This window comes from Castor canadensis, chromosome X, assembly GCF_047511655.1.
Source record: "Castor canadensis chromosome X, mCasCan1.hap1v2, whole genome shotgun sequence".
NCBI lineage: Eukaryota > Metazoa > Chordata > Mammalia > Rodentia > Castoridae > Castor > Castor canadensis.
The window spans coordinates 101,498,842-101,570,930 of record NC_133405.1 but is presented as its reverse complement, the minus strand read 5'-3'; the positions used below and the strand labels follow the sequence as shown (position 1 = coordinate 101,570,930).

At 38.1% G+C, this 72,089-nt stretch overlaps 1 pseudogene; it reads left to right on the top strand.

Moving 5' to 3' along the window:
* Positions 1–62,909: 62,909 nt before the first annotated feature.
* On the top strand, positions 62,910–64,951 carry LOC109681016 (spliceosome-associated protein CWC15 homolog pseudogene; annotated as a pseudogene).
* The last annotated feature ends 7,138 nt before the right edge of the window (positions 64,952–72,089 follow it).

Here is a 72,089-nt window from a genome sequence, read left to right as displayed (position 1 = left end):
TGTCCAATTCATTGGTTTCTGCCCTGATCTTTATTAATTCTCTTTGCCTATGAATTTTGGGTTTGGCTTTATCTTGTTCTTCTAAGAGGATGAGGAGCATCATTTGTTTATTTATTTGAGGTCTCTATGTTTTTTTTTAAATGTAAGCACACATAGCTATAAACTTTCCTCTTAGCACTGCCTTAACTGTATCCCAAAGGTTCTGGTAAGTTGTGTTTCATTTTCACTTGATTCTAGGAAATTTTTTATTCCCCCCTTATTTCTTTGGTAACATACTAATAGCTCAACAGAGTATTTTTTAGTTTTTATGTGCTTTAATATTTTCTGTAGTTTGTTTTGCTATTGATTTCTAGGTTTTTTTCCAATGTGGTTTGATAAAGTATAGGAGGTTATTTCGATTTTTTCTTATTCATTAAGCCAAGCTTTATTGCAACAAAATATGGTCTATTTTGGAGAAAGTTCCAATGTGCATTGTGGGGAATGAAAAAATGTCTTTCTTTTCCAATACTAACCTTTCATATAAGGGAAGTCACTGTCCCACCAGATCTTTGCACTGGATTTAAGCCTTGTGGGAGGTGTGTGCTTGTCCTGCAGCTGGGTCTGCCAGTCTGTTGCCAAAGCTGCCTAGCCTACCTTATAGTGGAGGCTTCAGTTTTCTCTCCTCCACAGAGAACCTGGCTGGAACTTCAGACTCTTTCATAATTTACCTTGTCACCTTTCTGTTTCTCTGTGCTTTTTTGCTTTCCTATCCCTCTTTCATGGTTCCTGGTGCTCTTCGTCTGTCTGTCTCTCTGAGCATTGCTTTTTTTTTTTGTTATCCTGACTCTTTTTATTCACTCAAACAGGGAAGACCACACTCCCCCATAGTATTAGTTTTTTCTCTAAAAACTGATTATGAAGTCTGGTGTGGTGATGCATGCCTGTATTCCCAACACTTAGGAGACTGAGGCAGAAGGATCATGAATTGGAGGCCAGCCTGGGCTACTTGTCCCAGAGTTCTTGAAAATTGTGTTTACACTTATTTATTTTTTCTTTATTGCTATCTGAATGCAGTTTCCTGAACATTGTCTTTGGCACTAGTATTCCTTTTTCTGAATGGTCTAGTCTATTGATGATACTGTCCAGTGCGTTTTTTATTTGCTTTATTGAGTTTTTCATTTTCAGCATTTCCATTCGTTTTTCCTCTCAGTATCTCAATATTTTTCTCATCCATGTTGGTGACTTTTTTATACAGGTCTTGAATTGGTTTCCTTACTTCATTAAGCTGTTTGTTTGAATTCTCTTTGAGGTCCTTGATAATTTTGAAAAGTATACATTTGGATTCTTTTTCTGGCATTTCAACCATTTCAGGATGTCACAATTCAATTATTGAAGAATTACAAACTTTTGGAAGTGTCATATTTTCTTGATCTTTCATATTTCTTGTGTATTTGTATTGCAATTTGTACATCAGTTGGTATGTCTCATTTTTAGTTAATCAAGTAATTAATTGTTGGAGTCTTCTTAGTGGAGAATCTTCTCTTGGGGCCACTATCCCTACTACCACTCAAAGGACAAAAAAAAGCAGGGAGCACTAACAAAACCAACAATTCAAAAACACATCAGATATTTAATTGTAGTATAAAACAATTAGATACATCAACAACACCCCTGATAAGATTAGAAAGAAAAGGAACTAGAATACTTATAAAATACAATAACAAGTTAAAAGTTATTAGACCTAGAGGTACTAAGGTCTAAGGAAAAAGAAGGAGAGAGGTAGAAAGGAAAAAGGAGAGAGGAAGCAAACTAGGAGAGAGAGGAAAAGAGTATGGGGTGGAGGTATAGGAAATACTAGAGTGATGGTGGGAGAGAACAGTGTAGAATAAGTATAGGAAAAGATAAAATAGCCAAGAGGAAAAACGGAAAAACAGGGAAAAGAACTTTTGTTGTTTTCAACAACTACAACAATCCAAGAAGTGAAACTACAAAAATAAAAAAAACCCAGTCAATATTTATTCCTTGCTGATGTAAAGAAGGTTCCACCCCTCCAAGCTTGCCTTTTCAGTTTCTTTTGTGAGGGAGCTGATTTTTGTTCTTTGTTTCTCCTCATTGAATTTGTAAAAAGTTACAACAGTGGAATCTTTACATAGGCTGAACACTGACCTGCCTTCTCTTCTAGGTTGAATTTAGGACAGTGCTTACCTATAAGCAGACTTGCTAATGCAGGGATTGCAAAGGCTTCCCTTAGGCTACTCCTGACAGGTGAGCATAGGACCCCCAGGATGGATGTCTCTGTATTGATTTATCATGGGAGATAAATTCCCAAGCAGTATCTGTGATCTACCAACCTCTCCAGCCATCTGGAAGCATGCAAAGTGGTCAAGGCAATGGAGTTTGTACTGACTAGCCAAGGCAAGACAAAAGACTATAGTTGATCCCAATTTCCTTAGCCCCACAATTATCTGTTTTAGCAGACAGCTTATGTCTCTCGTCTTACTAGAGATCAGAGTTTGTGTTGTAGCTTCACCTCTGCCATATCAGAAGTCCTTATTCACAGCTCTATCACCATAGTCCTTGGTTCTGAAGCTGGGTCCCAGTTGACATTTCCTACCCAAGTATTTTGTGTTGGTGAATCTGAGAGCAAGTTATTAGCTGAGGCAGTAGAGTGGGGGAATTTTTGAGGTTTGGGTATATGAAAGCTAGCATAGTCTACTGATCTCCCAGTCAAGAGGTCTGACTATTGCTCCCCCATGATAATTCCCCTCCACTTCACCAATAAGAAAACTAGGAAGTTCACTGGGCTCCTTCACGTGCATCTGCATGTTTCATAGTATGTCTCCCATCTTGAATTTTTTTTGTAGAGTGACAGCTGGTATATGGCTGTGGATCTTTCAGAGGCTTGCCTTTTCTCTTTTGCTTGTAGCTCTTCCTTCCCTACCATTTTGCTCACCATACTATGTTTTATAAATCTAAATTTCAATATTTCTGGATCTCATCTGGATTCTGGCTACTGTTTGCTGTTGCTTTTCCTTGCCACCCTCCTCTCACTGAGCCATGAACCTGATGATTTTGTTTTAGAATCATGGAGATGCAGAAGAGTTCTGGTGTCTTTAATCTGCCATCTTAAGTCTCCCCATCAATAGTATTTTTGGATTTACATATAAGTGTGATAAGAAGCACAAACTGCAAATTTTGTTTAAAAATTCACTGGAAGATAACACCAGCAAACCACACTGGAACTCCTAACTCTTGATTTCTCTGGTTTGTGGAAACCATTAATGAAGTCTGTTTGTCTGTTCCTTATCCCTTTCTCTTAATTCCTGTTATTATATCATATTGTGCGTTATCTTCTCTCACTACCCAGATATGAAATGAAGAGCAAAAAGTGGCTTTCTTCTTCTTTTTTATTTTTTTTTTCATTTTTCTTTTATTATTCATATGTGCATACAAGGCTTGGTTTATTTCTCCCCCCTGCCCCCACCCCCTCCCTTACCACCCACTCCACCCCCTCCCGCTCCCCCCCTCAATACCCAGCAGAAACTATTTTGCCCTTATCTCTAATTTTGTTGTAGAGAGAGTATAAGCAATAATAGGAAGGAACAAGGGGTTTTGCTGGTTGAGATAAGGATAGCTATACAGGGCATTGACTCACATTGATTTCCTGTGCGTGGGTGTTACCTTCTAGGTTAATTCTTTTTAATCTAACCTTTTCTCTAGTTCCTGGTCTCCTTTTCCTATTGGCCTCAGTTGCTTTTAAGGTATCTGCTTTAGTTTCTCTGCATTAAGGGCAACAAATGCTAGCTACTTTTTTAGGTGTCTTACCTATCCTCACCCCTCCCTTGTGTGCTCTCGCTTTTATCATGTGCTCATAGTCCAATCCCCTCGTTGTGTTTGCCCTTGATCTAATGTCCACATATGAGGGAGAACATACGATTTTTGGTCTTTTGAGCCAGGCTAACCTCACTCAGAATGATGTTCTCCAATTCCATCCATTTACCAGCGAATGATAACATTTCGTTCTTCTTCATGGCTGCATAAAATTCCATTGTGTATAGATACCACATTTTCTTAATCCATTCGTCAGTGCTGGGGCATCTTGGCTGTTTCCATAACTTGGCCATTGTGAATAGTGCCGCAATAAACATGGATGTGCAGGTGCCTCTGGAGTAACAGTCTTTTGGGTATATCCCCAAGAGTGGTATTGCTGGATCAAATGGTAGATCGATGTCCAGCTTTTTAAGTAGCCTCCAAATTTTTTTCCAGAGTGGTTGTACTAGTCTACATTCCCACCAACAGTGTAAGAGGGTTCCTTTTTCCCCGCATCCTCGCCAACACCTGCTGTTGGTAGTGTTGCTGATGATGGCTATTCTAACAGGGGTGAGGTGGAATCTTACCGTGGTTTTAATTTGCATTTCCTTTATTGCTAGAGATGGTGAGCATTTTTTCATGTGTTTTCTGGCCATTTGAATTTCTTCTTTTGAGAAAGTTCTGTTTAGTTCACCTGCCCATTTCTTTATTGGTTCATTAGTTTTGGGAGAATTTAGTTTTTTAAGTTCCCTGTATATTCTGGTTATCAGTCCTTTGTCTGATGTATAGTTGGCAAATATTTTCTCCCACTCTGTGGGTGTTCTCTTCAGTTTAGAGACCATTTCTTTTGATGAACAGAAGCTTTTTAGTTTTATGAGGTCCCATTTATCTATGCTATCTCTTAGTTGCTGTGCTGCTGGGGTTTCATTGAGAAAGTTCTTACCTATACCTACTAACTCCAGAGTATTTCCTACTCTTTCTTGTATCAACTTAAGAGTTTGGGGTCTGATATTCAGATCCTTGATCCATTTTGAGTTAATCTTGGTATAGGGTGATATACATGGATCTAGTTTCAGTTTTTTGCAGACTGCTAACCAGTTTTCCCAGCAGTTTTTGTTGAAGAGGCTGCTATTTCTCCATCGTATATTTTTAGCTCCTTTGTCAAAGATAAGTTGCTTATAGTTGTGTGGCTTCATATCTAGATCCTCTATTCTGTTCCACTGGTCTTCATGTCTGTTTTTGTGCCAGTACCATGCTGTTTTTATTATTATTGCTTTGTAATATAGTTTGAAGTCAGGTATTGTGATACCTCCTGCATTGTTCTTTTGACTGAGTATTGCCTTGGCTATTCGTGGCCTCTTGTGTTTCCATATAAATTTAACAGTAGATTTTTCAATCTCTTTGATGAATGTCATTGGAATTTTGATGGGAATTGCATTAAACATGTAGATTACTTTTGGGAGTATAGACATTTTTACTATGTTGATTCTACCAATCCATGAGCATGGGAGATCTCTCCACTTTCTATAGTCTTCCTCAATCTCTTTCTTCAGAAGTGTATAGTTTTCCTTGTAGAGGTCTTTCACATCTTTTGTTAGGTTTACACCTAGGTATTTGATTTTTTTTGAGGCTATTGTAAATGGAATTGTTTTCATACATTCTTTTTCCGTTTGCTCATTGTTAGTGTATAGAAATGCTAACGATTTTTCTATGTTGATTTTATATCCTGCTACCTTGCTATAGCTATTGATGATGTCTAGAAGCTTCTGAGTAGAGTTTTTTGGGTCTTTAAGGTATAGGATCATGTCGTCTGCAAATAGGGATATTTTGACAGTTTCTTTACCTATTTGTATTCCTTTTATTCCTTCTTCTTGCCTAATTGCTCTGGCTAGGAATTCCAGTACTATGTTGAATAGGAGTGGAGATAGTGGGCATCCTTGTCTGGTTCCTGATTTTAGAGGGAATGGTTTTAATTTTTCTCCGTTAAGTATAATGCTGGCTGTAGGTTTGTCATATATAGCTTTTATAATGTTGAGGAACTTTCCTTCTATTCCTAGTTTTCTTAGAGCTTTTATCATGAAATGATGTTGGATCTTATCAAAGGCTTTTTCTGCATCTATTGAGATGATCAAGTGGTTTTTGTCTTTGCTTCTGTTAATGTGGTTTATTACGTTTATTGATTTTCGTATGTTGAACCACCCCTGCATCCCTGGGATGAAGCCTACCTGGTCGTGGTGAATAATCTTTTTGATGTGTTGCTGAATTCGATTTGCCATTATTTTGTTGAGGATTTTTGCATCAATGTTCATTAAGGAGATTGGCCTATAGTTCTCCTTTTTGGAGGTGTCTTTGCCTGGTTTTGGGATAAGTGTAATACTGGCTTCATAAAATGTGTTTGGCAGTTTTCCTTCCCTTTCTATTTCATGGAACAGTTTAAGGAGGGTTGGTATCAGTTCTTCTTTAAAGGTCTGATAGAATTCAGCAGAGAATCCATCAGGTCCTGGACTTTTCTTTTTGGGGAGACTCTTGATTGCTGCTTCAATTTCATTTTGTGTTATAGGTCTATTCAGGTGATTAATTTCCTCTTGGTTCAGTTTTGGATGATCATATGTATCTAGAAATCTGTCCATTTCTTTTAGATTTTCAAATTTATTTGAATATAGGTTCTCAAAGTAGTCTCTGATGATTTCCTGGACTTCCATGGTGTTTGTTGTTATCTCCCCTTTTGCATTCCTGATTCTACTAATTTGGGTTTTTTCTCTCCTCATTTTAGTCAGGTTTGCCAGGGGTCTATCGATCTTGTTTATTTTTTCAAAGAACCAACTTTTTGTTTCATTAATTCTTTGTATGGTTTTTTTGGTTTCTATTTCGTTGATTTCAGCTCTTATTTTTATTATTTCTCTCCTTCTATTTGTTTTGGGATTTGCTTGTTCTTGTTTTTCTAGGAGTTTGAGATGTATCATTAGGTCATTGATTTGGGATCTTTCAATCTTTTTAATATATGCACTCATGGCTATAAACTTTCCTCTCAAGACTGCCTTAGCTGTGTCCCATAGGTTCCGGTAGGTTGTGTTTTCATTTTCATTGACTTCTAGGAACTTTTTAATTTCCTCTTTTATTGCATCGATGATCCATTCTTCATTAAGTAATGAGTTATTTAGTTTCCAGCTGTTTGCATGTTTTTTGTCTTTACTTTTGTTGTTGAGTTCTACTTTTACTGCATTGTGGTCAGATAGTATGCATGGTATTATTTCTATTTTCTTATATTTGCTGAGGCTTGCTTTGTGCCCTAGGATATGATCTATTTTGGAGAAGGTTCCATGGGCTGCTGAGAAGAATGTATATTGTGTAGAGGTTGGATGAAATGTTCTGTAGACATCTACTAGGTCCACTTGATCTATTGCATATTTTAGATCTTGGATTTCTTTATTGAGTTTTTGTTTGGATGACCTATCTATTGATGATAATGGAGTGTTAAAGTCTCCCACAACCACTGTGTTGGCGTTTATATATGCTTTTAGGTCTTTCAGGGTATGTTTGATGAAATTGGGTGCGTTGACATTGGGTGCGTACAGATTGATGATTATTATTTCCTTTTGGTCTATTTCCCCTTTTATTAGTATGGAATGTCCTTCTTTATCTCGTTTGATCAATGTAGGTTTGAAGTCTACTTTGTCAGAGATAAGTATTGCTACTCCTGCTTGTTTTCGGGGGCCATTGGCTTGGTAAATCTTCTTCCAGCCTTTCATCCTAAGCCTATGCTTATTTCTGTTGGTGAGATGAGTCTCCTGTAAGCAACAAATTGTTGGATCTTCTTTTTTAATCCATTTTGTGAAACGGTGTCTTTTGATGGATGAATTAAGTCCATTAACATTAAGTGTTAGTACTGATAGGTATGTGGTGATTCCTGCCATTTAGTTATCTTAGTTGTTTGAAGGTTTGATTGTGTGTACCTAACTTGATGTTACTCTCTACTGTCTTGCTTTTTCTTATCCTGTGGTTTGGTGCTGCCTGCCTTTTCATGGTTAAGTTGGGTGTCACTTTCTGTGTGCAGGATCCCTTGCAGAATCTTTTGTAATGGTGGCTTTGTGGTCACATATTGTTTTAGTTTCTGCTTATCATGGAAGACTTTTATTGCTCCATCTATTTTGAATGATAGCTTTGCTGGGTAGAGTATCCTGGGGTTGAAGTTATTTTCATTCAGTGCCCGGAAGATCTCACCCCACGCTCTTCTTGCTTTTCATGTTTCTGTTGAGAAGTCTGCTGTGATTTTGATGGGTTTACCTTTGTATGTTACTTGTTTTTTCTCTCTTGCAGCCTTCAATATTCTTTCCCTAGTTTCTGAACTTGTTGTTTTAATGATGATATGTCGTGGAGTAGTTCTATTTTGATCTGGTCTGTTTGGTGTCCTGGAGGCCTCTTGCATTTGTATGGGAATATCTTTCTCTAGATTTGGGAAATTTTCCGTTATTATTTTGTTGAATATATTACGCATTCCCTTCGCTTGCACCTCTTCTCCTTCTTCGATGCCCATGATTCTCAAGTTTGGTCTTTTGATGGAGTCGGTGAGTTCTTGCATTTTCTTTTCACAGGTCTTGAGTTGTTTAATTAGTAGTTCTTCAGTTTTTCCTTTAATTACCATTTCATCTTCAAGTTCTGAGATTCTGTCTTCTGTTTGTTCTATTCTGCTGGATTGGCCTTCCGTTTTGTTTTGCAGTTCTGTTTCGTTCTTTTTTCTGAGGTTTTCCATATCCTGGCTGTTTTCTTCTTTATTGTTGTCTATTTTTGTCCTGAGTTCATTTATCCATTTATTCATTGTGTTCTCTCTTTCATTTTGGTGTTTATACAGTGCTTCTATGGTTTCCTTTATTTCTTCTTTTGCTTTTTCAAATTCTCTATTTTTATTGTCTTGGAATTTCTTGAGTGTCTCCTGTACATTTTGGTTGACCCTATCCAGTATCATCTCTATAAAATTCTCATTGAGTACTTGTAGTATGTCTTCTTTTAAATTATTCTTGTAGGCTTCATTGGGTCCTTTGGCATAGTTTATCTTCGTTTTGTTGGAGTCTGGCTCTGAGTTTCTGTTCTCTTCATTCCCCTCTGGTTCCTGTACTAATTTTTTGCTGTGGGGAAACTGGTTTCCTTGTTTTTTCTGTCTTCCTGTCATTGTCCTTGGTGTTGTTACTGTCCCTGTACTGTGTGTAATTAAGTATTTTCTAGCTTGTAATAATAACAATGGTAATATTGAGAACGGAAGAGTGAGCTGAGATGGAAAGCAAGAAGTTAAAGAAAAGGGGAAAACAAATATACAGACAAGAGGGAGAAAGCAGAACAAGGTATCAGACAAGAGAGTTTCAAAGGTATAAACAGGGAGTGTTAGTGTACTAATCGACAGTAAGCTGAACAGACAATAGAGTGACAGAGAGAGGATTGAAAATCAAAGATAAAAAAGATAAAAAATAAGTATATGAAAGTAATATCTATTTATAAAAATGAATTAAAATAAAATGGAAAATAGAAAATTAAAAAAAACAAAAAAAACCAAAAAACCAAAAGACTTCCAAGTTTATATGCAATGCAATTTCAGTCTTAATAATTTGGATGTCCGTCTCAATCTCCAGTCCTGGAGTTGGTGCCTCAGATGTTGTTCTGTAGTTGTCTCATCAAAGGGGATGCATAAAGTAGAACAAAACTACACTCACACACACACAGAAGAAAAAAAAAAAAAGCCCCACCAAGTGTCCCCAGTTCAAATGCAATACAGTTTCAGTAAGTTTTTCAGCTTGCAGGTGTAATTCGGTTGTTCTCTCATCAAAGGTAGGGAGAAAAAGAAAAAAAAAGCGTCTGGAGGCAGTTCTGAGGGTGGTATCTGCAACTGTGGCTTGCCTGCCTGCTGCTCTCAGCCTGTAGCTGGCGGCGTTATTTATGCAGCTCTCTGGGGTGAGCTAGCACTCACCTGGTCCCACAGGCTTTGTTTGCTCAGAGTTCTCCTGTGCGGGGGAGGGGGGCCTCTGCTACAGGCTTTTCCCTTTCCAAGCACTGGGAAAGGCGACACTGCCCCGCGTTGTCAGGCCTGCGTGTTTATTTACAGTTCACGTGGGAAGTGGGTCTTCCCTCCTCTCACAAGCGTCCCCGCTCCTGGTTGCTGGCGCGCCCCGCTCCCGCCAGAGCCTCTCCGGCCCGCCCGGCTCGTTTATTTACAGTCCCGGGAAGGATTCCCTTCCCCCAATCTTCAGCGCTCAGGGCGCCCCACCCTCTTTCCAGCGTGTCTTAACTGTTCTTATTGCTTAGTACTCAGTTTCTCTTTTTTTCCCGGGTGGAGGTCAGTCTGTCCAGGGGGCTATGCTGCTCTGGCCCAGGCTTGTCTGTGGGGGAACCGCGGTACCGCGAAGCTCACCTGGTCCGCGTCTTCCCAAGCCGTATGGGCGCCGGCCACTGGCGGCCCGGGGGCCTCCTCGGTTCTCCGTTTAACGTGAAGTGGAGATTCTCTGCGCCGGCTCTAGCCGCCATCTTGGAATTCTCCTCTTCTTCTTTTTTAAAAAACAGTTTTAGCATGAGAATCAAAGCCACAAAGCTTTGATTGTTACCCTTTGAGTATTTAAGTTTTTTAAATAGGCAGGACTTCTCATCTCTAAATTGTCCTAGAGGATCTCAATTTGGCCTTGAAGACCCCCACACAATGGGATTTTGAAGCTTTTACTGTCAATGAACTTTAAAAATGTCTTTCAATTTTGTAACAAGGCCTCTGATTGCTTTTTCTTCTTCCAGAAAATTATGTTTATCCAGTGGCATTTGAGTCAGCTCTAAGGTACATTCAGAAGTCAGGTAAAGAGCAAGCCTTGGCACAAAAGGCAGACTACCCCCAGCCTCTGCTCTTTACAAAGCAGAAAGCCCAGTAGGAGGGAATTCTTCACCAGGGACTCTAAGTAACCAGTTCCTGTGGCTACTAGCTAGAGGATCTGGGTTTTTCCCAAGGGTTGGTGGCCATGTAGAACTGGAGATCAGAGGGAAGATACCATCTTCTGGTGCTTTTACTTTACTCCTTTGAGCACACCAGCTCTGTGGAGGAAGTTGTCTTGGTCTGCTTGCTCTGCCATAACAAAAATGATACCCTGGGTGGCTTAAACAATAGACATTTTATTTTTTCACAGTTCTGATGGCTGGAAGTCCATGATCAGGGTGTCAGCCTGGTTGGATTCTGGTCAAGGCTCTCTTCTTGGCTTGTATATGGCCACCTTTTCACTGTATCCTCATTTATAAGGGCACCATTCCAATCTTGAGGGCCCTACCATAATGATCTCATCTGAACCTAGTCACTGCCCAAAGGCCCATCTCCAAATACCATCTCACTGAGTGTTAAGCTTTAGCATATGAATTTGGGGAAGGGCATAAACATTCATCCCATAACAAAAATATTGATGGGGGAAAAAGGTAGGGAGGCATTGGAGATCCTAGAAACTAAGAATCCTCACTTCATAAGACAACAATTTAGTCCCAGTTCCACCTCCTATTAAGGTACCTCAGGACTGTGTGCCCCTCCTCCTGTCTAGAACTTTTATCCTTGAGTCTCTTTGTACTCTGGGAGGTCAGCCTCCCAGAAGCCTGTGGGATATTGGAAGTCATGCTAAGCATGAGAGGCTCTACAGATTCCTTTTCACTTCCTCCAGAGAAGTTTCTCACATGACTGTGGCAGACTACTAAAATGTGTTGGTTTCACATCCCCACATTGGGCAGGTTTACTATACAGTGATAGTGACTGGTGCGGAGCTCTTCCCTTGGGGTACAAAAACTGAAAAAAAGGCACAGTCCTCTGCTAGGGAAGGCAACATGACAAGTAGGGTGACCAACTATACTGATTTGCTGGGACTGAGAAGTTTCCTGGGACCTGTGGCTTTCAGTGCTAAAATCAGTAAAGTCTTTGGCAAACCAGAATGAATTGATCATTTTAAGTAAAGGTTAAGTCTACCCAGGAAAGTATGATCTGTGGAGCAGATGAGTCCTTCCAGAAATTGGAAGATTTTCAGATGCACAAAAGTATATTTCTTTGCTTAATAGGAAACAATTTTAAAAAACATATATTTATTTTTATCATATTTTGTTTTAATATTCATTAATAATACATGGAGGGATTCATTGTGGTAATTCCATGCATGTGTACAGTGTACTTTGAATGTACAAGTTCATTTCCTCTGCATTAAATTCCCATTCACCCCACACACCTTCCCCCATCTTATATAGTGTTTGATGGATTTCATTTGTGTGTTTCAGTCCTCTTCCTTCTCCCTCTCTTTCTACCCCTTCCCCTCCCATTCATTACCTCTTCAGATCACCCCCTTTTCACTTCATGTCCCACCATCATCATCATCATCATTTTAGGTCTAGGTTCTACAAATGAGTGAAAACATGCAGTATTTGGCTTTTTGAGCTTGGCTTATCTCACTCAACATGATGATCTCAGTTCCATCCATTTTCCAGCAAATGCCATAGTTCCATTTTTCTTTATGGCTGTCTAATATTCCATAATATATACACGTTTATATACATATTAGATATATGCACGAGTATATATATATGTCTATACACACATATATCATATTTTCTTTATCCATTTGTTGGTTGTTGGGCACCTTGCTGATTCTACAGTTTAATTATTTAAACAGAGTTGCAATAAAAATGGGTCTGTACCTTCTATACTGATTTACACTCCTTTGGGTATATGCCCAAGAGTGATGTGGTAGGGTCATCAGGTAAGCCTAGTTTTAGTTTTTTGAGGAAACTCCAGACTTATTTCCATAGTGGTTACACTAGTTCACATACCCACTAACAGTGTACAAGGGTTCCTTTTTCCTTGCATCCTTGCCAACATTTGCTGTTGTTTGTTTTCTTGGTGATTGCCAATCTAATTGGGGTGAGATGAAATCTTAGTATAGTTTTGATTTGCATTTCTTTTCTGACTAAGGATGTTGAACATTTCTTCACATATTTATTAGTCATTTGTATTTCTTCTTCTGAGAACTGTCCAATTCATTTGTGCATTTATTAATTGGATTATTTGCATTTTGCTGTTTAGCTTTTTGACCTATTTGTATATTCTGTAAATGAATCCCTTACCTATTGAATATCTGCTCAAGATTTTCTCCCATTCTGTGGGTTGTCTCTTGATTCTAGTAACTGTTTTTTTCATTTGCAGAAACCTTTTAATTTGATGCAGTCCATTTGTCCATCTCTGTTCTCATTTCCTGGTCAATTGGAGTCCTATTCAGAAAGTAGTTACCTATGTCTTTATCTTCCAGATTTTTCCTATTTTTCATGGAGTAGTGTCAATGTTTCAGGTCTTGCATTAAGATCTTTGATCCTCTTGGAGTTGATTTTTGTACAGGGTGAGAGATAGGAGTCTATTTCAATCTACACAGCCAATTTTCCCAGCACTATTTGTTGAAGAGGCTAACTTTTCTCCAGTATGTGTCTTTGGCTACTTTGTCAAAGATCAGATGGCTCTAGTAGTTTGATTTTATTTCTGGGTTTTCTATTCCATGGGCTGCTGAGAAGAATGTGTATTGTGCTGGATGAAATACTCTGTAGATATCTGTTAAGTCCATTTGGTTGTCTGCAGTGTCAATTAATTCCTAGGTTTCTTTGTTGTTTATTTTTTTGTCTGTATGATCTATCTATTGGTGAGAGCAGGGTATTAAAGTCTCCCATTAGCACTGTGTTGGAGTTTATTTGTGCTTTTAAATCCAGTAGTGTATGTTTCATGAAGTTGGGTGCACTGATATTGGGCCCATATATTATAATAATTATTTCATCTCAATTGATTGTACCCTTTATTAATATGAACTTATCTTCTTTGTCTCTTCTGACTAATAAGGATCAAAGTCTATTTTATCAGAAATGAATATAGCTATTCCTCCCTGTTTTCAGGGTCCATTGCTTAGGAGATCTTTTCCCACCCTTTCACCTTAAGCCAATGTTTGTTATTGTCAGTGAGATGCATTTCTTTTAGGCAACAAATGGTCGGGTTTTGCTTTTTGATCCAACCTGCCATTCTATATCGTTTAAATGGAGAATTGAAACCATTAGCATTCAGTGTTAATATTGAAAGGTATGTAGGAATTCTTGTCATATCGTTTTTGTAGTGTTTGATACTTTTTTATTCCTCATTTGCTTATGTACTTATCTGGTTTGATTTATTTTCCTACATATTTTCATGGTTACATTTGTCTTCCTCTTTTCTGTGTGTAAGATTCCATTGAGTATATTCTGCAGTGCTGATTTAGTCGTCATAAATTGCTTTAGTTTTTGTTTTATTTTATCAGTTATGAAAGATACTTTTGCTGGATAAAGTAGTTTAGGTTGGCAGTTATTTTCTTTAAGCACTTGAAATAATTTTCCCTGATCTCTTTAATTTTAAGGTTTCTGTTTGAAATCTGCTGTTATTCTGATGGGTTTGCCTTTATATGTGAATTGTTACTTCTCTATTTCAGTTTTCAATATTCTTTCTGTTCTTCAGACTTAATGTTTTAACTATGACATATCTTCGAGTAGTTCTTTTCTGGTCTTGCCTGTTGGGAGTCCTAAAAGTCTTCTGTATCTGAATGGTTGTCTCTTTCCTCAAGATTTGGGCAATTTTGTCTTATTTTCTTTTATATGTTTTCTATACCTTTAACTTGTGCCTCTTTTCTTCTTCTATGTCCATAATTCATAGATTTGGTCTTTTAATAATGTCCCAGAGGCCTTGCATGTTCCATTTGTACTCCTTAATTTTGTTCTTCATCTGAATGCTTGAATACATCCACCTTGTCCTCAAGCCCTTATATTCTGTCTTTAGTTTGATCCACTATATACTGGAGAGGCTCTCCACTGAGTTTTTTATTTGATTTATTTAGGTTTTCATTTCCAGAATTTAAGTTTGATTCTTTGTCAAGATTTTTGTACCTTCATTGAACTCCTTTTTCCAGGACTGTTTTTCTATTTTCACTTAGCTATTTATTTGTATTCTCTTTGAGTTCCTTCAGCTGTTCATTTGTATCCTCTTTGAATTCGTTCATGCTTTTATCATTCTTACAATCATCCTTTTGAGTTCTTTATCTGGATTTTCTTCCTTTTAAGTATTCTTAGTGTCTGTTACTGTGGGGTTGTTGAGATTTATAGATGTCATGTTGCCTTATCTTTCATATTTCCTGTGTTTCTGCTTTGAGGTTTATGTATCTAAGGCCAACTTTATTGGTTGGAAGTTATAATCACCAGTGGTCTGCAGTCAGAGTATTCTCAGTGTTCAGGCAGGACTGTGTAGTGGGAGTGTTTCCCACCCACTGGAATGGGGGATAGATCCATGTGTTCAAGGCACCAGGCCTGGTCCCAAGCACCACTCAGATCGAGGAGAACTAGCTGGATTGTCTTGTGTTTCCTTGTGTGTGATTTTGTGTTACATTTGAGTTAAGGGCAGGGCTGATCAAAGGTCAATTGTGTCTATGCTGCTTTCACTTTGAAAACTTCCCTTTTTTGTGTACTAACAACTATTGCTGGCCACTCAGTGCTTTTTAGTCTGTAGACTAGGCAAGTTCCCACTTGCTGCACAAATTCCCCATTTGTGCCCCCTGGAACCATGCGTGTGTAGCCCTCAGTGTCTTACAAATGTGCTGCATTATTGTGTGTGTGGGGGGGTACAAATAACACACTGAACCTTGCACTGGTGGTGGAGAACTGAGGGACTCAGGTCCCCAGCTTATAGGACTCAGTTCTTTCACACCTCACCCAGCAGTTTGACAACTTGTGAAAGGGATGACACTAGGGGATGTCACATGATCCCTGGATTCTGTACTCAGAGCACTCAGCCCATTCTGACAACAACCCACCAAAGCCACTAAATAGCTTCTGGATGCTGAGCACTGCGCACACCATGAGATTGGTGCTGTTTCTGCAGTTATCTTCTGGCATGGAGTTTCCTCTAGTCAAGGCAGACAGGGACACCAAACACTAGGCCCTTCACTGCCTAAGTTCCTGGTGCTGCTTTAATTTGTCAGCTTGCCCATATCAGAGTCCCTCCCTCTCCTCGACCACCACTTGTGGTGACGGGATGTCCCATAACTCTCTGAACTGCTATTGTCCCTTAATTTTTCAAATCCCCTGGTTGACTGAGTCTCAATGCTTACCTGGCCAAAGGCAGCTTAGGGATCTCCTGTTCCCTGAGCTATCTGTCAGTGGAGGCTAAGTGTTTTGCTTTTGAAATTGTCCTCAGGCAGGGGAACTGCACTCACTATGTAAGGAAAGGCACCATCAACCTTTGGGCCTTTTGCTGCTTCCTGAAATTCTGCCAGGAGCATCAGCTTGTCTTAGTTAAAACCTCTCTTCATGTCTGCCTCTGGTGGCAGTCTCCTACCTGTACACTGTGGCTAGGAGTCCCAGAACTTCCTGAACTGCAATTTTTCAAATCTCTCAGGTTGCTCAATTTTAAAGCTTGCTTGCCTTCAGGCTGTTTTCAGGAAACTTATACAACCTCTGTGCTCTGCTAGAAGAGGGGAGGTGCTTTGCTTTTGAAATTGTTCTCAGGCAATGGAACTGCTTTCATCAGGCAGGGTAGGCCATCAACCACTGCATTCTTCCCCTTCTGAGCTCCCTTTATCTTCTCAGCTCACCCCCATTCAAAGCATCTCCTCTCCTCTAGCCTCTCATGGCTCTCTCCACTCATACACTGTGGCCAGGTGTCTCAAGACACTCAGAGCTGCAATTTCTCCCTGTTTTCAAGACCCACTCCTGAGTACCTCAATCTCCAACAGGAGGCCCTCTCTCAAGATGGCATCTCACTACAGTTCTCTGAGATATGAGGAATGGAAAGTTTTGTCGGATTCTAGGGACGTCACTACCCCATCAAATTGGGGTGATGATTTGTGGGAGGTTTGTTTTTTTGTCCCATAGCTAGGTCTGCTAATCTTTTGAGGAGGCTGTTTTGTTTAACTTGAGGTGGAGGCTTTGGCTTCCCCTCCCCCCGGAGGAGCTGCAAATGGTTTCTTAATTTACTGTGTTGTCTTTCTGTTTCACTGTATTTTTCAGCTGTCCTGTCCCTCTTTCATGGTTCTCAGTGCTCTTCTTCTCTTTTGCTCTTCTGAATGTTGTCTTTTCTTTGTTATTCAAACTCTTCTCATTCATAGAGTCCAATGGAGAAATCATCTACTCCTCTTCCATCTTGCCCTCTCAGTTTTCATCTTTTTAAAAATGTTTAATACATCAGCACAGCCAACATAGACAAAGTGCAAACCTGAATCTACAGTGTTGCCACCAAGTGCTTTTTAGCATTCCCTGTGAAATCAGCAGGGTCAAATGGCAAATCAAGAGTAGCAAGTCCAGGCAACAAATTTAATGACTCACAGAGAGTTTGGGCAGGATAGAACTTTATTGAAAGGCTGAAAAGCCCAGGCTTGGGTAAGGACTACCAATAGAATTTGTTGCCTAACAGGTTTGTGGTAGATTTTTTTCTTTATTTAATTTTTTTGATAGTACTGGGGTTTGAACTCAGGGCTTCATGCTTGCAAGGCAGGTACTCTACCACTTGAATGATACCTTGTTCCAGCCCTTCACATTTTGAGGAATTATCTTTTCTTGTACATTTTAATGGGTTTCATTATGACATTGTCATATAGCTATATAATGTACTTTGATCACATTCACCCATTATCTTCTCTTGTCCTCTTTTCCCTCACACTGGTCCCCTTCCTTTTCCTTAATAGACCCTCTCCTACTTTCATGTCTTTTAGAAAAAAATCTAATTTCCACATATGAGAGAAAACATGTGATATTTGTCTTTTTTGAGTCTGGCTTATTTCACTTAATGTGATGATCTCTAGTTCCACACATTTTCCTGTAAATTGCATAATTTTGTTTTTCTTTATGGGTGATTCAACTCCATTGTGTATATATACCAAATTTTATTTATGCATTCATCCATTGATGATCACCTAGAATGATTTTATAACTTAGCTATTGTGAATTATGCTGTGATAAACATGGGTGTTCCGTTTCTCTATTGTGTGCTGACTTTAATTACTTTAGGTATATACCCAGGAGTGATATAGCAGGATTATATCTTAGTTCTATTTTTGTTTTTTGAGTAACCTCTATACTGATTTCCATAATGGCTGCACTAATTTATATTACCACCAATAGAGTATAAGTTGCCCCTATTCTTAACAGCATTTGTTGTTGTTTGTTTTCTTGATGATAGCCATTCTGACTCGGGTGAGATGGAATCTCAATGCAGTTTTGGGTTTTTCTCTGATGCCTTAGCTTTCTGTTTTATTTTGAGACAAGTCTCACTATGCTGTTCATGCTGGCCTCAAACTTGGAATTCTGCTCAGCTTCTCAAGTCACTAGGATTACAGGCATGAACCAAAGCACCTGACTAAGGCACATAATATTTTGATGCAATGCTAAAAAAAGAGAAAAAAAACCAACCAATTGACGAACTGTTGTCCACAGGTCAGCCTCTTGTTTTTGTGAATAACTAACTAGGAAGGGCCAAGTTAGGGTGAAGTGAGTGAGACAGGGGGAGATCTTATCTTTATTTAAAATATTGATATATTTTTCATCAGAGATTTTTGCACTAATTTTAATTAGATATATATTATTATATATCTTTTTTTGGAGACAGGGTCTCACTACGTAGTCCAGATTGGCCTCAAACTTGTGATCCTCCTGACCCAAACTTCTGAGTGCTGGAATTATGGGTATGCATTGCCACAGCTGGTATATATTATTTAGCTTTATTACTGAGATTATTGGTTCTCCTTTTTATGTTTTGCCTGAGGCAAATATCTCCCTTATCTTACCCTGGTTTTGGCCCTGCTACATGAGAAAGAACTTAAGGAAGCTAATTTCATTGAGAAGGCAGAGGCATAGAGGGCATGAATTGTTTTCCTGTTGCTTGGCAAGTAGTTTGTCTGTGTGTTCAAAACCTGAGTTCCTCAGTGTAATGGATGCTACTGGTTCTTCTCTTGAAGTTCCTCAGAATTCCTTTCCTGGAGTAGGATTTCTCTACCTAGCTTCTCTGGCTGTTCCTGAAAGTTTTCATCCTTGAGAAGACCCCTAGACAATGGTGGACAGGTGCCTCCATACATACCAAATTCTCAAAAGCAATATTTGCTTCTTAGCTCCCTGCAGGAGCTGAGTCTGGGACACCACCTAAATTGATACCCTTGTGTGTCTCTATCTGCCACTCTCTTACTACTTTCTCCTAGGAGAATTTCCTCTGTAAATCACTCATACTTAAATCCCCATTTCAGAAGCTGTTTCTGGAAGAAGCCCACCACTAAGTAAAGCTTAAGGGACTAAACTTACAAGCCCTGTAGAGCTAGTTTTTTTTTTTTAACTCTGCCTATGAAATCAGGTTTCCCTGGCAACTGGACTCATCACTATAGCAGCTATGAATTGTGGTTACCAAGGCAAATTAAAGTTTCTGAAAAGAGAGAACAGTGTTGATTGCTTATCTTGGTGTCCTTTTACTTTAGTTCTTTACTTTTTCTCTCTGTGGAAGTTATGTGTGGGCTATTGGGCTCTTCACTTCTCCTAAAATGATTGTTTTCAGTGAAAATTGTACAAAGCAAATAAGGCATGCTCTGGATTGCTCAAGAGTCTGAGCTCTGTGTGCCCAGGCTAGGTGCCAAGGGCACAATGCTCACAGATGCTATTGACCTCTGGAGGAAGGCCAAGATGTGAAATGGAACCCAGTGCCTCAAGAGCCAGTCACTTTGACCATCTCTTCTCAAACTGCTCAGGAAAGGGAGGAGATGGGCTGGTGCAATCATAACCTCTCGTTATATGAAACTTTACCCTAATGTTTCAGTGAGGGATATGGCTTTTGTCTAAGATATATATATATATATATATCTCAAGTCAAAAAGACATATAAAAAGCAACTAGCTCTTTGCATGAGTCTTTGTTCTCCTTGGTGACAGCTGTGTTTGTTTTCTCCTGAATGCTTGTCCCTCTTCAGGGCTGACATTGGGTGATCTCCTGCCAGCTTCAGGCCTCCTTGGCTGATGGGAAGTACTAGTGTGTGGGAGGTGCCCTCTTGCTACTCTGTCCTGCAGCCTACTGGCTTCTCTGGAGAGCAATGTGGGGGTCAGGGCTGAGAGAACGGAGGCACCTTGCTGGCTTTATTTAAAAAAAGCAACTTACACCACAAAACCTTCTATTATCCTAAAAAGCCTTTCTTTTCCCTGTTCTGCTCTCTGTTTCCATGGAAATGGAGATAGTCACTAGCCTGTAAGTCAATGGCTGCAATGGTTGGATATTGTTCTTTGTTCTCTTCTCCATGGAAGAAATATACCTTGATTTCTATTTGTCCTCTTTGTTAATGGACAAGGTACAGTCATTGTGAAGCCTCCCTGATCAGACATGGTGTTATGAATGGGGCCAAGCAGAGAAGAATGTATATGCTTTCAGAAGAAAGACCCTGTTCTTCTCATTATCACTGAGCCCATGTCACTCCATCTGGGGATCAGACAGGGCTGGGGTTCAGAGTGGATCTAGTTTTCCTAAACTCCAAATTCATCCTGGAGACTCAGGAATGAAAGTGTCCCCATGTTCACATCAAACTTTGGCTGTTTGGTTGGTTACTCCTTCAGGGAAGAAGTAAGTAATTCAGGATGGGTCTATATTTAAGCAGAGTAGATATGAGCTGGTGTCTTGTTCACTACTGGTATCCCACTTGGACTCCTTCCATCCCTTTATCCAATGTTGTGTTGACTTCTCCATCTTCTGTAGGCTTTGTTGCTAGTGGAAGGTATCTGTGATTTTCAGAGGATAGTGTTTGGGCACAAACACCTCCTCATCTGTATATCTATGACCCTGATCCAGAAGGGGTCCTGCCCAATCTCTGGAAGGAAAGAATGTTACACAGAAAGGCCAAGCAGAATCTGAACAGATAGGCCCTCGTGGGTTTCCACCATCAGTCTATTACTATCATATCATAATGTTTTTGTCTGATCTTATTTCTGTACGATTGTCCATGCTTCATTGAAACTGAGCATAAAAATGGATAGTGATAGTTTACTCTGGGTCTTTGGATCTGAAGGCTCCTGTGTCACATAAAATCATGATAAAATAAATTTTCTATGTTTTTCTCTTAACCTGTCTTTTGTTATAACTGTGTAAGCTATAACCCTTTATGATGTGCAGGAATTGGATCACCCCCTTTTCCACCCCTACAGTTGCAGTGTCATGCCAGTAAATGTTTGACAACTGGCTCCCAAAACCCTGGTATCCTGGTTTGTAATATTGGTGATTTTTTAGCCACCATGGCTGATTTCAAGCTACCAATGTGGTAATAATGACCTCAGGAGAGCAAGTTCAAACAGACTCTAGCCATAACTATTTAGAAGTGTCTGCAATTTACGTTCCCACTCTTGTCATGACAGGAGAGGTATCCAACGATACAGGTGTGAGAATACAGATCCAGCTCCCCTTCCCTCAGACAGAACAAATTTTGCCATGCCATTTACCCTCCAGACCTCCTTTTGGGATCAGGATGAGTCTGGGACTTCACATGAAATTATATCCTTGCCTGGTTTCCTCTCTTCTCTTGTCCTCCTTCTTTCACTCCCTTACTGGCTTTTTTCCAGGAACACTTCCTTAAGAAGTCACTCACACATAAATCCTCATCTCAGGGTCGGCTTCTAGGAAAAACTGACCTAAGATAACAGTTCAATCTTGTTCTTCCAGAGGCAGAGAGAGACCCTTCTTTTAAAAGTTTTGCTTAAAATGTGGATAGCTGTGGACAGGGATATTCTGGTTACTGTTGGGACTTAGGTTTATTGAATTTTAGAATTCTGTGAACTAGGAATTGGAGGATGTAAAATAAAAGAAAATAATTTTAGTTCTTCCTTGAAAATTCTGAGTCAATCCTGCCATCTTTTAAAAGAATTTTTTATAGCTTTATTGTGATATAGTTGATAGATACAATTTTCATATATTTAAGAGATATAATGTGATATTTTGATATACATTATGAAATGATTGCCATGATTAAGTTGATTAACATGTCCACCACCTCACATAGTTACCATTTGTCTGTGTGTGGTTAGAACATTTAAGATGTACTTTCTAAACAAGTTACAAGTACACAGTATTGAAAACTGTACTTTGGAATTTATTCATCTTGCATAACTGAAACTTTATGCCCTTTGACCAACATCTGCTACCCGTTAGCCCCTGGCAACACCATTCTACTCTCTATTTCTGTGAATTAGACTTTTTAGATTCTGGGTGTAAATGACATCATGCAACATTTGTCTTTTTGAACCTGGCTTATTTCATTTAACATAATGTCCTCCAGGTTCATCCATGTTGTCACAAATGATAGGATTTTCTACTTTTATAAGCTGAATAATTTTCCATTTTACAAACATGCATGCACACACAAGTCACATTTTCACATTTTTTTTATCCATATATCTGTTACTGGACAATACTTAGGTTGATTGTATATCTTGGCTATTGTCAATAGTGCAACAATGAACAGAGGAGTACAGAGGTTTCTTCAATATAATTCCTTTGCTTTAGATACATATCCAGTAGTATGATAACTAGATCATTTGGTACTTTTCATTTTAATTTTTTGAGGAGGCTCCATGCTGTTTTCCATAATGGCCACACCAATTAATATTCCACCTTCCCACCAACAATTTTCAAAGGGTTTCCTTTTTCTCTACATCCTTGGCAACACTTATCAATAATTTTTTGTCTTTTTTTACGGTATTGGGGTTTGAAGTCAGGGTTTCATACTTGCTAGGCAGAAGCTCTACCACTTGAGCCACTCTGCCAGTCCTTTTTACTCTGGTTATTTTAGAGAGAAGGTTTTACTTTTTGCCCAGACCAGCCTAAACTACAATCCTCCTATCCCACTATTGCTGGGATGACAGGTGCATGCTATAGTGCCCAGCTTTTTTCTATTGAGATGGGGTCTCATAAACATTTTTTGCCAGTGGTGTCCTGGAACTACAATCCTCCCAATCTCAGCCTCCCATGAAGCTGGGATAACAGGCATGTACTACCACCCCCAGTTATGAATTCAGATGGGATCTTGTGAACTTTCTGCCTGGGCTGGTCTCCAACTGCAATCCTCCTGATCTCAGCCTCTCAAGCAGCTAGGATTACAAGAGTGAGCCATGTTGCCAGACATTTATTTTTAGTCTTTTTTGATGATAGTCATTCTAACAGGTATTAGGTGATATGTCATTGTGGTTTTGATTTGAATATCCCTGATGATCACCGATGTTGAACATATTTGAGCATTGTAAATATACTTTTGGGCCACTTGTGTGCTTTCTGTTGAGAAATTTCTATTTATATCTTTTGCTCATTTTAAAGTCAGGTCCTTTTTTTTCTTGCTGTCAAGTTTAAGGTCCTCATATAATATGAATATTAACCCTTTATCCTTACCAAATATATGGCTTATAAATACTCTCTCCCATTTCCTAGGTTGTCTCTTCACTCTGTTGATTGTTCTGTTGTGCAGAAGTTTTTTAATTTCTGTAAATGCATTTGTCTATTTTTGCTTTAGCTGTTTGTGCTTTGAGGATCATGCACAAAAAAAAAATCATTGCCAAGATCAATGTTAAGATTTTCCCTATGCTTTCTTATAGTAACTTTAGAGCTTCAGGTCTTATATTTAAGTATTTAATCCATTTCAAGACAACTTTTGCATATGGTGTGACAAAAAGTTCTAATTTCATTTTGCTACATGTGGATAACCAGTTTCTTTAACACCATTTGTAAATGTGAGCATTGTGTTTATTTCTGTGCTCTCTATACAGTTCTGTTGGTTTATATGTCTGTTTTTATGCCAGTATCATACTATCTTGATGTTTGTAACCTGATAATATATTTTGAAATCAGGAGGTGTCATAACTTCAGCCTTTTAAAATTCATTTTATCATCATATATTAGTTGCACAGTGGGTTTCATTGTTACATTTCCATATATGCTTACAATGTACCTTGTTTATATATACATTCCCTGCATAATTATTCCTCATCCCCTCCTCCCTGCCTAAACAATTTTAACAGGTTTCGTTGTTTATTTTCATATGAGAATATAAAGTATAACAACCCCATTCAGCCTTCTTCACTCTTTCCATTCACTTTCTCCTCCTAATAGTATCCACCCACCTTCCCCTCCTAGTAGTATCCACCTCTAAATACTACCCGTTTTACATTCTTGTCCTTCATTTTTAAGTGTATATTTACTGTTAAAGGGGTTTTGCCATAGTATTCAACCCATGCATATATTGTGCTTTAATCAGATTAACCACCTCTATTGTTCTCCCTTACCTTTTCTCCACTGCTGTTATTATTGAACAACTTTCAACACATTTTGTTATGCCATCTTCCTACACAGATAAAATGTATTTCAATATTATTCACTCTCTGCCATTATCTTTACATCTCTGTTTTCTATTCTTTTCCATTGGTTTTCTTGTCTGTTTTTGTGCCAGTTCCATGCTGTTTTTATTGCTATGGCTTTGTAGTGTGACTTGAAGTTAGGCATTTTTCAGGATTGCTTTGTCTATTTGAGGTCTTTTGTGCTTCCATATGAACTTTAGGATTGACTTTTCAATCTCTGTGAAGAATGTCACTGGAATTATCATGGGGATTGCTTTGAACATATAGATTTCTTATGGTAGTACAGCCATTTCACAATATTGATTCTGCTGATATATAAGCATGGGAGATCTTTCCATCTTCTGATGTATTCTTCAATTTCTTTCTTCAGTGATTTACATTTTTCATTGTAGAGGTCTTTCACTTCCAGCATTAAATTTATTTCTAGGGATTTTGTTTTTTTCAGGCTATTGTGAATGGTAATTATTTTCCTGATTTCTCAGACTGTTCATTGTTTTATTTTTATTTTATCCTTTTTACATTTACTCACATGTGTATACATTGTTCTGGCCACCTCCCCTCCCCACCCCCGCAGCTTCCAGGTAGAACCTGTTCCTCCCTCTTGTTCTCTGATTTTGTTGAAGAGAAAACATAAGAGATAATTTTAAAAAAGACATGGTGTGTTTGCTAGTTTGAGATAAAGATAGCTATACAGAGAGATTCCTAGCATTGCTTCCATGCACCTGTGTATTACAACCCACATTGGTTTATCTCTACCAGACCTCTTCACTACTTCCTGGTCCCCTTCCCACAGTGGCCTCTGCCAGTTTAAGATTACTATATTCACTCCTATACAGTGAGCACATCAACCACATTAAAGTTTTAGGTTTCCCTTCCTTTCCCTATTTCTCCCGTGCGTGTTCTCCCCTAAGTGTGTGACCCATGTCCAATAATATTACTGTATTTGTTTTGGGTCTATAATCTGCATATGAAGGAGAACATGTGATTTATGGCCTTCTGAGCCTGGCTAACATGATGTTCTCCAGTTCCATCCATTTACTTGCAAATGACAAAATTTCATTTTTCTTTGTTGCTGAATAAAATTACATTGTGTATAATTACCACATTTTCTTAATCCATTTGTTGGTAGTGAGGCATCTTGGCCATTTCCATAGCTTGGCTATTGTGATTAGTGCTACAATAAAGATGGGTGTGCAAGGTGCCTTTGTAATAACCTGAGTCTCATTCCTTCGAGTATATCCTAAGATGTGGTAATGCTGTGTCATATGGCAGATCTATGTTTACTTTTTTAAGACGCCTCCATAATATTTTCCAAAGTGGTTGTACTAGCTTGCATTCCCACCAGCAGTGCATGAGAGTTCCTTTTTCCCCACATCCTTGCCAGCATTTGTTGTTGGTGGTGTTTTTTTTGGGGGGGTGGGGGGGTTTGTTTGTTTGTATTTTATTTATTTATTTTAATTTTAATTTTTTTATTATTCATATGTGCATACAATGCATGGGTCATTTCTCCCCCTTGCCCCCACCCCCTCCCTTACCACACACTCCACCCTCTCCCTCTCCCTCTGACCCCCTCAATACCCGGCAGAAACTATTTTGCCCTTATCTCTAATTTTGTTGAGGAGTGAGTATAAGCAATAATAGGAAGGAGCAAGGGTTTTTGCTAGTTGAGATAAGGATAGCTATACAGGGAGTTGACTCACATTAATTTCCTGTGCATGTGTGTTACCTTCTAGGTTAACTCTTTTTGATCTAACCTTTTCTCTAGTTCCTGGTCCCCTTCTCCTATTGGCCTCAGTTGCTTTTAAGATATCTGCTTTAGTTTCATCCCAAAATCAGACAAGGACACATCCAAAAAGAGAACTACAGGCCAATCTCCTTAATGAACATCAATGCAAAAATCCTCAATAAAATAATGGCAAACTGAATCCAACAACATATCTGAAAGATCATTCACTACGACCAAGTCAGGGATGCAGGGGTGGTTCAACATATGCAAATCTATAAATGTAATACAGCACATTAATAGAAGCAAAGACAAAAACCACTTGATCATCTCAATAGGTGCAGAAAAAGCCTTTGATAAGATCCAACACCACTTCATGATAAAAGCTCTAAGAAAATAAGAATAGAAGGAATGTACCTCAACATCAGTAAAGACTGTATATGGCAAACCTATAGCCAACATCATAATTAATGGGAAAAAACTGAAACCATTTCCCCTAAAGTCAGGAATGAGACAAAGATGCCCACTCTCCCCACTCCTATTCAACATACTCTAGAGCAATAAGGCAAGAAGAAGAAATAAAAGGAATACAAATAGGTAAAGAAATAGTCAAAGTACCCCTATTTGCAGATGACATGAATTCAGTAGTATTTTTTAAGTGTAGTTTTTTCACTGATGTTTGGTGCTTATGTATTAAGAATTGTTTCTTTTGATGGATTTTTCTTTTTATTAATAAGAATTGACCTTCATTGTCTCCTCTGAGCAATTTTGGTCTGAAGTCTCTTTTATCAGATTTGAGTTTTTTTGAGTTCATTTGCTTGAAAGATCTTTTTACACCCTTTCACTCTAAGACAATATTTATATTTATTCAATATATGCATTCTTTGCAAGCAATAAATGGTTGCATCTTGTTTTTTAATCTAATTTGGCATTCTGTGTCTTTTGATTGAGGAATTGGGGTCATTAAAATTCAGTGTTAATATTGAAAGGATTGTAGTATTTCCAATTATTTTGTTGTTTTTCTGATGTTTACTACCTTATTCCTTCTTTGCTAGTCTACTTGGTTAGTGGGGCCTAGTCTTGCTTGCATTTTCCCGGTTGGTTTGCGTTTATTTTCTTCTGCATGTAGAATTCCTTTAAGTATTTTCTGTAGTGTTAGTTTAGTGGTCATGAATTTCTTTAGTTTTTGCTTACTGTCAAAAGTTTTTATTTCTCCTTTAATTATAGTTTTGCTTGATAAATTTTTCTAGGTTGTTACTTGTTTTCAAGTATATCATTTCATGCCCTCCTTGCATTTAGAGTTTGTGCCAAGAAATCTGTTGTTACTCTGATGGTTTTGTCTTTATATGTGACTTGGCACTTCTCTTTTGCAGCTTTTAAAACTCTTTCTTTGTTCTGTAAATTTCGTGTTTTAATTGTAATATTTAGTGTTTCTTTTCTGATCCTGCCTATTTGGTGTTCTGAAAGCCTCTTGTACCTGTGTATCCCTTCCTTTCTCATCATTGGGGGAAGTTTTCTGTTATTATGCTATTTAGTAAGTTGTTTATGCCTTTAGTTTGTATTTCTTCTCTTCTTCTAGACCCACGATTCATAGGTTTGTTTATCTGATGGTATCCCAGAAGCCTTATATATTCCATTCATATTTTCTTTGCAGTTTTTCATTATCTTTGACTGATTGATTTAATTTCTCTACTGTGTGCCATCCCTGATACTCTATTTTCAGCCTTCTCAACTATGTTAGTCAGACCTTCTATTAAGGTTTTTTTTTTTTTGGTGGTACTGGGGCTTGAACTCAGGGCATTCACCTTGAGCTACACCACCATCCTGCCATTGAGGTTTTTATTTGTGATTTTAGGCTTTTCATTCCAAGATTTCAATTGGATGTTTTTAAAGATTTCCATGTCTTTATTGAATTCCTCTTTCATATCCTCCATCATCTTTATTTAATTCATCAGTGTGAATTCTCTTTAAGTTCAGTTAGTTTATTTGAATTCATTCAATTGATTATACATCTCTGTGAATTTATTGATCATTTTGTCATTACCTTTTTGAAATTGTTCATTGTTATTTTTTCCTCTTCACTATTGTTTAAGACTTGTATTGGGGAGTTGTTGGCTTTTGAGGGAGATCTACTGCCTTGTTGTTTCATGTTTCTGCATTGGAATTTACACATCTGGGATTTTCTTTTTTGGTTGGAGGCTCTACTCCCTTGTGGTCCTTTAGTTGGGGCTTTCTCAAAGATTATTTAAGACTAAGTAGAGGCTGGGCTTTGGTATATTTTCTTGTCTCTAGGTTGGGGGTGTGTGACTCAGTAGTCAAACATCTAGTTTCAGTTCTCTAGATGCTAGGTGCATCCCCTACTCCAAACAGGCATGGGAAGCTTAGCTACTAAAACTATCATAATTGATAAGTCACAGCCTTGAGATTATGACAATCCCTAAAGAAGATCAATCATTGTGGCTGCACTTGTGTCTTTAGAGGTATATTGGAACAAAGATAAATCTTTGTGATCTAGGAAGTTCCAAGATAATAAAGATAGTAATGGAGAAGAAGAAGTGTTGGGATAACTCTAATGAATAATATAATGTGTATGGTTTTATAAGGGTGACTTAATAGCAGGGTTTAATGAGAATTGTGTAACGGGAATGAGGAAGAGAAATGGAGAAAATTGGGTAGCCAGACAAACAAGAACAAAACAAAACAAAAGGATGATCTGAAAATCTATTTACCAGATGAAAGTATAGATAATAAAGGAGCAATATGGGTGGGTAAACAGAGATAAAAGAAAATACGAGCTAGAGAGCAGTTCTAGTTGTAGGTGGGGAGAGTATAAATGGGAAAGAGTAATAGGAAAGGGAAATGGAAGAAATGGATTAAGATTGAATATTTTGTGTCTCTCTTACAATGTCTGCAGGGAAAAGGAAGGGGAAGAAAAGCAGGACTAGAGTACAAAATTACCCAACTCAGATGTAAAGAAAAAAAATCCAATATAAATACATAAAAAAATCTAAACATCCAAAGCTTAACAGCAACAAATACAAATTAGCATATAAAAATTTTAGAATTTTCTACACTATTTTGGTGAGTATTCCCCCTCAGTGTCCAAGTCTTTCAGCTCATCAGGTGGCAGTCTAGTCAGATACTGGAATCTGGGATGATGACAATTTTCTGCATTCTGCTCCTTTTCCAATGCAGCGGGCTGGGGGTTGGGGGTAGTTGGATATCTGAATATTATCTTTAGTGAATGATTCTGGAGTTTAGGCTCTCAATTTGCCAGTCTCACACTGTTACCCCTTCACTTGTAGCTTTCCTTTTCCCAAGTCCCTTATTACTTACAGATTATTTTTATAATCTGAAGCTTCTAGGACCATGGTCCATGGGTCCTTGTTGCTGTGATTACCTTTAGCTTCTGGGGTGTTGATTGTTCTTTGTAATTCTTCAGGGTAATAGGTGTGAGAATTATTTAGTAAGGTATGCTCTTGAAGAAGAAATGCCTCAGATTTTGTTTTGCTTGCTTAAAATTGCTTTGGTTACTTGGGATTGTTTGTGGTTCCATGTGAACTTTAGGATTTTTAAATTTATGTTTCTATGAAAAATGCCATTGGAATTTGAGAGAAATTGCCCTGAATCTGTAGATTGCTTTGGCTGAATCTTGCCATGATGTGGAAGGCATTCTGGAGTCATTCAACGGATTGATGACTGGAAGGTTAGGAACATTTATCTGAGACAAAGAGGCTTAGGAAAAAATGATAAAAGCAATAATAATTCTCATGTACCTTATTGCTCTACTGTCATTATTCATTAATATGTTTCCTTAACAAGTATTTGTTATGCACTTAGTCTGTACCAGGCTCTGTTCTAAGAACTAGCACCAGCAGCAGTAAACAAAACAAAGACCCTGCCCTCCTGGAGTACACATTACAGTTTGGGAGAAATAGATAACAAACAAACATGTTTATAATATATTAAATGATATGAAGAAAAATAAAGAAAAGCAGTTAGTGGGGGTAGGGCATGTATTAATTTCTTAGGGCTGTCAAAGAAGATCACCACAGTTTTGCTTAAAAGAATAAGAATTTATTCTCTTATAGTTTTTGGAGCCAGATGTCTGAAATTAAAGTATCACCAGGTCCATGCTATCACTGAAGGCTCTAGAAGAAAATCTCCATATTCTTGTCTTAGTTTCTGGTATTACCAACAATTCTTAGCATTCCATGGTTTATAAAGGCATTATGCTAACCAATGCCTTTGTTGTCTTATGGCATTCTCCCTGGGTGTTTTTTCTCTTCTTGTAAAAACATCATATTGGATTATGACTCATTCTAATGGAATGTGACCTTATCATAACTTGATTACCTTAGCAAAACCTCATTTCCAAATAAGGTGACATCCATAGGTACTGAGGGGAACACAACTCAGCCCACAACTGGGAGTAATATTTATATAAAGTGACATTTGTGCAGAGACATGAATAGAAAAAACAAGTAAGCTACAGTGAGCTATGTGGCTATCAAGAATAATAATAAGTGCAAAGGCCCTGAGGCAGGAGTAGATTGGGTAGAGTCCAGGAACATTAAGGAAACTGCTGTCTAAAGTAGAACAAGCAGTAGAATGGTAGCAAAGGGCCAGAGTGTGTAGGGTCCTTGGCTTTGACTCCAAGTGAACTGATGGTCATTGGAGATCTCTGAGCAGAGAATGGATATAATCTGACCCATGTTTTCAAAAAGATGCCTTTGTTTGTCTTGTAAAAGGGAACAGAAGGAAGTATGGAGGGGGGCCAGTAAGAAGGCTGTGGCAAAAATCTAGGCAATGATAGCATGGCTAGAATTGTAGCTGAGAAGGTAGGCAGAAGTACTGAATTCTTCATTTGAAGAATGCATCATTTGAAGATGGAACCCAGTGCAGTGTCTCCACATTTAATCCTCTCAGCAGCACTCTCATCTTACAAAAAGGTAAACCAAACCCCCGGGAGGTTAACAAGCTTTCCCAGAGCCACACAGTTACTGGAAGAAGGTAGAGTGAGGCTTGCCACTAGTTCTGTCCAGAATTTGTTACCAGTGATCTATGCTAGAGGTTTCACATCTCCTTTGTTTTGTCCTGGTAGCCATAGGCTAGCAGCATGGTCAGTGGGTGGAAAAGATTCTGCAATAAGTTGAATGGCAACCCTCCCTGCCAAAGCAATCCATGCTCTAATCCCCAGAACCTGTAGCAAAAGGGTTTTAGCAGGTGCATCTTAAGGTGGGGAGGAGACAGAGGCAGAGATTGGGGTGGCACAGCCACAAATGAAAACACCTGAAGCAGGAAGTTGGAAGAGACTAGGATCAGATTCTCCCCTAGAGCCTTCAGAGAGAGCCAAGCCCTGCAGACACCTTGATCTCAGACTTCTCACCTCCAGGACTGTAGGACAAAAAGTCGCAAGGTTTGTGCTAATTCATCATGACAGCCCCAGGGAGCTAATACAATTAGATAGAAGTGAATTGCTCTTCAGCTCAGCCAGAATAATCTGTCAGGAACTGGGGATTCTGTAAACTCTTGTAACCTTATTTTTCTCATTTGAAGATTTCAGGGGAATAGTTTCTTTTTTTTGGGGGCTCTAGGGAGGATTAAATCAATGTCTGAAGTGTTCATATGGCCAGAGTGCACTGTCTCTGTCAGGTCTAGGTTAAAGACAGAATGGGTGTCCTCAGATGGAACCAAAGACCAAATTGAATTAATGTCAAATGAAATATTCTCTGAGGACATTTAAATCTTAGACTGTTACCTGGTCACTTTAACCAGGTTATTGGTTCTGGTTATGCAATGATATATACTAGTCTAATTAATTACTTCTTCTTAGCTTAAACAAATTAGTGTGCATGTATATAAGAAGGAAAATGTAAGAGTTTTATCTGCAAGACATCTGAGCTGAGTGCCAGTCACATGTGCCCAGAGTGGCTGTGATTTAGGTGAGGGGAAATCACCTGATTCCGTATCTGGTGCTGAATTGAAAACTCATGAAAAATTCTTTAAAGGCTCTCTGAAGATTTCTTGTATATCAGTTTAGCTGAATAGTCATGAGGAAAGCAGGTTTACAGCTAACATGCTGTCAGGAGTCAGATGATTGGACTGGTCTGCTGCCATCTATGAAGCAGTGGGGGCTGCATGAGACTGAACAAAGGGACAGTGTGGCAGCTTGAAAAGATGTCTGAAAATTCTTTAATTATCTTCTCATCAAGAGGTGATGACTAATTGTCTTCCTTTGGGATATAGGCTAGTGTTAGTGATTTACTTTTAAGGAATAAAATGCAGTGTTATTTCCCAGTCTAGGACTACAAAACAATACAGCTTCTGCTTGGTCTTTTCTCCTTGGGACAGGTACCTTGGAATCTCTGAGCAATCTTCAGACTTACTGAGGATTCCAAAGAAATTATTTGTTTTTGTTTATCTGGGTGGCAGCTATTGATATTTGACACCAAATGTAAGAAATTGTTTCAATGCATGAATATGTATGGATTCATTTGAAGATAGCAATGATGAACACAGTATATGTAACAGCATCTTAATATTGTTATTAGTTCTGACCTTGCAGGAGATCTGCCCTAAAGTGTCAATTTATTCCAGAATATGAGCAGGCTTAAAAAAGAGCAAAAATTGGAAAGTGAATTTTAATTGCCTTGGTTTATAGTACTTGAGTCTGAAAAGACATGAAATGTGTTAAAAGCTTAGCAAAGTTGGCTCAGTTTTAATGGGCTTGTGTGTTTGGTTTACTGTTTGTCTTTACCTACAGTACAAATGGTTCCTTTTACTCTGTACTTTGCCTAGATAATAGTTTTCTATGCTGGATGTTGACTTTGATTTTAAGCATTTAAGAAAATGAAAAGTTTCTCACTTTTTAAAGAGGTATAATTCATTATAGTCATGTTAAGATCTACATATTTTAAAATCTTTTACGTTGTAGTTATAGATTGGATCTGGAATGTTCCCCAAAGACTCATGTGTTGAGGGCTGGGAGTATGGCTCAAGTGTTAAGAGTGCTTGCCTAGCAAGCATGAGGCCTTGTGTTCCACTAAATTAAAAGAGAGAATATAAGGACTCATATGTTGAAGGCTTGGTCCATAGCTGGAGGCACTATTGGGAGGCAGTGGAAACTTTAGGACATGGGACCTATAGGAAGAAGGTCACTGGGAATGTGCCCTTGAAGTATCTAATGGGATCTCAGACCTTTTCTCTCCCTCTTTCTTTGTTTCTAGTTGTCATGAGGACAGCAGGTTTGCTCTACCACATGCTCCCAACTGTAATGTTCTGCCTTATCATAGGCCCAGAAATAAAGTTCAATCAAGAATGGCTATCCTCAAGATGCCCCACTACTGATGAATGAATTAAGAAAATGTGGTACTTAAATGCAACAGAATTTTATTCAGCCACAAAGAAGAATGAAATTTTGTCATTTGCAGGTAAATGGGTGGAACTGGAGAACATCATCTTAAGTGAAGTTAGCCAGGTTCAGAAGGCCAAAACCTACATGTTTTCTTTCATGTGTAGAACATAGATCTAATACAAATAGATCAATATTACAAAAAACAGGGGAGGTCACATATGAGAGGGAGGGTAAAAGAAGGAAATTGAGAAGGTGAATATGGTTGACATACTCTCTATATAAGAATGAATATAGAATTCTTAAATAAGTTGAAATTGCCATAAGAAAGGGACTAAGGTAGAATGAAGAAAAATAAAGGAGATGAACCAATTTGGGTTTCCATACATATATACATGGAAATGTCACAAGGGGACTCCCTGTGTAGGTATCTTAAATAAGCAAAAATGTCATTTTTTAAAATTATTTTTTCTTCAACAAAATCAGAGAACAGCAGGGTGGAACAGGTCCTATAAGGGGTAGGGGGTACCAATGGGAGGGAGGAGGTGGCAGGGAAAGGGTATAGGAGGGTGACTATGGTGCAAATACTGTTTACACATGTATGTAAATGCAAAAATGATATCTGTTGAAACTATTCCAGGAATGGGCTAGAGGGGGAGATAAAGGAGAATGGAGGAGGGGGTGAATTCAAGTCTGGTATATTTGATACATTGTAAGAACTTTTGTAAATGCCACAATGTACCCACACCCAGCACAACAATAAAAAAAAAGAATGGCTATCCATGTAGAAATGTAGTCAGACAAAAAGGAATAATCTAGTGACAGTTGATTGAGAGGAGAAATCCAGTAAGGCCTATTTAAAATTCTTCTCGCCCTTTGTGTGCAGCATTTTTGTCTTCCAAGTATAAGAGAAGACCCTGTCACATGAGTGGCTTCAAGGAGGAAGTGAGGAAGAGAGTGGTTCTTCCAGGTTTTGTGACTTGATTTGTAGGAGAAGAGTTCTAGTTTCTGTGATCCATCTTTGTTGAAGAAAAGTTCTGGCTTCAGTGAATCCTTTGGGGGAGAAAGATGAACAGCAGAAAGAGGAATGGGAAGTCAGAGAGACCTTGCTTATGAGAGCTTTCCAAACTCCTTCAGTTCAAAGTAGTATGCCAAGGTGCCATACATTGAGGTGCTGTGTTCTGAGCCCTAACATTAGATTATAGACGATGCCTCAAGATTTTTGTCTGTAAAAATATGTTTATCCATCTTTATGAATTGGATGAAATATCTGTTATGTTCTTTGAAAATAGTCTTAATCATTAGTCTAACAATTTTGGATTGCTTTATTATATTGGCTTTTATGCCACAAAAATAAACAGATATCCTTGTAAGTTGCATTATTGTTATAATAAACTCTTGTCAGAACTTTCATTTTTGAAAATTATCAGTAATAAAACTTAGCTATTTTCAATCTCTATGATCTACAAAGAGTTTTGTTGTTGTTTTATTATGATGCTTTGCTGAAGGCTCTACAATTGCAAAGGCCAAAGTTCTTGTCTTAATGAAGAAGGAATGTCTCAGAAACCATGGATAAGGACTGCCCTGGGTTTGTAAAAAAATATGCTCTTAGGTTGACAAAGAGTCTCTTCTTAATCAAACTTTAGTCATATTCCTCTGAACCCTCTTCCCAATGGTGCCTTGACTTCTGGACTTCCTTCTCTGTCTTTGCATTGCACAATTTTACCAGGAATTCAATAAGTCAGTTTAGTGAGAATCCCTTATCTTCAATATCTGATCACCCTTGATATATGATCAAATTCCTCATCCTCCACCATCACCCAGGTGATGTCTGGGTGATTTTTGCCTTCAGCAAGAATCTTATCAAGTTGATTTAGCCAGAATACCCCCTTAACACTGATGCTCCCTAATTTTCCATCCACTCACCCCTCCCCACCTGCTCATTGGCTATAAATTTCCACTTGTTCATGTTGAATTTTTCTGTCCCCTTATTGCAGTAGTCCTGGATAAAAATTGTTTTAATCAGTTTTTTAGTTTTCTTTCACAAGTGAGGTACAGGCTGCTTATAACTTTACCTAGAACTTTTTTACCTTTAAAGAATTGTATATGTTAAATTGTACATAGTAAGGGTTTTATCCTGACATTTCCATAAATACATATAATGTACTTTGATCATATTATCCCCTCTGTTACACTTAGAAAAGTTTGAGATCATACCAGTTGGCTAAGTCAGTTGAGAGGTAGATGAGATTATGAGTCTGCTAACCTAAGATCCAGAGGAGTAAGAATTAATTACATAGAACTCAATAGACTGATAAGGGGTGATGGTAGTTTTGTTTGGAATATTATTGATTCTACTTTAATGTTCTATTTTCTATTTATAAGAAAACTCTCTTTTTTTTTGTTTCTCTCTCTCTCGGTTTTTGAACTCAGGGCCTCATGCTTGATAGGCAGGTGCTTTACCACTTTATGCCTCCAATCCTCCAATCCTTTTGGCTTTTTTATTTTTCAGATAAGGTCTCATGATTTTGCCTGGGCCAACCTGGGACGGTGATGTTCCTACCTATGTTTCCTGCATAGCTGGGATCACAGTGCATGTCACCATGCCTGGTTTATTTGTTGAGATGTTCAAAGCTGGCCTTGAACCACAATCCTCCTGATGTCTGCTTTCTGAGTACCCAGGATTCCAAGTGTGAGCCATATCACTTTTCCCTTTTTCCTTTCTTCTTTCTTCTTTCTTCTTTTCTTTCTCCTCTCTCTCTCTCTCTCTCTCTCTCTCTCTCTCTCTCTCCACTGCTGGGGGTCCAACTCAGGGCATAGTGCATGCTGGGCAAGTACTCTCTACCACTGAGCCAGCCCTCTTTCTTTTTCTTTTTAAGCTATCTGTAGCCCATAACAATTTATTACACTGCTTTTATAAACTGACATGGAACATTTATAAATGATATTGTATTCTCTCTGCATGATCCTCCTCAGAATTCAGAAACTTTTATTGAATCATCTTCCTTTTCATGGCATTATTTGCATAGGTACAATAAGAACCTGTGTTTTTAAAGTCAGGCTATAATTGGGAAAAATTGATGATGAAATCAATGCCTTCCTTGAAATGTCATATTTGAGAATGATGCTCCTTTAATGAGGTGTGACTAGCCAATTACAAGGAACTAAGGTTGATTTTATGGAGCCAATGCTGGCAAAGCCTCTGGGGAAAGCTGGCTTGGTACTTGGTTTATAGCATCTCAACCTTACAAGTGGTAAGTAGGTCACTTTCTAACAATCCCAGGAAACGTCAGATAACTTGAGGACCTGAAGAAAAGAGATATTTACTCAAATTTGTAGGTACTGCAAGTGAACCCTGGTGGTGAGAGTTTCTTGGCATGGCTTCCTGGCCTCATGACAGTGATGATGTTTAGGACTTATTACCTTAAAATATGGCACCCTGACATTTGAAGATAAAGCAGAAGCCAAAAGGTTTTGTTGACATCCCACCTTTCTCCCCTGAAGTGGGCCATAAAATAATTCTCTGATCTTCCTCTACAGTGGGTCATAAGATCCTTGTGTGAGAGATATACTCCCTTTACCTGAAGGAAAGACATTTCCCTATCTTTGAAGGCACAGGGATATAGGAGAATCTGAACATACAAGCCTTGCTAAGTGCCTGACTCGTGCAGCTTATTACCATTGGAGTAATTAATCCTATATCCTCTTTGTCAAATCATACCTTTCCATGATTATCCATGTCTTCACCAATCCTATGCATAAAAATACCCAAGTTCTGTTTTGTAGTCTCTTCATTTCTGAGTCATATAAAAGTTACACTAAATAATTTTTTATGCTTTTCTCTTGTGAATCCTTCTTTTATGGGTGCCTAAGCTATGAACCTAGTGATAGGAACGAAAGATAATTGCTTTCCCCAACAACCACAAGAGGTGTTTAAAGTCCAACCTGAAATTCCTTGTGAAAATTCCTAGAAAATTTAAGAAGGGCTATTATGTGGTGAGTTAACACTCTTGATGCACCTATATAAATAATCATGTCAAATCTAATAAAGCCAATTTTATTTTGTGCCAAAAATAATCTTTCATTGATGTTATTTTTATGACAAGGAAATAGACTGTAGCAGAAAAAACATGTCTCAATGGAAAGCTATGCATTGTGTAATGGGCACCTCTCTCTCTGAGCTATTAGATTCAGAATATATAGAGGCTGTTACAAAAATCTCTAAATTAGGAGCAACTGATAGCAATACAAAATAATTATTGACAACAAACATGCAAATTTTGTCCTGTCCTGTAGAGGTTCAATTAACTTCCCTCACTCATGGTGGAAAAATCAGTTCTGTCTGCATTTGTGTACTAATTTCAACATTCTTTTGCTCCACATAAATTTGCACTTTTTAAACTTTAACTTTGGATCTGTGGTTAACATCCTTATTGAGTTAAATAAAAATCTTTAACACATTCACATCTATAATTAGTGTGAATCATGACTTTTACCTGTATTGGAGAATGTTCTGTTAACAATGGTGAAGAGAAACAAGACTTGAAGTGTACAAAAGGAGAAGCTATTCAGATGTATAAATTTGGGAATAGAAGGTTTAGTTCTTAATGATGCTTAGTCAAAACAAATTTTCTCCTATTAGGAAACATTTAATGATGCAACAAATACAATCAGAAAGGCACCTTGGAAATGTATTAGGCTGCTAATTAATAATAAAAATTGTGTATTTGGGGAGAGAGTTTTTGATGCTTATGGTACATGCTTTAAAATGTATATGACACAGGTTGTAAAATTGTTATTTGATGGGATATCTTTCCTAAAATATAATTTTAAATTAGTTTTGTATTTGTTATATAATGATCTTAATTTTCTTTTTCTTTTTTTTTTGTGCTGATGATTGAATCAAGAGCCCCATGAAAGCTAAGCACACGTTCTACTGTAACCACATGCAATGGGTTAATCCCTTGGTAAGCATAAAGCTGATAAACATGACCAGGATATAAAAGAGCAAAGAGAGATTTATTACTTGCAGCAAGTAAGGAGCACACTAGAGAAAATTCTCAAAGGAATGCCTCCCCAACAAAGAAAATAAAGGACAAACTTTCACTTATTGAAGAAAATGTTATATATTCATATAGGAAGGACTCACCATCACATGTAGTCAGGCACATTCTGTAGCATGCTCAGTTTGAGGTCATACATTGTCCAAAAAATGATGGATGGAAATGCTTCTGGGCAGAGAATTTAGTATTATAATAAGGAAAGTTGACACTAGGTCACCTAAAAGGAAAGTCAGAGTGACTGTTGTTTTGGCTGGTTCCTTGTAAGTTTCTTTGGAGAGCCTTATCTAAAACAACAACAATAAAAGGAATAACTTTGAAGGAACTTTGACAATCATTTAAAGGCAGATTTTTCCTCCCCTTAATGGGTTATTGCCCTCAAAAGTACTTGGTTAGCAGCTAACAGTACCACTATAACTCTAACATCTGTTGTTAAATTTGTTACAGAGGGCCCCCAAAAATATAAGTGTTAGGATCTTTATCATCTCAATCCTCAGCCCCACCAAAGTCATGCAATTAAAAAAAGTACAGTATTAAATTTTATATTGTTTTGATCATTGTCTCTCTCCAGTCTGACTTCCCTCTGTCTTACTTCCTTTTGCATCTGGTAGCATTGGAATTTTTCCTCGTAATGCTAGGAATCCAGCTAGGTGGAAGCTGAATTGAGGACACACTTAATTTGGCTTTAGTGAGATATAATTATATGTTTTTCAGTCACTTTTGTCAAAAATATGGACTTTGTAAGATGAAATTTTACTAGAAAGGATTATTGCCAGTGGGGGATAGCTCTGACCATAAGATCTACAAGTGTCTCAAGGGTTAGTGAAAAAAGATTTTTCTTCTTTAGGGCAGAGCAAATAAGGCCAGAAAATACCACACGTGAGCAAGTGGGATAATAGCATGGCTTGAATTATCAGTAGGTCAGAGAGTATTTTACCATGAAGCCATGTTCTTAGGGGGAGCTGCTATTAGTTTGGAGGCTCGGGGGAAGGAGAGATGCTTAATGCAAAATTTAAAAGTATTTTGTTCTGATTGATCAGTGGGGCTAAGAAATTCAGCTAATCATCTAAGAGGCAAAGAATGGGAATTTTTTTTTTAAATCCATAATTGCATCATTTTTAATTTATGTTTGTTTTAGCATTATTAAATAATATGTGCTTATCGCAAAAAATTTCGAAAATACAGAAGAATGGAATAAGGGAAGAAAGCCCGTTCATAGTTCTACCAGGTAGAAATAATTGTTAAAATGTCTATGAGTTTAATAACTTACTGAGACTTTTTACATAATTGCAACAATGTAATATATCCCCGATTGTATGACATTCTACTGTAATATACAAAAAGAAATTTTCCCTGATTTTTATAAAAGGATGATCATTTTATAATTACACTTTTCTGCAACTTGCTTTGTTGGTGGCCTTTAAAGTCAATATGTTCAATGATAAAAGCGAGAGCACACAAGGGAGGGGTGAGGATAGGCAAGACACCCAAAAAACCAGCTAGCATTCGTTGCCCTCAACGCAGAGAAACCAAAGCAGATACCTTAAAGCAACTGAGGCCAATAGGAAAAGGGGAACAGGTACCAGAGAAAAGGTTAGATCAAAAAGAATCAACCTAGAAGGCAACACCCACGCACAGGAAATCAATGTGAGTCAATGCCCTGTACAGCTATCCTTATCTCAACCAGCAAAAACCCTTGTTCCTTCCTATTATTGCTCGCACTCTCTCTACAACAAAATTAGAAACAAGGGCAAAATAGTCTCTGCTGGGCATTGGGGGGGGGGGAAGAGGGAGGGGGCGGAGTGGGTGGTAAGGGAGGGGGTGGGGGCAGGGGGGAGAAATGAACCAAGCCCTGCATGCACACATGAACAACAAAAGAAAAATGAAAAAAAAAAAGTCAATATGTTCAAATCTAATCCTCACTTTTTAATAGCTATATAATAAGGAATGGGAATTTGGATGCTCTATGGCTGGTCTTGTCATTAGTAGAGGAGGGAGCATCCATGAGTCTCATCCAAGTCATACGAGGAAGGGTGGACCCTTGTGGTAAACTGTTTCCCCTGAGCACAAAAGATTCTGAGATTTCTTAACTATCACTGCATTGCAGAAGCATATGGTGCCAGTAAAATTCAACATTGTGGCTTTTGAATGTACAGTTATCTCTCACTATCTGTAGAAGATAGGTAGAAGATAGGGACCCCTCTGCAGATACCAAAATCCAAAATCTGAGGATGCTCAAGTTCCTTATATAAAATGATGTATTCTTTGCATAGAATTTTGCACATCTCCTCATATACTTTAAATCTTCTCTAGATTATGTATGATACTCAATATAGTGTAAGTGCTAGGTAAATTGCTGTTATACTGTATTGTTTAAGTAATAATGTCAAGGAAAAAAGTCTATACATGTTTCATACAGACACAATTTTTCCCCAAATATATTTGATCTTTGATTGGTTGAATCCTTGGATGCAGATAAGATGACTGACTAGTTTTTCCTTAGCTACCCAGTATAATAATGGCCTCAAGGATCAAGGAATAATCCTACCACTCACAGTATTGGCCAACTAGGTACTGTGAAAGAAAAATTCAGGGATATAATTTGAAAGAAAAATTCAGGGATATAATTTATGATGCAGAGGAAAGTACTATAAGGTGGGTACATTCCTGAGCATACTCAGTTTAAAAAGGAAAGATGAAGACAATTTTGGGAATGGTTTGTTCAAAGTCATGGAATACATGTTTCAAAGGTTATGATGGTGGAAGGGAACACTTTGGGCATGCTCAGCTTGAATTATAAAGATGGCAGACAGGAATGCCTCTGGGCATGCTGTTTTCTCCAAAACATTTTAGCTGAAACAGAAGGAAAGGGCATTTTCAAAGTGTGTTAATATGAATTTCCTCCTAAAGAGTCCTGCCTTACTTAGCAGTTAACAAATTTCCCTGACACATTTTACTCATTCTTGACGAAGTTCAGGAATGAAAGTTATTCCTCTGAAACAATGTCTAGCTGTATGAGAACACTGGATCTTTCTGGTTAAGAGAGTGAAATTCTCTTAATGCTAAAATGTGACAGATCTTAGACTCACCATGCGCAGACCACAGTTTGAATTCCTTTCATAATTGTTTTACTGTAAAATTTTAAGGCACACCTTATTATGACATCAACCATGAATAAAATCAGTAAAATTAGCATTCCTAATTTAAGTAAACAGAAAATACACATTTAATGTCCTGGGAAATTGAGACCAAAACACAGTTAAGCAAACAGGACAACTAAAAATTATGACAAAGGGAATACTTATTGTCTTATAATGCAATTGCATTGAATGTGGATGTAAGTCTCTTGTAACATTCAAAAGAACATAAGCAGACAGATGATTAAAGTGTATAAAGGAACAGACCAAGTAGGAGAGTAGGACAAAAAGAGTTACTTACTACGCGGCTCTACTGGTTATTTGACATTTGTTTATTTATTTATTGTTATTGTGCTGGGGATACATCGTGACATTTACAAAAGTTCTTACAACATGTCATTGTTGAATTCACCCCCTCCATCTTACACCTTTATCCCCCATTCCTGGAGTAGTTTCAACAGGTATCATTTTTCTATTTACATACATGTGTACACAGTATTTGCACTATGTTTACCCTCCTACACCCTCTCCCTACATCCTCCCCTCTGCCACTAGTACCAGTCCCCGAGACAGGACCTGTTGTGCCCTCCTGTTCTTCAATTTTGAAAAAAAAAAAAGACATTTTTGTTTGTCTAAGATAGCTATGTAGGGAATTTTCTTGTGACATTTCCATATATATGTGTATAAATACCCAGATTGGTTCTTCTCCTGTATTTTTATCCTTTCTACCTTAATTCCCTTCTTATGGTGATTTCAACAGGTTTGAAAATTCTGTATTCATTCTTGTATAGGAAGTATATCAGCCATATTCACTTAACTTCTTTCTTTTACCTGTCCTCTCTCATGTGTCACCTCCCCTTAGCACAGCCTGTTCTTTTCTTTCTTTTTTTTTTTTTTTTTTGTGGTTCTGGGGCTTAAGCTCAGGGCCGACATCTTGTGCCACTCCACCAGCCCTTTTTTATGAAGAGTTTTTCGAGATAGGGTCTTGAACTATTTGCCTGTGCTGGCTTTGTACTGCAATCCTCCTGATCTCTGCCTCCTGAGTAGCTAGGATTATAGGGGTGAGCCATTGGTGCCCAGTTGTGACCTATTCTTTATAATATTGCTTGTATTTGTATTAGGTCTGTGTTTCACATATGAGAGAAAACTGTGACCTTTGGCTTTTTGAACTGGCTAACTTGACTTAAGATGATGTTCTCTCTCAGAAGACCAAAAATCGTATGTTCTCCCTCATATGCAGACTTTAGATCTAGGGCAAATGCAGCAATGTTGTTGGACTTGGATCACAAGAAAAGGGGAGAGCACATATGGGAGATATAGGAATAGGTAGAAAACTTTAAACATGAAAGCATTTGATGTCCCCACTCCAGAGGAACTAATACAGAAACCTTATGAGCAGGGGATCAGGAACCAGTGTAACAATCAGAGTTGAATCAACATGGGTCGTAACACATGGGTACATGAAAGCAATAGTAGGAATTTCTCTGTATAGCTATCCTTAACTCAACTAGCAAAAGTGCTTTGTCTTTCTTATTATGCTTATGTCTTCTCTTCAACAAAAATAGAGATAAGGGCAGAACGGGACCTGCCTGAAACTGAGGAGGCAGGGGAGAGGGTGGGGGCAGGAGGCAGGGGGGAGAAATGACCCAAACAATGTATGCACGTGTGAATAAATGAACATCAAAAAAATAAAATAAAACTCTTATAAAATCTCAAAAAAAGATGATGTTCTCCAGTTCCATTCATTTACCTGCAAATGACAAAATTTCATTCTTTTTGTTTATTTATTTTTTTTCATTTTTCTTTTATTATTCATATGTGCATACAAGGCTTGGTTCATTTCTCCCCCCTACCCCCACACCCTCCCTTACCACCCACTCCGCCCCGTCCCTCTCCCCACCCTCAACACCCAGCAGAAACTATTTTGCCCTTATTTCTAATTTTGTTGTAGAGAGAGTATAAGCAATAATAGGAAGGAACAAGGGTTTTTGCTGGTTGAGATAAGGATAGCTATACAGGGCATTGACTCACATTGATTTCCTGTGCGTGGGTGTTACCTTCTAGGTTAATTCATTTTGATCTCACCTTTTCTCTAGTACCTGTTCCCCTTTTCCTATTGGCCTCAGTTGCTTTAAGGTATCTGCTTTAGTTTCTCTGCGTTAAGGGCAACAAATGCTAGCTAGTTTTTTAGGTGTCTTACCTATCCTCACCCCCCCCTTGTGTGCTCTCGCTTTTATCATGTACTCAAAGTCCAATCCCCTTGTTGTGTTTACCCTTGATCTAATGTCCACATATGAGGGAGAACATACGATTTTTGGTTTTTTGAGCCAGGCTAACCTCACTCAGAATGATGTTCTCCAATTCCATCCATTTACCAGCAAATGATAACATTTCGTTCTTCTTCATGGCTGCATAAAATTCCATTGTGTATAGATACCACATTTTCTTAATCCATTCGTCAGTGCTGGGGCATCTTGGCTGTTTCCATAACTTGGCTATTGTGAATAGTGCCGCAATAAACATGGATGTGCAGGTGCCTCTGGAGTAACAGTCTTTTGGGTATATCCCCAAGAGTGGTATTACTGGATCAAATGGTAGATCGATGTCCAGCTTTTTAAGTAGCCTCCAAATTTTTTTCCAGAGTGGTTGTACTAGTCTACATTCCCACCAACAGTGTAAGAGGGTTCCTTTTTCCCCGCATCCTCGCCAACACCTGTTGTTGGTGGTGTTGCTGATGATGGCTATTCTAACAGGGGTGAGGTGGAATCTTAGCGTGGTTTTAATTTGCATTTCCTTTATTGCTAGAGATGGTGAGCATTTTTTCATGTGTTTTTTGGCCATTTGAATTTCTTCTTTTGAGAAAATTCTGTTTAGTTCACGTGCCCATTTCTTTATTGGTTCATTAGTTTTGGGAGAATTTAGTTTTTTAAGTTCCCTGTATATTCTGGTTATCAGTCCTTTGTCTGATGTATAGTTGGCAAATATTTTCTCCCACTCTGTGGGTGTTCTCTTCAGTTTAGAGACCATTTCTTTTGATGAACAGAAGCTTTTTAGTTTTATGAGGTCCCATTTATCTATGCTATCTCTTAGTTGCTGTGCTGCTGGGGTTTCTTTGAGAAAGTTCTTACCTATACCTACTAACTCCAGAGTATTTCCTACTGTTTCTTGTATCAACTTAAGAGTTTGGGGTCTGATATTAAGATCCTTGATCCATTTTGAGTTAATCTTGGTATAGGGTGATATACATGGATCTAGTTTCAGTTTTTTGCAGACTGCTAACCAGTTTTCCCAGTAGTTTTTGTTGAAGAGGCTGCTATTTCTCCATTGTATATTTTTAGCTCCTTTGTCAAAGATAAGTTGCTTATAGTTGTGTGGCTTCATATCTAGATCCTCTATTCTGTTCCACTGGTCTTCATGTCTGTTTTTGTGCCAGTACCATGCTGTTTTTATTGTTATTACTTTGTAATATAGTTTGAAGTCAGGTATTGTGGTACCTCCTGCATTGTTCTTTTGACTGAGTATTGCCTTGGCTATTCGTGGCCTCTTGTGTTTCCATATAAATTTAACAGTAGATTTTTCAATCTCTTTCATGAATGTCATTGGAATTTTGATGGGAATTGCATTAAACATGTAGATTACTTTGGGGAGTATTGACATTTTTACTATGTTGATTCTACCAATCCATGAGCATGGGAGATCTCTCCACTTTCTATAGTCTTCCTCAATCTCTTTCTTCAGAAGTGTATAGTTTTCCTTGTAGAGGTCTTTCACATCTTTTGTTAGGTTTACACCTAGGTATTTGATTTTGTTTGAGGCTATTGTAAATGGAATTGTTTTCATACATTCTTTTTCCGTTTGCTCATTGTTAGTGTATAGAAATGCTAATGATTTTTCTATGTTGATTTTATATCCTGCTACCTTGCTATAGCTATTGATGATGTCTAGAAGCTTCTGAGTAGAGTTTTTTGGGTCTTTAAGGTATAGGATCATGTCGTCTGCAAATAGGGATATTTTGACAGTTTCTTTACCTATTTGTATTCCTTTTATTCCTTCTTCTTGCCTAATTGCTCTGGCTAGGAATTCCAATACTATGTTGAATAGGAGTGTAGATAGTGGGCATCCTTGTCTGGTTCCTGATTTTAGAGGGATTGGTTTTAATTTTTCTCCGTTAAGTATTATGCTGGCTGTAGGTTTGTCATATATAGCTTTTATAATGTTGAGGAACTTTCCTTCTATTCCTAGTTTTCTTAGAGCTTTTATCATGAAATGATGTTAGATCTTATCAAAGGCTTTTTCTGTATCTATTGAGATGATCAAGTGGTTTTTGTCTTTGCTTCTGTTAATGTGGTTTACTACGTTTATTGATTTTCGTATGTTGAACCACCCCTGCATCCCTGGGATGAAGCCTACTTGGTCATGGTGAATAATCTTTTTGATGTGTTGCTGAATTCGGTTTGCCATTATTTTGTTGAGGATTTTTGCACCAATGTTCATTAAGGAGATTGGCCTATAGTTCTCCTTTTTGAAGGTTTCTTTGCCTGGTTTTGGGATAAGTGTAATACTGGCTTCATAAAATGTGTTTGGCAGTTTTCCTTCCCTTTCTATTTTGTGGAACAGTTTAAGGAGGGTTGGTATCAGTTCTTCTTTAAAGGTCTGATAGAATTCAGCATAGAATCCATCAGGTCCTGGACTTTTCTTTTTGGGGAGACTCTTGATTGCTGCTTCAATTTCATTTTGTGTTATAGGTCTATTCAGGTGATTAATATCCTCTTGGTTCAGTTTTGGATGATCATATGTATCTAGACATCTGTCCATTTCTTTAAGATTTTCAAATTTATTTGAATATAGGTTCTTAAAGTAGTCTCTGATGATTTCCTGGACTTCCATGGTGTTTGTTCTTATCTCCCCTTTTGCATTCCTAATTCTACTAATTTGGGTTTTTTCTCTCCTCATTTTAGTCAGGTTTGCCAGGGGTCTATCGATCTTGTTTATTTTTTCAAAGAACCAACTTTTTGTTTCATTAATTCTTTGTATGGTTTTTTTGGTTTCTATTTCGTTGATTTCAGCTCTTATTTTTATTATTTCTTTCCTTCTATTTGTTTTGGGATTTGCTTGTTCTTGTTTTTCTAGGAGTTTGAGATGTATCATTAGGTCATTGATTTGGGATCTTTCAATCTTTTTAATATATGCACTCATGGCTATAAACTTTCCTCTCAAGACTGCCTTAGCTGTGTCCCATAGGTTCCGGTAGGTTGTGTTTTCATTTTCATTGACTTCCAGGAACTTTTTAATTTCCTCTTTTATTGCATCGATGATCCACTCTTCATTAAGTAATGAGTTATTTAGTTTCCAGCTGTTTGCATGTTTTTTGTCTTTACTTTTGTTGTTGAGTTCTACTTTTACTGCATTGTGGTCAGATAGTATGCACGGTATTATTTCTATTTTCTTATATTTGCTGAAGCTTGCTTTGTGCCCTAGGATATGATCTATTTTGGAGAAGGTTCCATGGGCTGCTGAGAAGAATGTATATTGTGTAGAGGTTGGATGAAATGTTCTGTAGACATCTACTAGGTCCACTTGATCTATTGCATATTTTAGATCTTGGATTTCTTTATTGAGTTTTTGTTTGGATGACCTATCTATTGATGATAATGGGGTGTTAAAGTCTCCCACAACCACTGTGTTGGCATTTATATATGCTTTTAGGTCTTTCAGGGTATGTTTGATGAAATTGGGTGCGTTGACATTGGGTGCATACAGATTGATGATTATTATTTCCTTTTGGTCTATTTCCCCTTTTATTAGTATGGAATGTCCTTCTTTATCTTGTTTGATCAATGTAGGTTTGAAGTCTACTTTGTCAGAGATAAATATTGCTACCCCTGCTTGTTTTTGGGGGCCATTGGCTTGGTAAATCTTCTTCCAGCCTTTCATCCTAAGCATATGCTTATTTCTGTCAGTGAGATGAGTCTCCTGTAAGCAAGAAATTGTTGGATCTTCTTTTTTAATCCATTTTGTCAAACGGTGTCTTTTGATGGGTGAATTAAGTCCATTAACATTAAGTGTTAGTACTGATAGGTATGTGGTGATTCCTGCCATTTAGTTGTCTTATGTCTTAGTTATTTGAAGGTTTGATTGTGTGTACCTAACTTGATGTTACTCTCTACTGTCTTGCTTTTTCTTTTCCTGTGGTTTTGTGCTGCCTGCCTTTTCATGGTTAAGTTGGTTGTCACTTTCTGTGTGCAGGATCCCTTGCAGAATCTTTTGTAATGGTGGCTTTGTGGTCACATATTGTTTTAGTTTCTGCTTATCATGGAAGACTTTTATTGCTCCATCTATTTTGAATGATAGCTTTGCTGGGTAGAGTATCCTGGGGTTGAAGTTATTTTCATTCAGTGCCCAGAAGATCTCACCCCACACTCTTCTTGCTTTTAATGTTTCTGTTGAGAAGTCTGCTGTGATTTTGATGGGTTTACCTTTGTATGTTACTTGTTTTTTCTCTCTTACAGCCTTCAATATTCTTTCCTTAGTTTCTGAACTTGTTGTTTTAATGATGATATGTCATGGAGTAGTTCTATTTTGATCTGGTCTGTTTGGTGTCCTGGAGGCCTCTTGCATCTGTATGGGAATATCTTTCTCTAGATTTGGGAAATTTTCCGTTATTATTTTGTTGAATATATTACGCATTCCCTTCGCTTGCACCTCTTCTCCTTCTTCGATGCCCATGATTCTCAAGTTTGGTCTTTTGATGGAGTCAGTGAGTTCTTGCATTTTCTTTTCACAGGTCTTGAGTTGTTTAATTAATAGTTCTTCAGTTTTTCCTTTAATTACCATTTCATCTTCAAGTTCTGAGATTCTGTCTTCTGTTTGTTCTGTTCTGCTGGATTGGCCTTCCGTTTTGTTTTGCAGTTCTGTTTCATTCTTTTTTCTGAGGTTTTCCATATCCTGGCAGTTTTCTTCTTTATTGTTGTCTATTTTTGTCCTGAGTTCATTTATCCATTTATTCATTGTGTTCTCTCTTTCACTTTGGTGTTTATACAGTGCTTCTATGGTTTCCTTTATTTCTTCTTTTGCTTTTTCAAATTCTCTATTTTTATTGTCTTGGAATTTCTTGAGTGTCTCCTGTACATTTTGGTTGACCCTATCCAGTATCATCTCTATAAAATTCTCATTGAGTACTTGTAGTATGTCTTCTTTTAAATTATTCTTGTTGGCTTCATTGGGTCCTTTGGCATAATTTATCTTCATTTTGTTGGAGTCTGGACCTGAGTTTCTGTTCTCTTCATTCCCCTCTGGTTCCTGTACTAATTTTTTGCTGTGGGGAAACTGGTTTCCCTGCTTTTTCTGTCTTCCCGTCATTGTCCTTGGTGTTGTTACTGTCCCTGTACTGTGTGTAATTAAGTATTTTCTAGCTTGTAATAATAACAATGGTAATATTGAGAATGGAAGAGTGAGCTGAGATGGAAAGCAAGAAGTTAAAGAAAAGGGGAAAACAAATATACAGACAAGAGGGAGAAAGCAGAACAAGGTATCAGACAAGAGAGTTTCAAAGGTATAAACAGGGAGTGTTAGTGTACTAATTGACAGTAAGCTGAACAGACATTAGAGAGACAGAGAGAGGATTGAAAATCAAAGATAAAAAAAATAAAAAATAAGTAAATGAAAGTAATATCTCTATATAAAAATGAATTAAAATAAAATGGAAAATAGAAAATTAAAAAAACAAAACAACAAAAAAAACCCCAAAAAACTTCCAAGTTTATATGCAATGCAGTTTCAGTCTTAATAATTTGGGTGTCCGTCTCAATCTCCAGCCCTGGAGTTGGTGCCTCAGATGTTGTTCTGTAGTTGTCTCATCAAAGGGGATGCATAAAGTAGAACAAAACTACACACTGACACATACACACACACACACAGACACACACACACACACACACACAAAAGCCCCACCAAGTGTCCCAAGTTCAAATGCAATACAGTTTCAGTAAGTTTTTCAGCTTGCAGGTGTAATTCGGTTGTTCTCTCATCAAAGGTAGGGAGAAAAAGAAAAAAAAGCGTCTGGAGACAGTTCTGAGCGTGGTATCTGCAACTGTGGCTTGCCTGCCTGCTGCTCTCAGCCTGTAGCTGGCGGCATTATTTATGCAGATCTCTGGGGTGAGCTAGCACTCACCTGGTCCCACAGGCTTTGTTTTCTCAGAGTTCTCCTGTGCGGGAGCCTCTGCTACAGGCTTTCCCCTTTCCAAGCACTGGGAAAGGTGACACTGCACCCCCGTTGTCAGGCCTGCGTGTTTATTTACAGTTCATGTGGGAGGTGGGTCTTCCCCCCTCTCCTCTGAAGTTTTCCTCCCACTGCCACTTTCAGAAGCTTTCCTGCTCCTGCTTACTGGGCGGTGCTGCTGCTCCTGCCGGCCGCCATGTTTGTTTACAGTTCACGTGGGAAGTGGGTCTTCCCTCCTCTCCTGTGGAGTTTTCCTCCCTCCTCCACTCTCACAAGCTTCCCTGCTCCTGGTTGCTGGGCGCGCGCCCCGCTCCCGCCAGAGCCTCTCCGGCCTGCCCGGCTTGTTTATTTACAGTCCCGGGAAGGATTCCCTTCCCCCAATCTTCAGCGTTCAGGGCGCCCCACCCTCTTTCCAGCGTGTCTTAACTGTTCTTATTGCTTATTACTCAGTTTCTCTTTTTTTTTTCCCCCGGGTGGAGGTCAGTCTGTCCAGGGGGCTATGCTGCTCTGGCCCAGGCTTGTCTGTGGGGGTACCGCGGTACCGCGAAGCTCACCTGGTCCGCGTCTTCCCAAGCCGTATGGGCGCCGGCCACTGGCGGCCCTGGGGGCCCTCCTCGTTTCTCCGTTTAACGTGAAGTGGAGATTCTCTGCACCGGCTGGAGATGTGGAGGAGTCAAAGTTATGCCTTTTCTCAGTGATTATGCCTGCAAAGTGTGTCTCCAGCGTCTCTCCAAGATTTCACTATAGGAGGCTCGCTTTCTGCTTCCTACCTCTAGCCGCCATCTTGGAATCCTCCCCTCATTTCTCATTCTTTTTATAGCTGAATAAAATTCCATTGTATATAAATACCACATTTTCTTTTTTATAAATTATTGTTCTGGGGGTACATTGTGGCATGTACAAAAGTACTTACTTATCAACTGTATCAGGCTTGAATTCACCCCCCCATCATTCTCCTTTACTCCCTCTCCCCACATTCCTTGAATAGTTTCAAGAGGTGTCATTTTTCCAATTACATACATAAATACCACATTTTCTTAATCCATTCATCACTAGGGGGGCATCTTGGCTGTTTCCATAGCTTAGTTATTGTGAATAGTGCTGCAATAAACATGGGTGTGCAGATGCCTTTATTATAACCTGACTTATATTCCTTTGGGTAAATCACTAGATTTGCTGGATCATATAGCAGTTCTATTGTTAGTTTTTTGAGGAGCCTTCATACTGTTTTCCATAGTGGTTGTACTAATTTACATTCCCACCAACAGTGTATGAGGATTCCTTTTTCCCCACATCCTCACTAACATTTGTTGTTTGTGTTCTTGATGGTAGCCATTCTAACAGGTCTGAGGTGGAATCTTAATGTGGTTTTGATTTACATTTCCTTTATGGCCAGGGATGGTGAGCATTTTTTCATGTGTTTTTAACCATTTGGACTTCTTCTTTTGAAAAAGTTCTGTTCAGTTATTTTGCCCATTTCTTCATTGGGTCATTGACTTTTTGGGAGTTTAGTCTTTTGAGTACCCTGTATATTCTGTTTATAAATCCCTTGTCAGATGTATAGCTAGCAAAAATTTTCTCCCATTCTCTAGATGGCCTCTTCAGTCTGGTGACCATTTCATTTGTTGTGCAGAATTTTTTAAATTTCATGCAGTCCTGTTTGTCAATCATTTCTCTTACTTGCTGAGCCATTTGAGCTCTATTTAAGAAGTCTGTTAATTCCAGTATATTCCCTGCTCTTTCCTGCACTAGCTTCAAAGTTTCAGGTCATATATTAAGGTCCTTAATCCACAAGTTGATACTTATATAGGGTGAGAGACATGGATCTAGTTTCAGTTTTCTGCATATAGATATCCAGTTTTCCCAGCAACATTTGTTAAAGAGGCTGTCTTTTCTCTATCATATGTTTTTGGTGCCTTTGTCAAAAGGTGGGTATATCAGCATGATTCATATCTGGGTCTTCTATTCTGTTCCACTCGTCTTCATGACTGCTTTTTTACCCCCAGTACCATGCTGTTTTTATTGCTTTTTATTTTTTTTATTCAAACTGTAGTACAGTTTGAAGTCAGGAATTGTGATACCTCCAGCATTCCTCTTTTTCCTCAGTATTGGCTTGGCTGTTTGTGGTCTTTTATGCTTCCAAGTGAACTTTAGGGTTGAATTTTCAATCTCTGTGATGAATGTCATTGGGATTTTGATGGGGATTGCATTGAACATGTAGATTGCTTTTGGTAATATAGCCATTTCACAATATTGATTCTGCTAATCCATGAGCTTGGGTGATCATTCCATATTCTGTAGTCTTCTTCAATTTTTTTCTTCAATAGTGTATAATTTTCATTGTAGAGGTCTTTCAATTCCTTAAGTTTATTCCTAGGTACTTTTTTTGAGGCTGTTGTAAATGGAATTGTTTTCCTATATTCTTTCTCAGTCTGTTCATTGTTGATATGTAGAAAGGCTACTGATTTTTGTAAGTTGATTTTGTATCCTGCTACTTTGTTGAAGGTATTTATGATGTTTAGGAGTTGGGAGTTTGTTGGTGAAGTTTTTTGGGTCTTTTAGGTGTATGATCATGTCATCACAAATAGGGTAGTTTGACTTCTTCCTTTCCTATTTTTTATTCCTGTCTTATTGCTTTGGCTAGGAATTCCAAGACTATGTTGAATAAGAAAGGAGAGAGTAGACACCCTTTTCTCATTCCTGACTTTAAAGGAAATGGTTTCAGTTTTTTCCCATTTGATATGATATTGGCTATAGGCTTGTTACATAAAATCTCTATTATGTTGAGGTACAATCCTTCCATTCCTAGTTTCATTAGAGCTTTTATCATGAAGGGATGTTCAATTTTGTCAAATACTTTTTCTGGATCTATTGAGATGATCATGTGATTTTTGTCTTTGCTTCTGTTAATATGTTGTATTACATTTAATGATTTGTGTGTGTTGTACCATCCCTGCATCCCTGGGATGGAACTGACTTGATCATGGTGTATGATCTTTTTAACATGATGTAGAATTCAGTTTGCCAATATTTTATTGAGGATTTTTGCATCTAAGTTCATTAAAGAGATTGGTCTGCAATTCTCTTTTTTTGTTGTGCCTTTGTCTGGTTTTGGGATGAGTGTAATAATGGCTTCAGAGAACAAGTTTGGCAGTGTTCCTTCGCTTTCTATTTCATGGAAAAGTTTGAGGGAGTGTTGGTAACAGTTTTAAGGGTCTGGTAGAATTAGCAGTGAATCCATTAGGTCCTGGACTTTTCTTTTTTGGGAGACTCTTTATTGCTGTGTCAATACCTTTTCTTTTTATAGATCTATTTAGAATTTATATCCTCTTGGTTTAATTTTGGATGGTCATGTGTCTAGAAAATTTTCTATTTCTTCTAAATTTTCCAATTTATTTGAATATAGGTTTTCAAATAAATCCCTAATGATTCCCTGGATTTCCTTGGTGTTTGTTGTGCACTCCCCTTTCATTTCTGATTTTACTAATTTGTGTCTTTTCTTTCCTCATTTTAGTCAGATTTGCTAGGGGTTCATCAATCTTATTTATCTTTTCAAAGAACCAGCATTTTGTTCATTGATTCTTTTTACATTGTTTTTTGGTTTCTAATTTGGTGATTTTGGCTCTTATTTTTGTTATTTCTGTCCTTCTTTTAGTTTTAGGTTTAGCTTATTTTTATTTTTGTAGGAGTTTGAGATGCAGTATTAGGTCATTTATTTGAGATATTTCTGTATTTTTAATATATGCATTCATGGCTATAAACTTTCCCCTTAGGATTGCCTTTGCTCTGTCCCATAGGTTCTGATAGGTTGTGCTTTCATTTTCATTAAATCCCAGTAATTTTTTTTATTTCCTCCCTTATTTCTTCAATGACCTACTGATCATGGAGCAACATGTTGTTCAGTCTCCAGGTGTTTGAGTATTTTCTGTTGCTTCTTTTGTTGTTGAGTTCTAGTTTTATTGTGTTGTGGTCAGACAGCATGCAGGGGGTTATTAAATTTTTGTTATATTTGTTAAGATTTGCTTTTTGGCCCAAAATATGGTCTGTTTAGGAGAAAGTTCCATGGGCTACTGAGAAGAATGTATATTGTGCTTTTGCAGGATAGAATACTCTGTAGACAACTGTCCGTTACATTTGATGTATTGGTGTCATTCAATACTCTGTTGATTTTTTTTGTCTGGATGATATATCTATTGGTGATAGAGGAGTTTTGAAGTCTGCCACTACCATTGTGTTGGGTTTTATCTTGTTTTTTTTTTTTTTAAAGTCCAGCAGTATATGTTTAAAGAAGTTAGATGCACTGACATTGAGTGCATATAGGTTAACAATTGTTATTTCTTCTTGATGTCTTGTTCCTTTTATTAGTATGAAGTGACCGTCTTTATTTCTTCTGACTAATTTAGGTTTAAAGTTTACTTTATCTGATGTAAGTACTCCTGCTCCTGCTTGTTTTCAGGAGCCATTAGCTTGGTAAATCTTTTCCACCCTTTTACCCTAAGCCAGTGTTTGTTTCTGTCTATAAAATGGGTTTTTTGTAAACAACCAAATGCCAGGTCTTCCTTTTTAACCCAGTTTGTCAATCAATGTCTTTTGATGGGGGAGTTGAGACCTTAGCATTCAATGTTAATATTGAGAGGTATGTGGTGATTCCTGCCATTTAGTTGTGTAAGGGTTTGTGTGCATGCAACTAATTCTATTCTACCCTCTAATTACTTGTCTGGTCTTCTCTTGAGAGTTAATATTTCCCATTATTTCATGGCTATGATTGCTTTCATCTTCTCTGTGTAGGATTTCTTTCAGAATTTTCTGGAGTGTTGGTTTAGTAGTCATGTATTGTTTTAGTTTCTGTTTATCATGGAAGGCTTTTATTCTTCCAATTTTGAATCATAGCTTTGTTCAGTACAGTATTGTAGGATTGCAATTGTTTTCTTTTAGTGCTTGAAATACCTCACTCCATGCCCTTCTTGCTTTTAAGGTTTCTGTTGAGAAATCTGCTATCATTTTGATGGGTTTACCTTTATACGTTATTTGATTTTTCTCTCCTATCCTTCGGTGTTCTATCCTTGTTCTCTGTGCTAATTGTTTTAATATAATATGCTGTGGAAAGGTTCTATTTTGGTCATGATGTCCTGAAAGCTTCCTCTACCTGAATGGGCATCTTTTTCTTAAGATTTGTGAAATTTTCTGCTATTATTTTTGTGGAATATATAATGTGTACCTTTAGCTTGCACCTCTTCTCCTTCTCTGATGCCCATGATTCTCAGGTTAGATCTTCTGATGGAGTTGCAGAGTTCTTTTGCAGCTTTTCAGTCTTTTGTCTAAGTATTCTTCTGTTTTTTTCTTTAATATTTATTTTGTCTTCAAGCCCTGAAATTCTGTCTTCCACTTGTTCTAGTCTGCTGGAGTGGCTTTCAACTATATTTTTTATTTGACTTAAGGAACTTTTTGTTTCCATGGTTTCTGTTTGACTCTTTTTTTTTTAGACTTTCCATATCTTTGTTAAATTCCTCTTTATTCATTTATCTCTTTTGTTTATAATTTCCTTCACTTCATTTCAAAGTTTGTTGAAATCTTCTTTGAGTTCAGAATTTAGTTGTTTCTGTGTCTTCTCAGGTATTTTTAAATCTGTGTTCTCTTGGGATTCATTGAGTTGTTTTTGTATGTCCTCTTTAAGCTCATTAAACATTCTTATCATCAATCTTCTGACCTCAGCAACTGAGGGTTCATCCCCTTCACTTTCCACCATATCCTCTATTGTGTTATCATTAGCCTTTTGAGGAATCATATTCCCCTGCCCTCTTTTTCCCCCATGTTTCTATTTTGAGCTTTGCTTATGTGTTCTTGATTAGTTGGAAGTTTTAATCACCTGTTATCTTTCCCTTGACTTAATTTCTATGTTCTGGCCAGCTTAGTTGTTAGCTAGGTTGTTGTACTATATCTGTTCATGGGCCTGGAAGTATAACTTAGCAATAACAAATTCACAGATTCAATGCTGAGCCAGTTATTTAGATAATATATAAAACCCTTGGCAATACTCTCTATAAACAGTGGGTATTTGGGTATGTTTGGATAAAGATTGATACATAGACAATTAAAATGATGGCGCTAGAAGAAGAGGCAAGGAGGGGGAGATAGGACAAGGGGGGGAAGAGGTATGAGGTGTGGCAGCTATGGGTAATAAGGCCCTAATGTGTGTAAAGGTGTAGTTCAGTCACTGTGATGGTGGGTGCTATAGTCAGGGATTACAGAGGGATAAGAAGGATGGGATAATATGTGAAGTTGTTATAATAGACTACTCAGTGAGTGGTTAGTAGTGTGGAGGAGGTAAGGACATTGGGGTGAAAAAGAGGGGGAAGAGAGGAAGATAAGGGGAAGGAAGGAAGAGAGAAAAGGAGAAAAAATAGGGGGAGAGAAAGGTAAATGGAAAAGGAGATAGGTAGCAATAAAAAAAAGAAAAAGAAAAAAATGCATTTACTGTCCAAATTTCTTCCTTGTTATTGAGAAGAGTGGGTTTTCTCTCAGTTCAATGAGTGCTCTGGGTTCTTCCCTTAGATTTCTAATCTGGGTGCTGTCCCTTCTAACAGGAGCTTTCTATGGTCCCTACCACTCCTTAAGGTTGGTATTCTGGTCTGGGTGAGAATTGATGGTGCCCCTCTCTACCAGTCAGCTTTGGCAGGGAGATCTGCTCAGGGTGTTTCAACCTAGGTTCTTCTTTGGGAGGATGGGCTGAGTCAGCTTGCTTTTTTGTAGGAGCATTCTCCATAGTGGTTCCATGAGGAGCTGGTGTGTGAGTAATCACCAGTCCCTTCTGCCCACAGGGCAAACCTGGGAACTAGAATCGAGCTTTTTAGTTGACTGCTTTTTTTCTGGGAAGACTATTAGTTTCAGCTCACTACCAGCTTCTCCAAGGTGGCTAAATGTGTTTCTATTTTCTCCAGACTCCGGCTTGACCACCCCACTCCCACACAGGCTGGATCAGCTCAGCACTCTGCCCCACTCCCACAGGTAGAGGTGAAATTTTCCCCCCATTTCTTAGGCCACAAGCTTTGTCCAAGAGGGTTGCAATATGCCCACAAGCTACACTGGACTCTGTGGTTCCCTCCAGAGCAGATGGTGTGGCATGCTCACCTAGAGGGGTTACAGTTTCACTCGGTGGTACTGGAAATCAACCAGGGCTGGCACAGGTAGGCAGCAGTCAGAGACTCTGTGTCCACTAATTTTGGTGAGTTCAAGACATTCCAGGTGCTTGCAGAATGAGTTCTGCATTTCTCTGTGTTGAGTTTTTGCTTTTTGGGGAGAGGAAAAAAATAGCAGCTCTCAAGAGGATGGGCCACCTTAGCTGCCAGTCTTCAGCACCTGGGCTTCCAGGGCAGTTATGTGCTATAAAAAGCTAATTTAAAGGTCAGTCATAGTACATTATGTTCCCTGTATGTATTGATGATATCTTACTTGTGAAAAAGCCAGGTTACCTGATCCTTGCTACCATGAATCTGAAGTGTTTTTTTGGAATTGGCAGTGTTCCAGGGTCTATCTTAACTTTAGTGTGAGTCTTGTTCCTAGCTCATGGGATTAGTCATTTGTAGACTTAGTTGAGTCTTTTGGTTCTTGAACTTTCTTTACTCTGGTAGGATCAATCTAGTTAGTTGTATCACATAATTTAAGGGAAGAATGAGTGGTTAGTAAGATTAAACAAGTCCCTGTCCAAATTGGAGTATGCTAGTGCTGAGAGGACCCTGACTTCCAGGTTTTTAAAAGTACCCAGTCCACTAGTTCATGGGGTTGTAGTCTTATTCCTGTAGGAGAAAAAAGTTTCACATTTGCATATGTGTTATGAGTCAACTGCACCTTCCCTATATTGATTATATTTTATTGTCTGTTCAATTTCTATATCAGGGTGTACTTTTGAGCTATTTGCCCTAGAATGGACCTTCCACACAGTACTCCAAAGGTGTCAAGCATAAGCTTCCTTTGGGGGGAAGCGCTGATGTGAGTCAGAGCAAGAGGTAAAGGTTTTAATCAATTTCCATGAGCTTTTTGACACAGTTTGGCCAAGGTAACCTTAAATGTAAGGTTGACTCTTTGCATTTTTCCAGATGCCTGGGCTGTCTATGCTGCAGGGCGCCTCCAATGTATTCCTAGCATCTGGGAAATTCCACCCAGTATTCTTGAAATAAAAGTGGGTCTACTGTCACTTTGGATAGACCAGGGTAACGCAAACCTGAAACTCATTTCTTTTAAAATTCCTTTTATAACTTCTCTGGCTTTTTCTGTTTTGTAGGGGAAGGTTATCCACAAAACTCTGAGATATTTAAATCCTCCTGGGATGGTTGGCATTACGTAAAATCCATTTGTCAGTGCTCTCCAGGCAGCATGCTTTTAGCTTGTATTGCCCTTTCAAATGCGGGTACAGGTGGTTTCATTTGAAAGTTATTTTTCTGGCAGTACACACATGCTCCTGTTAGTTTAGCTATGATCTTTAAATTTGGGGTCTTTGTTAGTCAAAGAAGCTAGTTGTACACTTTCTTTTTCATAAGTTAAACTATGGGCAATTTAATAATTGCTTAGGCCACATTTTCTAACAACCAGACCTTTCCTTGCTTGTCTATTGTCTATCCCCACTCCTCACCCCCTAAGAGGGGAGACATTTGAAAGCCTGTCCTTTTTGCATCCCTCTATGTCTTCCTCCACATAGCAAGGAACAAGTTTGTAGAGAGGCAGGGAAAGGATGAAAGGCAGCTGCAGAATCTCTCTGGACAAAGCTGCCTATTTGGCTGCAGTGTTGCCTGTATGGTTTCCTTTTGTTATTTCTGAGTCTACCTCTGATGACCCCTCAATTGTACAACTGCTATTTTCTTAGGGCCATTTACTGCCTGAATCAGTCTTTTCCATATTAAATTTTTTTGTTGATGGCATTAAGAAGATGTCTCCCTTTTCATATTACACTGCAATCATGGATCACTGAGAAGGCACATCTGGAAACTGTATATACAGTTAATTCCTTCTGGTTTCTAATCCCAGTTCCCATGGCAGGGTTATTATCTCAGTCTTTTGAGCTGAATTTCCAGGGATGAGGGTGTTGGTGGGGCATTGTATCAGTGGTCTCAAAGAGACCACTGCATAGCCAGCTCAACTATGATCATTAACTGTAGAATTGTTCCTGCCTATAAACCATAGTTTTTAGCATTTGGCATGGGCTCACTCTGAAGGTCCTTACTGCTTGAGTGTACCTTATCTACTAGTTCTGTACAGTCTTTTGATATAGGCAGTAGAATGACTGGGCTAAGTGTATGGCAAGGTTTCAGAGTAAGATGGGGCATCTAGCAACTGAGCCTCATACTATAACAATTCAGCTGTTTATCAGCCAACTTTGACCTTTTGTCTCCAGAACATTGGAGACCTCTCATTGGCTGCCCTATAGTTTAGCAGGTTTCTTTCTAAGAGGGAAATGGGGCACTCAGGAACATATAGAAATGAGTGCTTTAAAACGTTTGAAACTACCTCACATGCCAGTGGCTTAAGAAACCATTTTGTTTCTCCCTTTGCTAATACCCCTCTTATGTTTATATTCTCCCTTGGACAGAGTGCCCTTTGCAGTTGTCAATAGACTATGTGGATGTAATACTGAGTAAAACTCAATGTTTATCTCCAGTTATATCTAAGGTAAACCAGAACTCCTTGAAGGAAATTTGGATTGTACTAAAGGGAACCAAACCCAGTCAGTTCTTATCTCCTATAAGAGGGAACAGAAAGCAGTCAGGTTGGTCCCCTACTTTCACTCTCTGAGGCTAGTTTGGGTTTTCCCTCTTCCTATGTCCTTCTTGCTTGTAAAATACTCACTGATAAGACCCCAACTTTACTGGTGGCCAACAGGTCCCATGCTGGGGCATGGGGACACTCTCCTGAGATGGCATTTTCCTTCCTTCTGGGCTATCTCCAGGGGACTGGAGGGTGACTGTCAATAAGGCAGCTTGCTTTCTCATATTTCTTCCTCTTTTGCAATATTTCTGTTGAAATCCTTAAAGACAATCTCTACCAGTTGAGAAAGGTTAGGCTGTGAACCAACAGTCAATTTCTAGAGTTTTTTGTGAATATCTGGGATATGAAGTAGGTTTTCAGGGCTATATAGCAATCTTTTATAAACTTTCTTTGGCTTGCTGAAAACTGTAGTTCTGTTCTATCCTTTTTAGTCATTTTCCTTTAGGACAAAATCTTATCATCTAACAGTTTTTAATGTAAAACCCTTTTTCTTTTTAATTTTCTCACCAAAAATACATCCATGCATTTATAATTTCCTCTGCATTTCACTCCCATATTTACTGACTCCTTTGTGGGCTGCTTTGATTTTTCTCTTAAATTTATGCTTTGAAATATCCTTTAGGAAATCTCTAGATTAGATGAAAATCACTTTTTTAAAAATGAAAGCATATATTTTATGTCTTTCTTAGTCTTTCTCATTAAAAACACATCTTAATTTTCTTCTTATATTCTTTGCCTATAAAAATATGTGTATTAATGGGAAGGTTTAACTCTTCATAACTTTAATTTTTATTGAGAACCTGGGAAGAGACCAATTTTGAATTGTTGGCCATTAATTGACAATTTAGCTTTACAATAGAACATATTTGTTAATAGAAGCAAATATATGCTATCTTTTTATAGAATTTAAGATGTTAAGAGTAAACTTGAATTTATATTTAGCAATTGATGATTCAGTATTTTAACTTACTTAGAAATAACTCATATTTTCATATATATCATGTAATATAATTTTTAGATTTTAAATTACCTGACACATAGAAAAAATTCTCATTTAAATTTACCTAATTTATTTACTTTTGATAGATTTTTCAGATTTCTCATGGAAATCAAGATATTAGACAAGCCTAGTTAGTACTTAGTTATTTATTTGCCAAATGAAAGCAAATAAATCCCAATGCTAGCAATCTAGACAAAAACATATGTTAACAATTTCAAAGACATCTTCATTTTTACCTTACCAACAAATGCAAATTAACTTATTTGTCAAAGATTTATCCAACTCATGTGAACTAAAACGCATTTGAGATAACTTAACAGTTTTAATTTATGTGATTTATCACTTGCCTATAAGCCCATTTGGTACCATGCACACAATATACACAAACGCAAGGCAGACATAACATACAGTACACACATGTACAGACATATATATCAGAATAGACCAAACCACCAAAGATTTTATAGCCTTCATTTAGATTCATCATTTGCCAGGATTTTTTCTGGTCATGGGTAAAGTCAACCATTTGCGAATAACTGAAAAAAACAAGCACTCCCCCAGCCTTTATGTTGCCTATGTTAGTTACCCCAAGGCCTGAAAAAAATGGTTAGTCAAAATCAAACTTCCTAATACTTTTCCCAGATAAAGTTTTGACTTTGGTATTTTACAGCATTGTAATTTTAAGAGTGTAAATCTGAGGGTTCCAGAATATGAAAACAAAACCAACCAACCAAAATAAACAAACGCTGCATTTCCCTCTGGAGCGCCTTTATCTTGATATGGGATCTGCAGAATGGAAATATTTTCCAACCTCTCAAACTCTAAATTGCCAGCAACCAGAACAGAGTTGTCTTCAAATCTCTCAGATCTCCTCTGAGGTTTTTATGATCAGACATCCTAAATAGCCTCCCCTTCAAAATGGGGACTCTAATCTCCAGAACCTCTGGCATCAGCTTGGACAGAGTTTATCTTTAAACACCCTGGACTTAGGGTAGAGACTCAACTTCAGACCTGTGCATGACCCTTGTGCATTTTTCTAATCTACCTAATCCTTTTGTTATCAAGACTCTATTAGTCAACCCAAGGGTCCAGTATCACTCATTAGCCTAGGGGAATTTCTGAACAAAGATTAAGAGTGACTGCCAAATTTGCACAAGAACATGATGGATGGCAATGCATAAGCACTGAGTCAGAGCCCCAAGAAGAAGCTCCCTTTACTGATTCAGAACTCATTTCTAGCATCATAGAAGGATTAGCCTGGTTTAGGCCACTTTTGTTTGCTGTTTATCTTATTGAAAATTGAAAAACAAAGACTCATTAGTCTTCAAGGGAAATGTCCCATCTGGGGAGTCCTCAATTTGTATTCAAACACAATGGGTTCTCCTCTTGTTGAGCACAAAGTCAATAAGCACAACCAGAAGATCAAAGAATGGAGAAGGATTTATTAACTGCAGCTCTGAAGTTACTAGAAAAGCAATGGCCTCCTCAAACAAAGAAGTATGGAGATTTTATTTAGGGTGTTCATACATATTCATATAGGAAAGCTTTTTAGGAGATGGCACATTCCCAAGCATGCTCAGTTTAAGATGTACATTACTGAGCAGTTTACGAAGGAAAGATGGTGGACATATCTGAGGTGTGCTTAGATCAAGGTTATGCAGCAGCACATGTTTGAAAGAATAAAACGGTGGACAGGAATACTTCTGGGCATGCTCAGCTTGCATCTTAAAGATGGCAGGCAGGAATGTCTCTGGGTATGCTCAGTTTTCTCCAAGAAATTTTACCTGAAAGAAAAGGAAAGGCCACTTTGAAGGTGCATTTATATAGGAGTTTCTCCCTAAAAGTGCCTGCCTTCTTTAGTGGTTATTATCCTCTGACTCAATTCAATTCTGGAAATAGTGTCAGTCTCCATGACTGCCTCATTTCCCACTTCTGTTGCCAATTACAAGTCCCAGGTTGTTTTGCTGTGCTTCTGATCAACTGGTTTATAAACCAAGATTCACATGGACCCCTCTTCTGGTTTGATTAATTTCTTAGAGCAACTCACAGTACTTAAGGAACACTGACGTTTGCCAGTTTGTTTTTGTTAGGCCTCAACTTGACATTGCTTATGCCATCTTAAACTTTGCTTGACCCTAGAGTTGTTTGGCTCCAGCAGAGACAGACTCCCCCATTGGAAACATCCTGTTTCCCAGCACCTGTACCAGAACACAAGACCCAGTTCCTTGACTATCCTTAGCGACAGACAATGGACAAGCCACAACAAAAAAAAATTCCCTCACTCTTGACAGGTCCTTCCTCTTCTATTATGCCCACGGTCTGTAAGTAATAGTGGGCTCTAGCATCTGCTGGAGACTCCCTACACAGGTTCCTTCTCCTTAATAAACCTGGGCTGACAGTGAGCCTTTTCTTCATCTCTCTGTGCTTTTCAGTCTTAACAGTTTTAACAGAGGTTATAAAGGATACAGCTGAAAATATGCACAAGGTGAGGATGAGAAGGGACACAGAGCACCCTTGCTGTCCCTGGGTGTGTCACACTCCAAGAAATTTCATGAGTTTGAGACAGGCTAGGTCAGGGATAGTCTGATACTGCTCCCCGTCATGGTTCAAGGGCTTCTTCCCCTAGCCCACAGGTGAGAGGAGCCAGGTGATGATGTAATGTCTCCCCACCTCCAAGTTCAAGGTGGTATAAAAAACGACCTACCAAGAGACCTCAGTCCTTCTTCTTCCCTTTCCTCACCTGGCAGAATAGTGACTCCCCTTCCCTCAATAAAGCCCCATCCACATGTTCTGCTTGGATTTTTCCATCTGGAGCACAAGGGTCAAGATCTTCTGAGAACAATGAATGCTGATAACATTTGTGGTGAGCCAGCCAGGAGGTTATAGAAAATGGATTTTTATATGTGGATATTTTAAATAGACAATTTAATTAGAGGTTTTATTATTAATGATTAATTATTTTTGTTTTAAAATTAATAAAATTTTGTTCCCTATAGCTCAAAGTAATATGTCAAATTCTAAACTTGTTTAAGGTCATTTCCAAACTATAGATCTGTAAATGACTGGGTTCTACAGGGTTTAGATTCTTGGCTTTCTAGGAAATAACAAAGCTCCTTTATGAGGAAGTCCACGATTTAATTACAACTACCTGGAGTGAACTGGACAATAACAAAGCCCCACAAAGCTTGGAGGTTTACTTACTGCTATTTGCCCTAGCCCAAGTAATCCTAAATTTAAATAAGCTTTTAAGACTAAAAGACAGGACATTATATTCTAAGAAAAAAATTCTACAACCTATGACTAATTATCCAAAACTATCAAGTGATATCACATCTGAGGAGACTAGCAAAACTTTTAAATCCCACCTTAACCTTGCTTCAATTTGGTCTTTTCATTAGCTCACCTAACTCATGGACACCTGTCTCTCAAGGGGAGATGTCTTTTATTCCTATAACAGATTGCTATTTTGAGCCTGTATGTTGCATGTATTCCGTTTGAGAGACACATTCGAAGAGACCATGTGGTCACTGGGAATGCTTCCACCATAATGGAGCTATCACATGTCCATAGCCATCTTGCCACTCCCTAGGAACAGGAAACTCATGGGTGATGCCATCTTGCCATCCTCTAGGAAAAACTTGTGGTTAAAATTCTCTAAATTAATATGTTTTTTATACATGTTATTTTTGATACATTAATCTGTTAAGGATTGGGCCAAGAAAAGAGTATTTATGTTAAAGATCTGTTATAAAGGGACATGCGATGGTGTGTGTGTGAGATCCTCCAAGGCTGATGTGTTGGACCTCAGCTAAAAATAAAAAAATGACATAATGACAAAAGTTGGCATCAAAGCCAACTTTTGAATCTGCAAGAGGTGGGAGAGGAAAGGGAGAAGATGATTTGAGCGAACTCTCAAAGCAGTATTTAAGCAGAGACCTTCCCTCTCACACAAGATAAAATACAAACTACTCAGGATGCCCCTGAAGAGGTTCATAACTGTTGACTTCAGGAGAGAGCTGGAAGAGAGAGAGAGAGCGCTGCTGTATGAGAAAAAAATGTGGATGGTCCAACCCAAGAACATACAATTTCCTCTTCATTGTCAAAGAAACCTTGGTTAGACCAGATTCCTGCTGCCAACCTCGATGCAGATGATCCTCTAACAAACGAAGAAGATGAAGATTTTGAAGAGGAGAGTGATGATGACACTGCTGTTCTTCTTGCAGAACTGGAAAGGATTAAAAAATAAAGAGCTGAGGAGCAGGCCAGGAAGGGACAAGAAAAAAGCAGAAGAAGAGAGGATTCGTATGGAAAATACTTTTGAGCAGAAACCCTCTCCTTAATCTCACTGGCCCATCCCAGCCTCAGGTCAACCTCAAAGTGAAAAGAAGGTAGGATGATGATGTTGTCTTCAAGAACTGTGCAAAAGGTGTGGATGATCAGAAGAAAGACAAAAAATTTGTAAATGATGCACTGAGATCTGAGTTTCACAAAAAGTTCATGGAGAAGTATATTAAGTAGTACAGTTTTATGTGCCTAATTAAAGACTGAAATAGTAAGGATCAGTTGGACTCCTGTTGTTTTTTTCTTTCCCACTGTATAAATCATGTATAGGTTCCCCTAATTTTAAGTTGTAACATATCTTCCTTTAGTAATACTGTATTTGATGGTGGACTTGAGAACAGTTTCCACAGTTTCCATTCTCTGACTGTTTCTAATCATATCTTTTCTTATTAATACAGAAAAAGGGAATCTGCTTGCAATAAATACTTTAATCTAAATAACCAAAAACATATCTGTTACAAATTACTTAAAAACCTAGCTAACTAATCTTCTAAAGATAATGACCAAGAAATGGTTTAAGAGTATACTCTAAATTAATGTAATTGCTTTATGTGTCATTGTGTGTTTTCTCTGTATGTCTTTTTCTACTACCAATTGTGGCCACTTAATTTTTACTTTTTGAGCTCATTATGCGTGTTTATATTTTTTGGAGTGCCTAGATCAAGACACACGTGTGTGTGTGTGTTTAGCTGTCTTCAGTATGGTTCTCAAACTGCTTTTATAAAGTTAATGTGCATGACTATCTCAAAGGTTCTAATCCCAGTCAGGCCTAATTATTCTCTGCCTAAGGACTAAAAAAATGTTTTTTATAAACAATAATCTCTATTTCATCCTATCATGAGTGTAATTTATATTTAACTCTTTTATAATTAGATTTATTGACCAATGTGTTCTCATAGATTGCTGTTATTAAAAGATGGTTTAATTTAATTTTCTTCCTAAGTCTTTTAAGGTATAAGTTTGCTAAGAGTTTTATTTAAAACTCTTATCTAAATTTGGGTTTTTACAGAGGTTATTTCAATATACAAATTTATGTCTTAAAGCTTAAAAGTTAGTAATTTAAAGTTTGCCTAAAAGTTTTCTAAGGTCAAAATTGAAGGTACCAATGTGTATTTAAAAATGGGTTTCTGTTTTATCAAAATACCTATCAAGATCTTTCGGTGCTGTAGGCTGATACAAAATTTTACCAAAACCAAACAAAAGCTCACCCTCCAGATGTAATAATATGCTTGCTCCCTTATCTCTGTTTCTGTATCTAATTATTTAAGACATTAATCTTAATTGGTTTATTATTAAAAATTATACATATTCTCCCATTTTTCTCAGTTTACAAGCTGACTTCAACCACAAATGATGGGTTTGTATCAGCCAACGTTACTTCGGTGCAACTTGCCAAATTGGCAAACTCTTCAGAACGACTATTCAGAAAAAGTTTAAGAGTACATGACCCCTGAGAGGTCAGAGTCCCCCAACTTCTCAGACAAACAAGTGGCATTCAGCTACACAAGACAGTTCAAAAAGACTGCACAAATGAGGGGACTTCTCTAGATACAGATAGAGTCAATTATGCCACACTTCTAAAAGTAACCAAAGCTGAGAGATTTTAAAAAGGGGCTCTTATGCATGTGCTCTAATATTTAAGCCTTGTAGGCTTCTGCAAAAGGCAAATTCATGTCTTTGGTCAAGGCCTTCTGTTTAAACAAAGGCAATATGACTTTCAGTGGTATCTAATTTTTGCTTAAGGACACTGTGAGTCTTTTTCTTGTACAGAACTAACTCATTAACTCTCTAATTCGACTAATACCTGCCCTGGGTATACCTGGCCCCTAATGTAGTCAGCCTTTAACTGTCCACTATAATAACAGTCCAAAATAAAGGGCCATTTAAGAATTAAAAATAGCTACAGGTATAAACACCTATAGACAAAGTAACCATAAAACTTTCTGTCACCTTTCAAAATTAATTTATCCTTCCTGCCACACCTGACAGGAAGTGCCTTCTGATGCTGCTATCATTATTGATGTTCAGGTCATGCCTTCTAAACCAGATTTATCTCTTCCAGGATAAAAGCCTTTAAAACCCAAACCATAACACGACAGGACTGTCAACTTCTGGAGGTGGATGAGATGCCCATGAGCAGTCTTGATCAGGCTGGACAAAGATTCACACAGCAAATAACACTGTTCAAGTCCCTGGGAACAGCGATAGGAAAGGGGCAACATTCCTGATAGGTAGGGTCTGCAACATTTTGTCAGCTGGAAGCACCCCTCTTCAGTAACCCCCCAAAAAGAATTTTTGGAATATTGTCCCTCAAGGGAAGTTTGAGGAAGGCTAGGATAGGGATAGTCTGGGACTGCTCTCCCTCTTGGCTCAAAAGCTCCTCGCCCTAGCCCACTGGTGAGAGGAACCAGGCGATGACATAATGTCTCCCCACTTCCAAGATCAAGGTGGTATAAAAACAACCTATCAAGAGACCCCGGTCCTGGTCCTTCTTCTTCTCTTTTCTCACCTGGCAGAATGGGTGACTCTCCTTCCCTCAATAAAGCTATTCTACCTTACCACATCCATGTGTTCTGCTTGGATTTTTCCATTTGGAGCACAAAGACCAAGATCTTCTGAGAACAATGATTGCCGTTAACAAGTTTAGCTATTTGGGAGCCTGCCTCCCCCCCAACCTAGTCCTCTTGGAGTTTTATGAAAGCTTCATTACAGAGAAATGCCATTGGTAATCAACTTAACTTTCATACTCTCTCCTCTCCCTAAATGATGGGGGGATGGACTGGGAAATAGCCATTATTTAATCAATGCTTTGATCTTTCCTGTGACCAGCCCCCATCCTGAAACCACCTAGGGTCTACCAGCCATAAGCCAATGATTAGCATATAAAAGGCACTTTGGGGATTCCTAGGATTTTAGGACTTGTGTGTCACGATATGAAATGAAGGCCAAATGTGTATTTCACAGTATCATAGTTGGTTTCCCTAGAAGAGCCTGCATCTGAATTCTTGCATGAATAATTTCTTGGGGAAAAGTAGACTAAGGAAAGCAGGATAAAGCAGGGAAACCTGGAGACTAGCATTAGCTCTGTCCTATGAAAAAACTTCTGAAACAAAATTGATCACAAAGTTGGTACTGCATTGAAGTATGAGATTGGCCTTTGTACCTCTCAGTTAGTTCATTTTTGGCCAGTTAATCATTGGCTGAGCTCAGCCTCTCAGTTGGGGGCGTCATTGCCAAGGCCTCCTGGATGAGGTGTTTCTAATTTGGTTGAGGGCAATTTTATTAACATATATTAATTGTACAAAATAATGGGTTTTATTGTGATGTTTTCATATATGCATATAGTATACTTTGATCATATTCACCCCTCCAGTAATCCTATCTTATCCCCCCTTCCTTCTTGTTCCCTTCCTATTCCTGAATTCTCAAATGGTAATTCTTCAGAGAAGGGGATAGCTGTGGTTTGTTATCAACCAATATCCACTGTCCCTGGAATTTGGGTGTACTAAGCAGTAAGGTAGGATAGGTACCAACAGCATTCGCTAAAGGCACATTCCATCTTTGTTTGCTTTTGTAATCCTGTAGTAGTTGTTGGGACTTCTGGCATACCTAGGCAGAGATGTAGGTAGGGCAAATCCAGAAACCAGAAGCCCTTGGACAACAGTGCTAAAACCAACTTGCTACTTTCTCTCCAAGAGCTCTCTACTTTCCTCTCCTTTTGTTACCAGATGAGGGATGAGGGGGTTCCCATCTCTTCCCAGTTTCCTACTTGAGATTCCCCCTAAATGGTGATTTGTATCTGTGGTCTTATACTTTCTGAGCAGGGGAAATACACATGGTTATTGTCTAGCAACTGCTAATCATTTAGACAATAAATTTGGGTGGCTAAGATGGGTGCTGAAACATAGAAATGTCATCTAGGCCTATATAAAACACAGGAAAAATAGGTGAGTTTTAGGACTCCCCTTTGCCAAACATGACTTCTATTCTGTCTGCACCTCTATCCATTCAAGGATCCTTGCAGTTTGTTAATATCTCACCTTTCTCCTTTCTTTTCTTTCCTTGTTCATGTATCCATCCATCCACCTACCCACCCAACAATTTGTCTTGCCTCTCTTCTGCCAATAAATGTATTGATTCCTATTTGGTCTTTCAAAACTGTATAAAGAGGGAAGGAGAGAAGGAAGAGACAGAAAGAAAGAGGCATAACTAAAAACAAAGTTGTTATTAGAGTTCACCTACTGAAAATTCTAAGTTGTGTTTTGATTAAAACCTAGCTTCATTAGTTTTTATTACCTTTTTTAATTTTCAGATTTTTGTAGTAGGTTTTAAGTCTTTTTTATAGTTTGAATCCTCTTTCTCACTCTTTTGCTTCCTGACTGCCATGAGGGGAGGAGCTTTCTCTGCTACATACTCCTACCCATGATGCACTGTGCTGCCATAGGCCCAAAGTGACAGAGCTATGAACCTCTGAAACTGTGAGCCAAAATAAACTTTTCCTTCTTTTAGGTTGATTAGATTATTTTGTCACAGTGGTGGAAAGTTGATTAGCTCAGTCTTCATCTGGGAAATCAGTGAAACATAAAAATGATATGACCATGAATGCAAATACTTGACAAAAAACATTTGATCCATGAATAATTGTGAAATATTTGTAGCCTTAATTTCTTTTGGAAACAGGCTAGTTTTTATAATAACAACTTGTCGAACCATACATACCATAAAATTCAGTCTTCTGAAATGTAAAACTCAGTGTTTTTCTTTTTAGCAATTCAGAATTGTGCAGCCATCACCACTACCTAATTCCAGAATGTTTCAATAACCACGAACACTTGTACATATTGCTGTTCCACACTGGCTCTTTGCTGCCCTCCCCCACCCCCATCCCTGTAAACCACTAATCTATTTTCTGCCTCTGTGGATTTGTATGTGAAATCATACAGTATGTTGGTTCTTTTACAAATGTTTATGTGGATGCATGCTTTTATATCTCTTGGGTATATAGCTAGGAATAGAATGGCTCAGTCACATGCTAAATCTGTCTACCAATTTGAGGAAATACCAAACTGTTTTCCAAAATAGTCAGACCATCTTATAATCTCACTAGTAATAAATGAGGATTTCAATTCTCCATATCCTCACTAATACTTGCTGTTATCTGTCTTTCTAATTTTTGTCATCATAGCAGTATCTCATTTTGGGTTTGATTTGAATTTCCTTAATATTGACCATTTTTTTCATGTGATCAGTAATTATTTATGTATTTTCTTTGAAGAAATGTCTACTCACATCAAATCTGTTGTCCATTTTGTGATTGGGTTATTTATTTTTAATCATTCAGTTGTAACAATTCTTTATATATTCTAGCTATAAGTCCCTTATAAGATACACGAGTTATGAAAATTCTTCAATTCTATGGGTTTTCTTTTCAGTTTTTGAAGATGTTCTTTGAGGTACAAAAGTTTTTAATTTTGGTAAAGTCCAATTTATTTTTCTTTTTTTCACTTGTGCTGTATGTGTCATATCTGAGAAAAATGCTTAATCCAAGGTAATGAAGACTTACCCCTATGTATTCTTCTCAAAGGTTTACAGGTATACCTATTATTTTTAGGCCTATGATTATAGTTAATTTTTATACATGTAGTGAAATAAGGGCCTACCATCATTTTTTTGCATGTGAATATCCATTTGTCTCAGTGATACTTTTTGAAAAGAAGTTTTTTTGCCCCATTGAATTGTCTTGGCACCTTTTTTGACAAATTATATTTTAAACAAATGTGTCAAATGTGAGAAAGGATAGTATTGACATATAATAGAAAAACCCATATAGAACTTACTGCTCAGGTCAATGGCCAAATGGATACCTTTAAAAACAGTCTGTTCACGTTTGTGGTTTTAACCTGTACAGTTTTCCACATGTAGGCATCACTTACTTAGAGTTTCACAGATCAGCAAGATGTTCCTTCTTCTTTCTAAAGATCTCAGTCCGAGCCTGTACTATTCTAGTAGGATCTCAAGTCTGTTATACCTAAAATAGGGACAAAATGTTGTCTGTTGTTGTATACATATGGAATAAAGTGATGAGGTAACATGCTTAGGAGACTTTATAGTATTTATAGGTGCCACATAAATATTAGTCCAACTCCTACTTCCTGAGCCCTCATCCTGATTGGCTCCAGTCACATAGTATATTACTATAGCTTTCTTATACTTGCTCCTCTGCCCCCACAGCATGGGCCTCCTGTAGGAAACTATTTCAGGGGAGTTTGCTCATGTATTGATCTCCAGCTGTGTTGGGAGGCTTTGGAAACTTTGGGAATGGAGCCTAGCTGGAGGAAGAAGGACACTGGGAGGGTGCCTTTGAAGGTTATACTGGGTCCCCAGTTTCCTCTTCTCTCTCTGCTTCCTGACCACCATGAAGTGAGAACATTCTCTGCCACATGCTTCCACTACCATGATGTTCTGCCCAAGTGCATGGGGTCAAGTGATCATGGACTGAATCCTGTGAAACTGTGAACTAAAATAAATATTTCTTCCTTTAAGTTGTTTCTGTAAGGTATTTGGTTAAAGCTATGTGAAACTAATACAATCAGGTAACAGTCTTATGATCTAAGAGACCAAGATGAAGTCAAATGTAATAGGATGTGCACAACTGTTGATCCCCCCACCCCACCCCAAACAACAGGTGAGGATAATAATGATGGACCTGCTCTTCAATACTACAGTTAAATGCAATCCAAGCCCTATTTACAGTTAGTTTTGGTAACTTCTTCCTCCAATCTCAGCCTCTCTGGCTGTTTCTTCATCTCCACTTATTTAACCTTTTTACTCTGGAGCAGTTAGAGGGTTCAGCAATTTCCCTGTCATGTAGGACATATGTCTTTCGTTACCACTGTGTTCCTCTTCTCTGCATCTCCCAGCTATTTGCCCCAAATGCTGAGCAAATTGAGCTGCCAACTGGATAATGCTGGGAGTCTATCAAGGGATTTGCCTTGGCAGCTCAGGATCCTGATGGAATATTAGCATGAGAAGGGACTACTGGGATATGAGAGGAGGTTTGAGGAGGAACTGTGACAAATAGCATTATGAGCATCTTGGATTTACAGAGTTCAGTGGATTTTCCATTTGAATATAAGTATCTTTAGACAAAGCAATTTTTGCAGTCTTCCTTTGCATTTTTGCCTAGATAATTCAAAGGGGCTGATGTATTTGTGTATATGTGTGTGTGCAAGTGCACTAGCAAATATTGCATCAATCTGTTTTGTGTATCATTCTCACAATCACAAAGATTGAAGTGAAGGGAATGTTTGGTGAA